This window comes from Helianthus annuus, chromosome 8 (assembly GCF_002127325.2).
Source record: "Helianthus annuus cultivar XRQ/B chromosome 8, HanXRQr2.0-SUNRISE, whole genome shotgun sequence".
NCBI lineage: Eukaryota > Viridiplantae > Streptophyta > Magnoliopsida > Asterales > Asteraceae > Helianthus > Helianthus annuus.
Window position 1 is genome coordinate 2,447,525 of NC_035440.2, and position 72,089 is coordinate 2,519,613.

At 35.8% G+C, this 72,089-nt stretch overlaps 5 protein-coding genes across 15 annotated transcripts in view; 4 read left to right on the forward strand and 1 right to left on the reverse strand.

Moving 5' to 3' along the window:
- Positions 1 to 26,753: 26,753 nt before the first annotated feature.
- On the forward strand, positions 26,754 to 32,668 carry LOC110871610 (probable arabinosyltransferase ARAD1). Its single transcript, XM_022120311.2, has 4 exons — positions 26,754 to 27,475; positions 30,874 to 31,170; positions 31,256 to 31,351; positions 32,035 to 32,668. The coding sequence occupies exons 1-4, from the start codon at positions 26,963 to 26,965 to the stop codon at positions 32,449 to 32,451; spliced, it is 1,323 nt and encodes a 440-aa protein (XP_021976003.1). The 5' UTR covers positions 26,754 to 26,962; the 3' UTR covers positions 32,452 to 32,668.
- Positions 32,669 to 36,165: 3,497 nt separating this feature from the next.
- LOC110871614 (CTD small phosphatase-like protein 2) lies at positions 36,166 to 46,183 on the forward strand. 7 transcript variants are annotated; one of them, XM_022120319.2, is made up of 8 exons: positions 36,185 to 36,282; positions 36,390 to 36,442; positions 39,329 to 39,521; positions 41,269 to 41,384; positions 42,565 to 42,658; positions 43,433 to 43,705; positions 44,486 to 44,823; positions 45,739 to 46,183. In XM_022120319.2, the coding sequence occupies exons 3-8, from the start codon at positions 39,368 to 39,370 to the stop codon at positions 45,934 to 45,936; spliced, it is 1,173 nt and encodes a 390-aa protein (XP_021976011.1). In that variant the 5' UTR covers positions 36,185 to 36,282; positions 36,390 to 36,442; positions 39,329 to 39,367; the 3' UTR covers positions 45,937 to 46,183. The 7 variants fall into 7 exon arrangements, with proteins under 7 accessions (XP_021976006.1, XP_021976011.1, XP_021976008.1 ...); XM_022120316.2 differs by having other exon boundaries at positions 36,188 to 36,282; positions 39,259 to 39,521; XM_022120317.2 differs by having other exon boundaries at positions 36,188 to 36,282; positions 39,278 to 39,521.
- Positions 46,184 to 49,079: 2,896 nt separating this feature from the next.
- On the forward strand, positions 49,080 to 58,468 carry LOC110871613 (meiosis-specific protein ASY1). Its single transcript, XM_022120313.2, has 22 exons — positions 49,080 to 49,199; positions 49,294 to 49,350; positions 51,191 to 51,287; positions 51,378 to 51,446; positions 51,536 to 51,628; positions 52,000 to 52,126; positions 52,235 to 52,304; positions 52,397 to 52,438; positions 53,064 to 53,192; positions 53,271 to 53,363; positions 53,490 to 53,529; positions 54,206 to 54,247; positions 54,373 to 54,497; positions 54,598 to 54,610; positions 55,060 to 55,136; positions 55,226 to 55,330; positions 55,408 to 55,558; positions 55,632 to 55,708; positions 55,802 to 55,856; positions 56,488 to 56,657; positions 57,039 to 57,179; positions 58,274 to 58,468. Exons 1-22 carry the CDS (start codon positions 49,197 to 49,199, stop codon positions 58,319 to 58,321), a joined length of 1,824 nt encoding a protein of 607 aa, XP_021976005.1. The 5' UTR covers positions 49,080 to 49,196; the 3' UTR covers positions 58,322 to 58,468.
- A 5,120-nt stretch (positions 58,469 to 63,588) lies between these two features.
- Positions 63,589 to 67,550, forward strand: LOC110871612. Of its 2 annotated transcripts, XM_035976345.1 has the most exons (4): positions 63,589 to 63,700; positions 63,860 to 64,090; positions 66,104 to 66,404; positions 66,573 to 67,550. In XM_035976345.1, exons 1-4 carry the CDS (start codon positions 63,686 to 63,688, stop codon positions 67,415 to 67,417), a joined length of 1,392 nt encoding a protein of 463 aa, XP_035832238.1. In that variant the 5' UTR covers positions 63,589 to 63,685; the 3' UTR covers positions 67,418 to 67,550. The 2 variants fall into 2 exon arrangements, with proteins under 2 accessions (XP_035832238.1, XP_021976004.1); XM_022120312.2 differs by having other exon boundaries at positions 66,104 to 67,550.
- A 1,331-nt stretch (positions 67,551 to 68,881) lies between these two features.
- Positions 68,882 to 72,089, reverse strand: part of LOC110871615 — a 6,678-nt gene continuing 3,470 nt past the window's right edge. The window contains exons 2-3 of one of the 4 annotated variants that reach the window (XR_004864571.1): positions 71,366 to 71,695; positions 68,882 to 69,112 (exon numbers count right to left, since the gene is read on the reverse strand). Coding sequence is in view for 3 of the 4 variants with exons in the window: in XM_022120322.2 (XP_021976014.1) it covers positions 71,369 to 71,650 (282 nt within the window). In the remaining variant the exon portion in view is untranslated. Of the gene's footprint in view, positions 69,113 to 71,365; positions 71,696 to 72,089 lie in introns of those variants that run through there. The other 3 variants (XM_022120322.2, XM_022120323.2, XM_022120324.2) reach the window with 3 other exon arrangements.

Below are 72,089 nucleotides of genomic sequence, written 5' to 3' on the forward strand. Positions count from 1 at the left end.
CTGAATGGTGTTATTTTTGGGCTGAATGCTGTTATTTTTGTGCTGAATGGTGTTATTTTTGTGCTGAATGGTATTATTTTTGTACTGAATAGTGTTATTTTTGTGCTGAATGGTGTTATTTTTGTACTGAATGGTGTTGTTTTTGTACTGAATGGTTTTTTATCTAATGCTGAATGGTGTTATTTTTGTACTGAATGGTGTTATTTTTGTGCTGAATGGTGTTTTTTTTTTATTTACTGCTGAATGTTGTTATTTTTGCGCTCAATGGTGTTATTTTTGTACTGAATTGTGTTATATTTCTTGTACTGAATGGTGTTTTTTATTTTACTGCTGAATGATGTTATTTTTGTGCTGAATGGTGTTATTTTTAGCTGAATGGTGTTATATTTTCTGAATTGTGTTATATTTAAAACACCATGTATGAACATGCTCTGAATGGTGTTATATTTATGGACGGTTATAAGTCCTAAAATCCGGGTTTTTCTCTCTCCAAATCCTTAAATCAAGGATTACCATATTTGAATTTGTTAATGCATTTACAATCCTACCCTTTTCAATTAATTTTAATCTAATGATTAAGATTCTTTCTTATCTTTCTCACACTTTTGGTCTTTTTTACAATAACTCCACCCTTTTACTATATACTTTTACTGCATATTAATAAATGAATTAAATTAAAATTAATAGTGATTTTAATTTTAATACTATAATAACTAGGTTATAACCCCTTGTATTACACGGGGTTGAATAAATAAATTTTATATACTAAATAATCTAATAATATATCTTTAAAAACCTAATTTATTGTACGGGTTGAATAAATATATTTTTTATTTATTAAATAATAAAAAGTTATATATATAAGAACCATATTGTACGGGTTGAATAAATGTAATTTTATATACCAAATAAAAAAGTTATATCTTTAAAACCACGTATATTACACGAGTTGAATAAATGTAATACTGTTTATCAAATAATAAAATAATACATCTTTAAAAAACCTCATTTATTACACGGGTTGAATAAATATAATTTCATATATCAAATAATTAAAAAAATTACATCTTTAAAATCATGTGCATTACACGGTTTGAATAAATGTAATTTTCTGTACTAAATAACAAAAAATATATATCCTTAAAAAAACTTCGTGTATTGTACGAATTGAATAAATCTAATTTTATGTATCAAATAATAAAAAGTTATATTTTAAAAAAACCTCATGTATTGCATGGGTCGAGTAAATGTATTTTTGTATAGTAAAAATAAAAATATTTAATATATTAATACAAACTTTGGTTTTCGTGATAAAAATAAGTTATTTTGTTTTTGCAAAATTTGTTAACGAAGTCTCAATAAATTTACCCCTTTATTTAACATCTTGTTTTATTTTGCCATTTTGTTATAGGAAACGTAGATTACTTGTATGAGAAATAAATGATAAAGATGATATAATAAGAAGCATAAATAAAAACATTAGTATATCTTTGTTTTATAATTCATGTCATTTCTAAATAAAAAATATATTTAGTAGGAGGGTTATCTATAATATAAGATATTAAATTAAATAATATTTAGTAAAAGGATTATTTATAATTAATTAGAAAAAAAATAAATTAAAATAATAATTATCTATAAGAGATGGCTTAATATGATGACAAGTGTACCTAAAGATGTTTCTTTTATTATATAGTATAGATAGATATATAGGTTTTTAATTTAATACTTTTACTATTTTAATTTTATAATAATAGTTACTTTCTTTACTTTTAAATTTTAATCATTTTTTTAATATCAGGGGTTGGGATAAGCTTGGTGTCAACTGGTATCGAAAATACCGGTACGTTCCTGTTCGGTATCAGTACATAAAGGTAAAGACCGACACTAATACGGAAAACGCCAAAAGTTGGTGTCGAATTGATATTGGAAATCTTTTGATTCGGGAAATTCTGTGCTGCTACCCGGTATCATTTGCTCATCCCTGGTCACGGTTACCGTACGAACAACGGTATCATGCAACTTTTTTTTATTTTCTTCAACTTTTAATTTTTTTTTCTTTTTTTAGTTTCAGCGGTAGGGATGAGCTCGGTGCAAACCGATACAGAATCGGCACTGATACCGAAAATACCGGTTACGGTACTGGTATATGAAGGTAAAAACGGTAGTGAACCAGTACCAGGAACGCCAAAAGTCGGTACCGAATTGGTACTTAAGATCGGCAAATTTGGTATCGGTACCCAGAACAATTTTCTCATCTCTGACCACGGGTTTCATACGAACAACATCGTTACCATACAACTTTTTTGGTTGATTTTCTTTCGGTTATCTTTTAGTGTTTTTTTTCTACATTTCGGATCGTAGATAAAAATAAGCATGTCGTAGTGGTATATTCGAAATTATAAAATATATTATATTACTAAAGTATGCCATGTCGAGAGAATCTTAAAAAACGAATACATTACCGGTACAAATGTCTTTCGGACGGTATCGGTTGGTTTCTTAAAAATAATAAATCAACTTTATCTTTATTAACCAATAAAAGGTAGATACACCGTTCAAACCCTTGTAATTTGTTAGGGTATATATAATATATAATATAATATACTATATTTTGAACATATAAAGTAATAATATTCAACTTTGGTATCGTTTTGAAATTCTAGAATGGGGTCACGCATCTTGACACTTTGGGTCCCTAATTTCGGCACGATATTATTCCTAACTTGTTAGTTATATGATTCCAGAAGTCGTCTGGTTCTAGTACTCTCCCTCAACTTCTATTCGTGTGAAATGATTATATAGGTTGCGTGTGTATATACAATTGCGTAGCTTTCAAGGGACTGGGGGTGTACCCGCCCCAAGTGTTTCGATTATAAGTGTGATATTTCTGATTTTTCATTCGAAAAATTTAAAATTATATAGGTCTTAAAGGTACTTAACATTTATTTTAAAGACCGTTGGGTTGAATGGTAATTCTTCGTCTAAATACTTAACATTTATCTCGCATTAATTTATATATTTGGTCTTTATTTTCGTTAAACAATATTTAGGGTATGTTTGGCAGAATTAGCTGGAAGCTGGTAGCTTTTTAGATATATTTGGTGTTTGGCAAAATAGTTGGAGCTTTTAATAAAATGTATGAAATAACCAAAATGGACATAACTAAAAATTTAAAAAGTTTGTGTATTGAAAAGTTCATTATCTTTAAAGGTTAAAACAGTCATTTTTTCCTTAAAAGCTTGTAGCTCCTTCTAAACGCTACTAGTAGGAGCGTTCAACCAAAAGCTTCAAGTTCCTAACCTACAAGCTTCAAGCTCCTTCAACCAAACAAGCATTTTTATTGAGTAGGAGTTTTTCTTAAAAGCTTAAAGCTGGAAGCTCCTAAAAGCTCCATCCCAAACATACCCTTAGCGTTTTTTATGTGTAATAACGCATCATTTGAATGAATACTCAAATGAAGATTATGTAGTTTTATTTGGAGTTATTATTGTTTGACCCGACTCGAATCGAATATCCGACCTGAACATATAACCCGAAACATAGCGATAAGAAAAAAATTGGTCCCATAACTTTCCGTCCCCCCGAAATTTTTGGTCAAGCTCCGCCACTGTGTATTTAGCTGGTTAAACCCTAACAGCATTGGATGAGATGGGTAAGGTATTATCAAGGTGGAAGGGTGCCCCAAATGGGGAGTGGTAAACTTTTCTCCTACCCAATAATATAATGTCATGTCAACTCCTCATTCACTCCTTATTTTGCACTCAAACATTAGGGGTACTCAAACACATGGGGAGTGGTAAACAATTTCTTAAAAAAAGGATAAATTTGTTATTGGTTGAAAGAGGGTTGGGCGCACCATTAACCCCCTATCTGTCCCTTCTCTCTCCTCTTCCCCACTCGTTGACTACTGACCGTAACAAGCTTTCACCGAACACCGAATACACCCAAGGGGTGCCTCCCCGATCGGCAAAGAAGGTTCACCGAAGGGGTCACCGATGGTGCCTCCTCCACCCTTATCCACAACAAAAATTCGTGAAAATAAATATTGAATATTGTATTGATTATAATTAGGGGTGCAAACGAGCCGAGCGGCTCGCGAGCTAATCGAGATCGGCTCGAGAAAAAGCTAGAAATGAATCGAGCCTTATCGAGCCCAAGCCGAGCTTGAGCCTAAAATAAAGCTCGTCTGTTTATCGAGCCCGAGCTCGAGCCTCGCATGTAAAGCTCGTTAGGCTCGTCGAGCCTTATCGAGCCTTAGTGTAAACGAGCCGAGTCGAGCCGAGCTTATTCAAACTTGTTTACAAGTCGACCTCGAACCTAAAAATAAGCTTATTTAGTAAAAAAAGCTCGAGCCCGAGCTTCACTTATCGAGCTCACGCGCCTAAAAAGTCTATTATTTATATTATTTTTATTTAATATATTAATTAATATATAATAAACGAGCCGAGCCCGAGACGAGCTCGAGCTTGAGAAAATACAAACGAGCTGAGCTCGAGCCTTGAAAACAAAGCTCGAATCGAGCGGAGCTCGAGCCCGAGCTCACATAAAGTTAATCGAGCTCGCGCTCGAGCCTGGTCAAGCTCGGGCTCGGCTCGTTTGCACCCTTAATTATAATGGTACGGTAATAAACCACTACCGATATTGCAAATACATTGAAATTTACTAACACCGAAACTGAAAATCACAAAAAATAAATAAATATTGGTACGGATGCAGGGACGTACACCCCCCCCCCCCCAGCCATGGGTGGGCGGGCGCACCCCATACAAAAATATTTTTTAGTGTTATTTTTCGTCGGAAATCCCGACCACACCTCTTGGAAATTTTCACCCGCACCCCTTAAAAATTTTCAACTGCCCCACTTAGAAAAAAGTTATGAATTTATGAAAAAAAAATTAAACACTGATTATTATTTAATATATAAGTATATAACATAATTTATATAATTACTTTAACCACTTAGGGGAAGGTTGAAATGAAACCCACTATTTATTGTGAAAACTCGAAAACTAATTAAAAAAGCAAAAAAAAATACCAACTTTTTTTTTTTTTTGCATAATAATTTTCGCAGGTTTTTTTATATAAAAACAAAAATTTTTCAAAAAAAAAAATTTGTGTAGTGCACATGTGTAATACTACACATGTGTACTACAAAAAAATATTTTTTTATGAAATTTTTTTTTTCATATATAAAACCAGCGATTTTTATAAAAAAAAAAATTGAAAAAAAATGTTGTGTGTTTTTTAGGCTTTTTTTAGTTAGTTTCGAGTTTTCACAATAAAAGTGGTTTTCATTTGAACCATCCCCTAACCACTTATTCACTTAATTACTTAATCCAATCAAAACCCAGTCTACAATCAACTACCCAACCCAAAAAAAATTGAACTAAATAAAATAACCCAAACTCATCCACTCATTCCAATTCCAAATCCCGCCCCAGAAAAAAAAATCCCAGCGACTTGACGCCACTGCTCATGACCGGACGACTTTTTTTGCCAGGAAAACCAAAATTCCGATTGGCCCGACCCATATTACGCCAGAATTCTAATATAGAACTAGTATGGTTTCTTTATTTATTTATTATTTTTTTTTTGTTTTATGTGATGATTATGAGAAAATATAGATGTGTAAGGGTTTGATCTTTTTATGTTTTTTTTTTTTTGTTCTAGAATTGTAATTAATTGATTTTGTTGTTTTATTTATAGCTTTATTTGTTTAAATGAAGGTTACAAGTAATCAAGATTTAATACTATGGCTTGAATGGTTGAAAATAAAATTGAAAATTATGGACTACGGTTGAACATGATTATTTATTTTGTTTAAGTGTTTAGTGTTGTTTTATGAATTCATGAAGCGAATTATATGTAATAGGAACAATGAGTAACTTATGGCATATTTAGTATGTTTAGATGATGTTTTGGATATTTTCAAAAAATGAAAACCTGTATGCCACAATTTTAAATACGTTTGTAATGACGTTTGACGTGTTTTTTTTTTATCATTTTATAAATTTTAGTTTGATATTCTTTTTTCTTACATGATCCGACACGATCCGGCCCATTATGAACCAATTTTTTTATATAGCTAGGGGCCTAAAATCTTTAAAAATATTCTGCACCCCTAGAAAAAAATTTCTGGGTCCGTCACTGTACAGATGTCATTTAATTAGTATTAATTCGATAAGATACCTGAAGGGGGTAAGGTCCCAAAAACCTCGCTTCGAGTACTTGGACCATACCACAACTTCATCCTCTTAACCTTCTTAGACCTTGCGCGGCCGCGCACTGGTCCAACGAAGAGAACCAAGAAAGAAACAACAAGCCACACCTGCGCGCCAAAAGGAAACTAACGAATCCTTGCGCCTCTCTTCATAATAGATAAGGATAAAAATCCTATTAAAAACTCCCGCATAAATAATGTCCAGACTTGGATATTATTTACTTCACTAATGCCATACAGTAAGAAGCCACACTGGGTTACAGCTGTAATCTTCTAGAAGGCTCAATCGTGCACCACCAGACGGTTATAACCGTCTGGCCACGTGTCATCATCCCAGGCTCCCTTGAAGTCACAATGATGGCACGGAATTGAAGAAGAGATATTCACTTGCCCACTTTCCACGTGGCAATACCCCAGCCGTTGATCAAAGATCGCGATCCGTGTGCTCTGACATCCGATTAGGAGATTAACGGAGGGAAAAATAACCGCTTATGGAGTTAAGCATTTTCCGTCAATATTTCAGTAACAGGTTTTCCCGCCCAATTCGGCTATAAATAGAAGGATAATCAGGTATAATTTTTAAGTTACATTCACTTCACTTATACTTCTTCTTCTTCATATATCAATACTTATTCTCACACCAGAGGGTGATCACGGAGAGAACCCCCATTCTCCCGTGACGAGTCTAACGATAGTTGTTTTGCAGCTATCGAGAAGAGAAGAAGATCTGTCCCCTTGAACCGAACGAGAAGAAACCAACCCTTTTATGCAAAAACTAACCCCCTGGTTTATCTGATTCCGGTCAATAACCAGTGTTTCTTCATTGGCGCCCACCGATTTCTCTATTTCATCCGTTTTTTCTCGTTTCGATTCACTTTGTCGTTTCTATTTTTAACGGAAGAAACTTCAACTCACCGTCAAAATGGCCCTCGGCCAAATTTCGTTAACAATACCCAGGTTGAGGGGATTGTAGAGGAGGTCTCGGATGACAATGAAATGCAGTACACAGATAATCAATCAAATGACCCTGTCACCCCAGGGGTACAACCTGAAATCCCTGTAAGCTCAATTCTACCCCCAGGAGTGACCCCAATCTCCTGGTATGTCAGATCTCAGGGAGCATTGAACGCTGTGTATGCCCAACTCTGTGCACAAACTGCTCCTCCTACTCAATCACGAAGGCCTGTATCCCGTACTCGAGCACCATTAGTACCTCATGTTTCTCAGCATGACGGACCATCACGGGTTCAGGTAGAAGACACAGAGGTGTATTCTAGATCTCCAACGAGATATAAGTATACTCAATCTGAAAATCGACGAAGAGACTATCATGGCGAGTCCCATTCTCATCGCCGTCAGTCAGTTCATAACAGGTTGGGCTCACAACGGAACACCCACAACAGTGAGTACGATCGAACTTATCGTGAAAGAGACAGTGCAAGTGTGTTCAGTCGGTTACAACCGAACTACAACAAATGTAAACCCCGCGCGGTTTACAATCCTAAAGCTGAACACGATTATAATCTGATCTACCGCCCTGCGTAAGCTGCAGAAAATTCCAAGTTCATCAGCGAAATTGCTCTGGCTCCGTTAGAGAAAGCGAAATTCCCGTCTAACGTAGGCAAGTTTAATGGTATGACGGACCCAGATGACCATCTTCGGGTCTTCACAATCGCAGGATTGGTGGGAGGCTGGACTCTACCGATGTGGTGTCACCTCTTTATTCAAACCCTTACAGGCGTCGCGAGGCTCTGGTTTGACAACCTGCCTGTGGGGAAAATCACATCATGGGTAGACTTGAGTGAAAAGTTTTTGGTACACTTCAGCCAGCAAAGGCGGTCCATCCGCGATACGGCGGACGTAATGAATATCTGACATTGCGATGATGAAAGTTTAGAAGACTTCATTACCTGTTACAACAAATAAGTGCTCGAAATAGGAGACGTTCATGGGCACCTGATCCGAGCTCAATTTAAGTATGCCGTCAGATGTGATGACATGATAAAAGTTTTGTCCGGAACGGAGGGACTCCCAAAAAGCTGGGAAAAATTAATGGTGGCGGCTAAGGTCTATGCCTAGACTGAGAAAAATCTCAGCACCAACAGACCGCCACCACCACACAGCCCAAAAGACTTAGCCCGAGCAGCGGGAAAAAGTTTAACAAAAGGTTGGCGCGACTCGAGTTTAGGAAATTATTCATCTGAAGATGCACGAGCTACCATCAATAACCTCGCTGCACAAAGGGAAGCAAAACAAGAAAACAGAGAGAGGCAATGGACTCCTCTGACCAAAACCCCCGCATAAGTGCTGAGTACGGAGGACTACCAGTTCAAGGTTCCTCCACCTATGAAGAACAAGCGCGACCAAGTCCCAAGTCAGTACTGTGAATATCACAAAGAAAACGGTCATACCACCAATAAATGTATCTCCTTGCACACTGAAAACGAGAAAGCGCTTAAAAGCGGTGAGTTCACTCACATGTTACAAAATGTGCGCAAGGAGATAAAACAAATTACTCGTGGCGAGGAGGGCCCGAGTAAAAAGGCGAAGAATTAAGTAGCAGTTCTATAGTCTCCTTGCAGATTGAACAAGCTCTACAGTTTATCAATTCTCAGCAAGGACTATAGTAAGTTAAGTCCCATGTAATTATTTTAAAATAGACTTTGTACGGCCTCTTCACCTTATCCATGAATAAAAAACAAAGTTTCTATTATTCTTGTGTTTTTCTTACAAAGTGCATGCAATTTCTTTTGGTAAGCGCAAAAACACTATGGTAAACACAATACAAGTCTCATGAGCGGTAAGCGATCACACACATCGCGCAAGACCTTACGTTCACACATGAGCTTTATACCACCATTATTCGCCTTACCTAATCAAAGTAATTTTACCCATGCAAAATATTGTAAATCAAAACACATCATACTACTTCTGGCGCACCAACACGCCTTCAAAATTCTCAAACTACACGGCAGTGTATTAAAGTAAACGTTACTTCCGCGGCAGCGCATTAACAAAAAGGGATACACATCCCAAAAAACTACAAGATAATTGTTCATACAACCACATGAGAAAATCTACGCTAAGTCTTCATCTTCATCTTCTCCATCTGGGAAGATTTCCTTCAGTTGCGCTACATGATCTTCAGACTGCAATGCAACGTTTATAAGATCCATGACAGGGAGCTGTAAGTTGTTAAATTATGTTTTCATAGATGCAAGGGCGGAGGGCGGCATCAATATTAACACCATGAGTAGCGGATCTACTAGTATCCCAATCAACGTTCAAAGCATTAACCACGTGGTGCGAGCATTCCACATATCCTTGAGCATATCCGTCATTTCGCGCGGCAACCACTAAGCGCGCAACCGTTTTGTCTATCTCTTCAGAATTCAACACCGATTCAGCAACCTATAAAAATAAGAAAGGCAAATAAGGAAAAAGCGCAAAACATCTCCACAAGAATTACGAACAGGAAGCAACTTACACTGGCGATTCCGCGTTCTTTCAGCCATATCATGTCACTTTTCAAAGGCTCAAGTTCACTCTCCGCCATTGCCCGCGCCGTTTAAGAATTTTATAGCTTTTCTTCAGTTTCAGATAGACGGCGGGAAGTTTCAGCCTTCTTAGTATGCGCAAGCTCCAGTTCTTTTTTGAGTTTTTCCTGCTCAGACAGCAAAGACATAAGTTCTTCTATCTCCTTATCTATAAGGGCAAGGGTAATGCAAGTATGTACCTCTCGTTGTCCACTTCTTTCCCTCTGAGAACGCGCTTCATCTCGCGTGGCTTCACCATCCGCCTTTTCCTGCTTTAGTTTTTCAATATTCGCATCTTGTTTTCTTAACTTCTCAATGTTAGCCTTGAGATTGTTGATAACATTGCGGAGACCCATCTTCTCGACATTATCTTTCTCACAAATCTTCTTCCGGTTCTTGCGCTACTCGGAAAGAAGGGCAGCTTCGGCTTCCGTCTTTCTCTTCCAGCCCGCAACGTACCACTCTTCATTTTTTCGATCAGTCTCAAATTTGGCCTGATCAGCTTCTAGTTTAGCCCTAAACTGAGCAACACGGTTTTCGTCTTCAGCAGCTTTCTTCTTGGATGCCTTGAAGGCAACCCATTCCTTATGCATGCTATGCCACTCACGCACTATGCGGTGCGTAGTTGATGTATAAGAATCAACCTCCTTAAGATAAGCATGATAAGTTTGATCGTGAAGACTGTAACGCCCTGCGTTTTCATAATTTCTCTATTTAGAAACCATTGCTTGAAATTCTATTTTTGGAAACTTTGTATTCTTGTAATCGTTCCCTTCTTTGTAATCATTATCAAATCGAGACTTGGATCATTAATGAAGCTTATATTTTGTTACATCTATGTTAAACGCATTCTATGTATACTCGTATGTTCGACTTGGTGAATCAATCACTGTTTAAACGTGATTCTTGGAAACTATGTGTGAAACTTGCAATTAATCTAAACTTATGCATTGAACGTATTTTGAACGAGAACGACACTTGATTTGATACTTATACGATTGATTATACTTAGTTTATACTCCTCATACTAAATCATAACCTAATCCATGCTTTTGTGACAAGAATGACCCTTAAAACACCTTAAAAGCATCAATTACACAACTTCAGGGGCCAAATTGTAAAAAAATGAAACTTACCCAGAACCACAAATGGCTCACGGCCCGCGTGAACTTAGCCTGAAACCTCAGGCGGGCCGCGTGGGGATGCCAGATCAGGAAAAAACACAACAGCTGTTTATCTACGCGAATTAACACGAAATCCTAAGTTCTAACACTCCCCAATCACCATTAAGCCACCTCTAAGCACCTCCAATCATACTCAAACTCTTCCACTATAAATATACACCTTCTCCAAGCATTTCTACACTTTCAACACTCTCAAATCACTCCAAATTCACTCTCAATTCAGCTGTAAATCTGCATTTTCGGACAGATTCATACTCTTGCACAAAAATGAGTATAACTTGCTCATTTCTTAACGAAATCACTCGATTCTTCTTCCTACTTGCTCGGATAATCATGGGGTTTGATTCCTTGACTTCTCCTTGGAGAAATCAGACCTGGAATTGCTCCGAAATTGTCCACAAACTTTCTGTTTTGTTTCAAGTTCTTCAAAAGTTTGTCTAAACTCATCCAACTTGTGTCTAACACATCTCAAGCCTATGTCCTAATGCTTACAACCTCTCTTATGGTTGGTAAAGCTTAAAAACAAGGTTGAGACACTATAAATCAGAGGTTAAAACCTCAAATACTTTCTGTTTTATTAGGGTATTTCACCCACAAGTCATGTTCAAGCTTGGTTCTTGATGAGAAGTGATTATGGAACAACTTGGGTTGTTCCAACATAAAATCCTCACATGATTTGATGATTTCTCTTTAGTTAGATTGTTTGTATTATTGTACTAAACCTAGTTCGTGACCCTCCTTGGTTGTCTTTACATCAAGTGAAGTGGTGAACATTCAAGGGGTCCCTAAATGGGAGCATGTTCTTCCTACCCCATACATGACATTCATGAATGACTCGAGGTACCTAAACGAAGACCTAATCTTCTACCTCCTACTTGAAATATTGAACTTAATAATATGTAATACTTAAATATATATACACACACATTCGAACCTTTAATATTAAACTTGTGTTTATATGTTAAAGTAGTAGAATGACATCTAAGACTTAACACTCCAAGTATGATTCTAATGGGCTTACTACCCATGAAATACAATATAACCCTAGTGGTTACGTAGTGTCATATAAGAGTATAAGTCAAGGATGATTAATTTGATATCCTACTTTATGCTATGTTAAACTCCAAATTATAATCTTCCGTTATACGCCAAACTCACACACCTACGTTTCCTCATGTAGAAGGACAAGGTGCTCCAAACTAATTCATCCACCAAACTTGCTCTCGGAACTTCAAGTCAAGACTTGTAAACCGTGAGTATACTCGAACCCATTTTTACTTTTAAACACTTTGGGTGCAACATGTATTCTATATTAAACGCACGTGACACTTGAAACTTATTTGAAACATGCTCTATCCTTTTAAACATGAAACATGAAACTTGTGAAACTTGAGACTATTTTGTGCTATGTGAACGTTTAATCTTTGTGTGTAGTTCCGCCTTAACAATGGTAGCGCTATAGGGGTAATGCACCTCCCCGTTAGTCTTTGGGGTATTGTTAGGAGGAGACATATTAACCTCCCGTGAAACTTTGGGTTAGGTACTTTAACGCATTGGAAACTTGGGCTATCACTTGGACTGCGTAAACTAGCATGGTTGAAACTATCTTAATATGTTCATGTTGGATATGAGTTTTTATTCTATATGCTATGTAAACAAACTTGTATACTCGCTCTTTGCTTTTGCATTAAAAGTCTATTTTAATACATGTTGCAGGTTGATTATTGAAGTATGGATGATTGATGAAACAAGTTAGGGTGGCTAGATACACACCTAAATTTATCTATCTTTTGTTGTTATGATTTTTGTTGGAACGATGTTGTTATCTCCTTTTGAAATTGTATGACATTTAGTATTGCAATGAAATTTGAATTAAATTAAATATTGTCACATAGTGTTATGACGTCTCTAGCAATCTATACACACTTCGTCTCATCCCGATGTTTCCGCCATCGGTTGGGGTGTGACAGATTGGTATCAGAGCCATAACTATAGGGAATTAGGAAAAATTGTCATGCTTTTACCCTAATCTATAGTTCTAGGAATTTTGCCTCTTATTTGTTGTTTAAAACTTTTGTGCTCTACCATGCACGCTTCCTAGCTATACTTTCTATTAAAAATATGTGCCTTCCCTAAGGCTAACACTAATACACTTATGTTATTTTTTTGCTCTTGTAACACCAACGAGAAGAATTTACCAAAATAGGCGTGAAACCCACAATTTGGTAAACGACTCTCATTCTACCTTTAATCTATTTTGCACGAAATTTCACCATTAAGCTAGGAGTGACATCCAAAACTTAATGGTAATTTCCATTTCAACTCTAGTGGACCCTCGTCAAAGTGTCAAAATTTTATTTTGATCGACGAGTACCAACCACATTTAGGGTACGAAATCGTCAAGTTAGGGGTGAAACCCGCATCTCGTCGATTAAGTCCCATTCCTCGATTTTTATTCTCGCCAAAGTCCCGAATGTTTCAATCATTTAGAGATGTGTAGTAACCGGAAGGGTAAGATACCGTTAATCGCTTCTCGACGAGAGTATCTTACTTATAGGCCAAAGCACAATATCTCTAATTCGAAAGAACTTTCGACCCACTTTGGAATAGTCGACGTTTCTCTACCCGAAACAATCCAATATTTTATTGAGCCTCTCTTCAGAATTCAACACTGATTCAGCAACCTATAAAAATAAGAAAGGCAAATAAGGAAAAAGCGCAAAACATCTCCACAAGAATTACGAACAGGAAGCAACTTACACTGGCGATTCCGCGTTCTTTCAGCCATATCATGTCACTTTTCAAAGGCTCAAGTTCACTCTCCGCCATTGCCCGCGCCGTTTCAGAATTTTATAGCTTTTCTTCAGTTTCAGATAGACGGCGGGAAGTTTCAGCCTTCTTAGTATGCGCAAGCTCCAGTTCTTTTTTGAGTTTTTCCTGCTCAGACAGCAAAGACATAAGTTCTTCTATCTCCTTATCTATAAGGGCAAGGGTAATGCAAGTATGTACCTCTCGTTGTCCACTTCTTTCCCTCTGAGAACGCGCTTCATCTCGCGTGGCTTCACCATCCGCCTTTTCCTGCTTTAGTTTTTCAATCTCCGCATCTTGTTTTCTCAACTTCTCAATGTTAGCCTTGAGATTGTTGATAACATTGCGGAGACCCATCTTCTCGACATTATCTTTCTCACAAATCTTCTTCCAGTTCTTGCGGTACTCGGAAAGAAGGGCAGCTTCGGCTTCCGTCTTTCTCTTCCAGCCCGCAACGTACCACTCTTCATTTTTTCGATCAGTCTCAAATTTGGCCTGATCAGCTTCTAGTTTAGCCCTCAACTGAGCAACACGGTTTTCGTCTTCAGCAGCTTTCTTCTTGGATGCCTTGAAGGCAACCCATTCCTTATGCATGCTATGCCACTCACGCACTATGCGGTGCGTAGTTGATGTATAAGAATCAACCTCCTCAAGATAAGCATGATAAGTTTGATCGTGAAGACGTCCCTTTTGAAACTTAATCTCCCCAGGCGGAAAGGTCCCCTGTAACCAGTCCCGGCACACGCGCCAATTTCAAAAGGTATCAATTTTCTTCAAATTACAAACAGGGATATCAATTTCAAAAGCATTTTTCTCTGAATAAGTTCTATAATAATAATAATCCCCAGCGTCTCATCTGGGCGGATTGGAGAGTTTCTATCAGCATCAGAAAATGAGCCTTGGTCCTCAACAGAAACCTTCTCAATATTCTCAGTTATAAAACCAGCAGCCACGGAAGGCGAAGATGTTACAGGGATCTCTTCAGCAGTCTTCTCTTTCTCTGAAGCCTGAGCAACAAATTCAGTAGTTTGTGGATTACCAGCACCAACATCCATAACCTTTGGGCTAGTGACTTTTCCTGCATCCACAACAACATCAACAGGCTTATCAGCCTCAAGAGTCTCAGCCCCAGCAGCCTTCTCCGCCTCATTCTCAGGAGTCACAGTGTTCGTTAACTGATCAGCAACAGAGGTGCGTGAAGGAGAGGGCGGAAGTTCTTCATTAACCACAAATGATGGTTCTGTGTGAACAAGAGAGTTCGGTTGCTCTATAAATTAAAAACCCTACAAGGCGCATAAAAGGAAAACGAAGAAAAAACACTTACCAAAAACAGGTTCTGAAATAAAGGCATCAAGGGTGCCTCTTCTGGTAATTTTCTTCCTTCGAACCTTCTTCTCAGGCTGACCTTCAACCTCAACATCGGCTTGTTTCCTTTTCCCCGCCTTCTTCCTCAACAAATGTTCCGGACTCAACTCTAAGTCGATAGGATTATCAGGGTTTGATGGAGGGATATCAGCAGAATCTTTTGGCTCCAGCTTCGGTCTTCTTATAACTACAGGCACAAGACCCTCCAATGAATCAGATACCACCACATAATCACACCAGGAAACAGAGGAACGGCGCATACCCTTCTTCTCCCGTCCCACATTTTTGGCCTTAGAAGGTTGAGCTTTCTCAGCATCACTCTTCTTTGGTGCAGCATTAGTGGTGGGCGCACGTCTTTTTTTCTCAGGGCCTATGCCCAAATTAGACAGCTCACCTACTATAAAGCGCAAAAATTAACTTAATTCAAGCGCACAAGAAACAGCAAAGCAAGCAAAATTGTGACACAAAACTTACCAGCGTCAGCAGCGGGTTGTGCAGTCAAATCATCATCCCGCGGAAAAACAAAGTTCCTCACAATGCGATAATACCAAAGTTCCTCATCAGGTCTTTTGGCAACTGTAGACATCTTTCCACTTTCTCTCTCAAAAGCGATAACATACAACGAGACAACTGAAAAGAAAGAGAAGCAAAGACAAATTCAAAAAAAAAAAAAAAAGAAGAAGAAGAAACAGGGCAAGCCCCAAAATCTTACCTTTGTCACCTTCCATATACACTGGCTTATCTTCCCAGTTCATCCTCCAATTCAGACTCATGCTGGCACTAACAAAGGCTTTTTCCGGCAAAGCAATACACGGAACGTCCTTCAAATCCTGGTACCAATTTTCATTAACGGGAGTTTGAATAGTCTCAGTGTGGACATCCACTTTTCCCCTGAACGTCATCCTCATTGGGATAACCCCTACTTTAATAAAAAAGAATTTATGCTTCCAGTCGTGGAACGATTTGGGGGGTTGAAGCAAAATCTTCTTCACCGACGCTCTTTGTACAAAGGAATAGAACCCTTGAGAAAAATGCATTTGATGAAAAACTCGAAATCAAGAATCTGTCGGCTCAATATGCATCGTACGGCACACAAATTCAAAATGTCGAACCCTAACCATACCAATAGGGTACATCTGGGAGATATGAAACCCATATTAGTTGAGAATGTCAAGAAAGAATTTCGTGGCAGGTAATCGGAAATTACCTGCCGAGAAGAAATACCAAAATAAAGTTATATACACGGCCGGAGCTTCCGCCGCCGTCTGACCCTCGTCAGGGTATCGAGCACCCTAATTTTCCGGAAACCTAAAATTTCGGATCAAACCATCGAACGTTGACCTGGACCACTTCAAGGTGGAAGTTCGGCAGCCATTTCTTCAGTAGAGTCTTCGTGATGATCTCCGGTTGACATAAGAAAGGAAAATTACAAAGTCTTTCTAAATAACCGACAAAGAAGACGAAGAAGAAAGGGGTTTTCAAGAAAGTAATGATTACCGAAAATAGGTAACTGAAAATACTTATATACTCACCACCATAGAATAGTATAGATAACTGCGATAGCACCTTTTTCGGGATAGCACGGTTATCCAAGCGTCAGGGGCGAGTGGGAAAGAGCACAAACGCGAGTTCACGCGCGCGTGTGGGATACGATCAGTAACGCACAGCTGACAATGACAGCCTGTCACACGTCAATAGTCATTACTGCACCTTTTCACATACTTATGGTAAAAAATTTCAAACTTAAAAGTAATGAGCAAGAGTATCTTCTCCCAGAAGATTCTCCACTATCGCGCCAAAAACTCTACAGCAAAAGCATCTCTCTCTCATAGTCCAGTGCTTCACTTATTTGCATACGAGCAACACTAGACTAGGGGGACTTGAAGGGGTAAGGTCTCAAAAACCTCGCTTCGAGTACTTGGACCATACCACAACTTCATCCTTTTAACCTTCTTAGACCTTGCGCGCCCGCGCACTGGTCCAACGAAGAGAACCAAGAAAGAAAACAACAAGCCACGCCTGCGCGCCAAAAGAAAACTAACGAATCCTTGCGCCTCTCTCCATAACAGATAAGGGTAAAAATCATATTAAAAACTCACTCATAAATAATGTCCAGACTTGGATATTATTTACTTCACTGATGCCATACAGTAAGAAGCCACACTGGATTATAGTTGTAATCTTTTAGAAGGCTCAATCGTGCACCACCAGATGGTTATAACCGTCTGGCCACGTATCATCATCCTAGGCTCCCTTGAAGTCACAATGATGGCACGGAATTGAGGAAGAGATCTTCACTTGCCCACTTTCCACGTGGCAATACCCCAGCCGTTGATCAAAGATCGCAATCCGTCTGCTCTCACATCCGATTAGGAGATTAAGGGAGGGAAAAATAACCGCTTACGGAGTTAAGCATTTTCCGTCAATATTTCAATAACAGGTTTTCTCACCCAAACTTCGTCTATAAATAGAAGGATAACTTAGGTATAATTTTTAAGTTACATTCATTTCACTTATACTTTTTCTTCTTCATATACTGATACTTATTCTCAAACCGGAGGGTGGTCACGGAGAGAACCCACATTCTCCCTGTGACGAGTTTAACGATGGTTGTTTTGCAGCTATCGTGAAGAGAAGAAGATCTGTCCCCTTGAACCGAACGAGAAGAAACCAACCATTTTATGCAGAACCTAACCCTTGGTTTATCTGATTCCGGTCAAATAACCAGTGTTTCTTCAATACCGGTAGCCAGAAAAAAAATGTTTATCCCTAAAATAAGTCATTATTAATTAATTATTTTAAGAAACATACATTAGCAAATTTTGTGAATAATGAATTTTGGGATATTTCGAATTCGGATATCAGATATTTCGGATCAGATTTTCGAATACGAATAGTTTTGAACACCCCTAATTTCACCCTCTAATTACATATTTGTTAGGTTCCCTTTTTGTTATCTCACTGATTTATGATACTTTTAAGCATGTGCATTAATGATTTGATTTGCCGTCTAAAACCAATTCTATACAACTATACATCAAATCTGATGGGAAGGTGGGAAAAATGAAGAATCGTGTTTTGAATCATATCATTTTTATCACGATATTGTTATCTTTAATCAAATCAGATGGGAAGATGGGAAAATGAAGAATCGTGTTTTGAATATCGATATTGTTATCTTTAAATAGCCATTGAGGTTAGGGGTGTGGTTTAAAGCCCCTATAGGCTTTATTATGCCACATCAGATACATATAGGCGTCACGTCATATGGGAGCTTTAAAGATCCTTTTTAAATTTGCATGCAATAATTTAAAGACCCCTTTTTAAACAAAATAATTAGAAAAAAAGATTTGATTGGTTGAAAAGAACGAGCCCCACCTGCACACCTCTTTAGCGCTCGTTAGTGTGCTAGCGGGCAATATATGGCGACCCTTCTTTGGCGGGCAGAGGGTGGGTGTGGGGTGCTATGGGGCGCTAACAAAGGTGTTGTGGCCAAGGGCGGTATACCACACCCCTGGCCTGATAATTTGATATTTGGTTCACATCAAATCAAATTGTAAATGATCGATCATGTTTAGAATCATGCCATTTTTATACATATTGTTTTTTATAACGTAAAGGAACGACGTACCAACAATCGTGACACCGGGCATTATGTCCAAGGTCGACTACTCGACCACCGCTAGCCCCTTGGCTCTCCCCATATGCGCGGAAACCCGATCTCTACCCGCCCGAAGGCACGACAGTGGAATAATCGGTAAAATCTCGCCTCCCATCTAAGTCGAACTGGCACCACCCGTATTCGCTCTTCACCTGGATGCCGTAAAAAATAATGAAAAGAATGAGAATCGAACCTGGCCCAGTCCACTACTAGTATAGGGTTAATCGAGTTTGATATTTGGTTTACATCAAATCAAATTGTAAATGAAAGATCATGTTTAGAATCATGCCATTTTTATAAATATTGTTTTTTAACGGCAATGAACGACATGTCAATCACTGTGACACCGGGCGTTGTGGCCAAGGTTGACTACTCGACCGCCGTCAGCTCCTTGGCTCTCCCCAGATGCACGGAAACCCGACCTCTACCCGTCCGAAGGCACGAAAGTGGAATAATCGGTAAAACATCGTCTCCCATCCAAGTCGAACCGGCACCACCCGTATTCGCTCTTCACCTGGATTCCGCATAAAATAATGAGGATAGTGGTTCGATTCCCACTCTTCTCATTATTTTCTGGTGGGAATTGAACCTGGATCACAAGGAACACCAATTATTTCCCCAACCACTCCACTACTAACTCATTGGCTTTTATAAATATTGTTAATCTCTAATTAGGCTATGTGGCGTGATCATGACCCAGTCACCCAAATGACCACCATCACCTCAACGTCAGCGTCGTGTCATCCCACCCAGCACCCTCATCCATCAACCTAATCCATCACTCTATATGGTGTGAACCATGACACCCACTATCATCTCCCCACCAATCAAAATCCCCTAATTAATTGAAAGAATGTTATGGTAGTCATGGATTAAACTATGCGAACCACCATGGTTTGAGAAGGGGGCGGTGTAATAGGAGAACCATCTCCAGCACAACAATCTATGATCCAATCCACCACCCCATACCCCATTGTGTGCTTATTAATTATTATGTAATTATTTAATCAAAGCAAATTAGTTAGCTTGCCTTTTTTAAATGTTTGGTTATCTGCATTATAATATCATTAAATCATCATTAATGGGACGAGGGTTGGGTTTAATGATAAAGCCTTTGGAGTTAGAGTGGAGCTCCACCTTTGTTTAGGACTCGAGCCTTGATAAATATCGTCATTAAAAATAAAAATTGTTATTAATTATTTGATTTACGATTTAATCTAGGCAACGCCTCGCTGAAAACCTCACGGAAGTAACGGTGAGAGCTGCAAATATTCGCGAGTTACAAGCTGAATTGAAGGTGATCATCGACGCACTTTATGTTTATTCGTATATATCATGTCTAAATTTCTAAGCCCCCAACCGCATTGCGGCGGGTTCTTTCATCTAGTTTCCATTTAACTACTTCCCAAATTTAGTTGAAAAAATTTACTATTTAAATTAATTTTAAAATTATTATTCAATCTACAATTAAATAAATCTTAGCTTAAGGCGGGTTGTCGCAACATGTAGGTGATTCCCACGAGTTTTTAATTCACTTAATATATTTTTATATATTAGTTTTTAAAAAAGTTTATATTATAGGTCCCTGTATTTTCTATTTATCTAGGTTCTGCAAAACTTTTGAAGAGGACCCTAATTCGGCTATTTGGTTTGGGATTATTTAAATTGATATGATTTGCATTTTAAAAGTCCATATTAGTTGTTTATATCAAATTATACTGCAAATGAAGGATCATGTTTTGGTTCTTGTCATTTTTTAAACAAAATCGATTAGCCTTTTGTGATTATAATGCAATCATTAAGTCAACACATATTGACTATCTTACCTATTTATAATTTGGTTTGGTTACTTGATTCATGATATTTCTAAACCGTCCATTTGTCATTAAGGCTGCAGGGTATGGCATGATTGACTATTCACCTCAGCATTTTCTCCATCAATGACGTCTCTACCCCATACCATACTACCTACCGCGGGGGGGGGGGGGGGTTGAATGCTAGTCTTCTCAATAACGAGATGTTGTGTGTGTGAATTGTTAAACAAGGGGGCGTCATTGGTGATAATAGGTAATAAGGGGCTCCATCCATATCATGGGTGTCATTGATAAGAGGCAATAGAGCCTCCCGGTGGATGTGTCGCAGTGAAGCTCTTGTCACCTCCAAACCATTCCCTGTAGCCTAACGGTTTTATTTACGGTTTAAAAGCTTAATCAATTCTTTAAACCAAACCAAATTATAGATGAAGGACCACGTTTTTTTAACCACTCCAATGCGAAAACACAATATTGCTAATCTCTTATCTTGTGTGGCTATTATTCAATCATTATTTTAAAGCAAATTAGTAAAGCTTGTCTGTTTATACTTTATAATGACCATGTGATTTATGATATTAATAATCGCCAATAATAGTTTGATTTAAAATTTAAAAGTCTAAATCAGTTATTCACATCAAACCAAAATATCAACGAATGATCATGTGTTGAGTTGCAAGTCATACCATTTTTATAATAAGCATTGTTAAATGTTAATCTCTAATTTTATGTGTGTATCATGCAGCCATGCATTACACATGTAAATAAGCACGGGGATCACACATACACATCATAGATAGAGTATGACATATTGACATGATTGACATCTACAAATATTATGAGAGCCAAAAAAAAAAAAAAACATTTAATGTATGTGGATCGTTTGATTAATAACTCATATTAGTAATGAAGTTATAAAAATTAAATATATTGTTATTGCTCAGGGCCGACACTGAAAATTTATATACCATGTTCGGGCTTAAAAAAACGTACTATTAGACCTTAACAAAATTGGGTATTGGGCTCACTAAAGGTCTAATCCTAATGTCAATGGGCTAATAACTAATTTAAACCATATGAACATTTTTGTAAGTGAACATACGTTGGTGTTTGTATGAGTATACCATTTAAAAAAAAATTTACATATACATATCGTTTTTTTTTTAAATAATATGTCCTGATCGGTGATCCTCGCAGCCCAACCCTGTTATTGATACTTTAACAATCTTTCTTTAACCATGGAATAAAAAAAGTTAATGCATTACATATTGAGCAACAAGCTTCAGGGCCGGCTCTTGAGCCGGCCAACTCGTATCGTCGCTCGAGGCTCAAAATTTCAAAGGTCTTGAAAGATTTTTATAAGCTTTTATATATATAGTAAATGATATATTTAATATATGCATTCATTTATTATACATAAAAGTCTTGGTAGTGGAGTGGAAAAAAACCATCTCAAGATACCAAGGTCTTATTTTTTTTTTTAATTCATTTTCTATTAAAGACGGCTCTGAGAAACTTATACTTCTATTCACTTGCAAACCCCCATAGAAAAAGTAAATGTAAATTGTCTAAGTAGTGTGAGTAGGTACTTAGGGTGAAGCTTTAATCTTTTGTCTTATCCAACACGACTTCAAGGTTCTACGTGTGTTCTTTAAGTTACATCTACACACACTTTATTTAGATGCAAAATATATATTAGAACCAACGGAAAACATAGACCCACTTATTTATTTTATGTGGTATCAAGCCATAATCTTTCATTATAGTGGTTTGTTTATGCTATTATTTATTTAGCAAGGAAAACATGTTAAATATAGGCTTGAATAAACGACGAAGAGGGGAGGGGTCTACAAACATTGAAGAGTATACAATAAGTAGGATTATTTTGTCAAAATAAATAAATTGGGCTACATGTTGCTAGAATGGATAAAGTTTTTGATAGGGAGATGGTAGGGGAGGGCCTTCTTCATAATGGCTTTCTTTTGTGCACTTTTATTACAAATAAAAATATAATATTATAATATGTTGTTTATCAAATACGTTAATTTACTTTTAAATAAGTGACTCAACTATAATTATTTATTTTATTTTAGTTTAAATAGAAAAGGATTTATACTCTAATCAAGGTATATTGAAAATCTGCACATTTCTAGTTGAGGGTTCAAGTCATATATCAAATAAAAAAGTACATACTAGAGTAAATTTTAGGGTGTCTGGCGCGCTTTGCAAGGAGGGTTGCGGTAAGGTGAGTCGCTGAGCGGGAACACCGCCGCCATTAATTCGGGGAGCCTAATCGGGGAATGGGAGCGGTGGGTGTTCACCGATTAGAGATCCATGTTCAAACGGCTACATAGTCGTTATATATATATATATATATATATATATATATATATATATATATATAATTTCTCCTAAACCCTATAAATACTAACCACTTCAATATTTTTATTTTTCAAACCGAAAACAACTCTCACTATATTACTCTCATAAACCCTTCAACTCATCTAATTTTTTACCCAATCTTTAAAAAAAATGGATTCCAAGTTTCCGTTTTTTCTCTCCTGCCCGACTTTCCCGACGATGAAGATTCATCGTCAAGCGATAGTAGTTTAATTTTCTTCCAAATTCTCATCCAACAAGCGGAGCTACTAGACACGACATCGTCTAGTAAAAAAAAGTTGTCCGTCGAGATCGTGTGGGAGGCCACGAAACACTCATGGCCGATTATTTTGTCGATAATCCAAAATTTAATGTCGATATTTTTCGTCAGAGGTTTCGTATGTCCAAGTCTTTGTTCCGAAAAATTGTTAGTGACGTGGAAGCGAATAACGAGTGGTTTCAAGTGGGCTTGGACGAGAGAATGAAGAAAAGTTTCACAGCGTTGCAAGAGGTTACGTCTGCGATTAAACAACTTGCAACCGGTAACCCACCAGACGAAAACGACGAGTATTTAAATATGGCTGAAAGGACCTATCGTGAGTGCCTTGATTATTTACGCGAGACCGTCTGTAGAATGTATGTCGGTGAATTCTTACATAGACCAACGAGCCACGACGTTGCGCTATTGTATCAGGCTCATGAGGATAGACATCACCTACCTGGTATGTTGGGTAGTCTGGATTGTACACACTTCGTTTGGAGAATGTGCCCCACATAATTGCGTGGACAATATATGAGAGGCGATCATCAATACCCGGCAGTTATGTTAGAGGCGGTGGCGTCTCAAGATTTTTGGGTTTGGCATGCTTTTTGTGGCCCGACGGGTTCACAAAACGACATCAACGTGCTCCAACAATCTCCGTTATTTCTTACTCAACGAAACGGAACGACACCAAATTGTCAATTTCAGGTGAACGACCACTTATACAAACGCGGGTATTATCTTACTGATGGGATCTATCATAGCTGGTCCGTGTTTGCGAAGTCTTTTCCATATCCTCACATCCCGAATGAAAAAAGTTCAAAAGGCAACACGAGACCGCAAGAAAAGATGTAAAACGGGTGTTTGGTGTGTTAAAGGCGAAGTGGGGAATACTAAATCGTCCAATGCGTTCCATAACGGTGAAAAAGATAAGTTCCATCGTGTATACGTGCATTATTTTACATAACATGATTATAAAAGACGACGGTAGGGCGATAACACCGGTACACATTCAAGATCCTCCACTCGAAACCCGTATTCGATGATACAACTTTTAGCGAGCTCATTGACGAAGAAACGCATTGGAGACTAAAACATGATCTCGTTGAGCATCTCGGACGTTTAGATCTACCTCACTTTGAAGTGAATTCCGACGACGAGTAGTTTGTTTTTTTATTTTTCTAGTTTGAATGTAATTTTTATTTTTAATTTAATGAAATGTCTTTTATTAAATTTTATTTAATTTTTATTAATATTTTTTTAATTTATAAACATGCATAATTACAACAAATAAAAAAAAACAAGTCCCACAAGAGAGGAGTGCCGCCATCAAATTGAGGGTGTGAGAGGAGTTACGGGGGGAGTTGACGTGGCGCGTGCTGATTGAGTGTGTGTAAGAGAGGTCACTCCCCTAAAAGAGGAGTGCCCCTCTCACCCTTAGAGGGTGTATTAAGCCACATATCACCTTTGTTCGCGTATTATGTGGAAGACTCGATTAAAATTTCATTATGGGCGGAATACCTATTTGGTATCAACTTTTCGCCACAAAATAAATAAAGAGTATGTTTTGCCAAATAACTCAAATAACATTACTAGTCCTTTTTGTATTTTGTATATATGATTAGGATAATGTTATTGTAAAAAAATGTTAAAAATGTGAGAAAAGTAAAAAATATTGTGGAGATGACATGTGTTCTAAATCTAAATTAATTCAATAGGGTAAAAAGTAATTTTATCATTAATTCAATTAATCAAAAACTTCTCATAACCGTCACCTTAATTATAGAAAATGAATTTTTTTTAAAGATCTCTAAAAACACCATTTAGCAAGTATATAACACCATTCAGCAAGTATATAACACTATTCAGCAAGTATATAATATAACACCATTCAGCAAGTATATAACACCATTCAGTAAGTATATAACACCATTCATGGACTAAACATCTGATCGAAACATATTTTTTTCTCTATATAAGTATAGCAATATGGTACTAATATCAAAGATAAAAAAACGCTCATTATTATGGTGTAATTTTTTTTTTTAAAAAGTTACGTATAAAAGTTATTGACGTTTAAAAAAGACGAGGGGAATTTACATGTGCATATTAGTTTCTTAAATTAAAAATGTTAAATTTACCTATATACCCTTAATCTAGAAAATTAATATGTTTAATGTAAACATTATTTACAATTTTGTCATTATGAAGATCTAATGGTGTAGATTCTTTCTTATCTTTCTTATAAAAAACCCTTTTTTTACAGGAACCTCTACCTATATGATTATCCACATACTTAGTGCATAAAGTTTACACACACCTATAAACCAATATTCCATTAGCTCATCTAAACAATAAATACATTGTGCTCATGCTCTTTATACTAATATAACTATCAAGCCTAGTTTTTTTATTGGTTTAACAAAAAACATTTTGTAACGCTAGTATGCTACCCACGTATCAAAAGATTAGTATATGAGCAATGCTTGATGTAAGTTTAATGTTTTTATTTTATTCTAGTTATAATACCAATCAAACGAATAATCCTATGAAACGCTACTAATATATCAAAACATTAGAATATCAGCAATGTTCGGTCTAACTTCAACTTTTCAACTTTCCGATCCCATTTCTCATCTCAATCTAAATCCTGTAATGTTATAGTTCATGAAAGCATTTTATCAAACAGTTGAAATGCATCCACAAGGGATTACAAACACATAACAGAAAACATTGGCAATTAGGAAAAAAAAGAAATTAACACCTAAGTATCTAGTTTAGGGGTTGTTTAAGAAATGGAGATGAAGATGTTGACTTTGACTGATATTATTATTTAACAGTATGGGTATTTTGTTCATTTGACATCCACTTAACACAAAAAACTAACACTCATCTGCGTCAGGGACTATCCGGAAACGAAATTGAAAAAGATGAAGAACTGTAATAGAAAGGTTCTGGTCTAAAGATGAAAAATAGGAAAAAATATAGAGACTTAGACCACCCGTAGTGGGGCGTGTTTTAAAAAAAAAATTAAAAAAAAACGCCCCAAAACGCCGTCCCCCCACTACACGAGGCGTTTTTGGGCGTTATAAATCACAATTTTGCATTCTGGCGTTTTAAATAAAACGCTCAAGTGAGGAAAAGGAATTTTGCATGTGGCCAATCAAAGGCGTACAAGTGTAAAGGGACTTTGACTTACCAATAGGAAGGGACCAATATGGCTGACACATTATGACAAAACACATGCCACTTTACTTTTCAACCTACATCCCTTTTCCTTTTTTTTTCATTAAAAATAATATGGGCATTATTGGCATAATGCCCCACTACGCCACTTTTGCTATAATGCTCCAACGCTGACTAGGACGCCACGTGTCGGATAATGCCCCATGGTGGAGGCATTATAACCCACTACCACTACACGGTCTTATCCGAAATTTATCTATTTTGAGATAAATCTTGGCCTCCCACATCAAATCTGACCACTTACGCACCAATAATCATCTCACACGGTGACACGAACATACCAAGATCCATTGCGCTAAAAACGGATCCGCACACCACTTCACCAACAACCCATCGGTTCAACACTTCAACTTCAACTCTTCACTTTCACACAACTTCCTTACAAACAAACCCTTCACACACACTCAAATCCTCACAACTTTATTGACCAAATTCATGAACATGTATACACACAACCAACCACAACTCTCAACTTCCACCACCAAAAATGATCACTAAATCAATAATTTCACTCATCATCTTCCTAATCATCACCCTCATCACTTACTTAATCACCACCGGAGGTTTAATCGGCACCGTCGATCTCAATCTCAGATCTCAGTTCTCCTTCCTCTCATCCACCAATGACACTCGCACAATTCCAACTAATCCTGCACCTTGCCGCACCGGATCGCCGCTCAGAGTTTTTATGTACGATCTCCCGGTTAGGTTTAACGTTGCGATGTTGAGTAAAAACTTCGCCGGAGTAGATGAGAATATTCCGGTGACGGCGAGGAATCTGCCGCCCTGGCCGCGGAATTCGGGGCTGAAGCAGCAGCATAGTGTGGAGTATTGGATGATGGCGTCGTTGTTGTGTGAGAATTGTGGTGGTGAGGCGGTTAGGGTTTTGGATCCGGAAGTAGCGGATGTGTTTTTTGTTCCGTTTTTTTCGTCGTTGAGTTTTAATACGCACGGGAGGAATATGACTGATCCGGATACGGAGATTGATAGGCAGTTGCAGGTAAAATTTGGAGTTTTTATGTGTAATTTTAATTTCTAATATTTTCGGTACCGAATTTTAGTGTTTAAGCTCTGTTACAGTGGTTTTAGTTAGGGATGAGCAAAATGGACCCGGTGCCGGTACCGAATTTACCGAACCGGGTACCTTTTCGGTACCGATTCGGTACCGACTTTTGACATTTTCGGTACCGGTTGGGTATCGGTATTTACCGGTTTTTACCCTCAAATACCGGTACCGTACCGGTACCGATACCAAACCGTACCGTACCGGGCATATTCGGTACCGGTACCGGTACCCACTTTTGAGGAAATTTTCGGTACCGGTACTTTCGGTTCCCGTACCGTTCGGTACCGAGCTCATCCCTAGTTTTAGTCATTAAGTTGTAGCTGTGTTGTTGACCTGTTACTGTTTGATTGTTTAGGTGAATTTTATGAGTGTAATATGCATTGTTTTTATCAGGATTTAAGCTCTGCTAGCAGAGTTTTTTTTGAATTAGTGGAACTGTTTTAGTGATTTATTTTTGGTGTAAATTAGGTTTTGATTTGGTTAACTCTTTGAAATTTATCTAGAGTCGTGTTATGAATTTACATCGAGATAGTTGGTAAACGGGCAACAAGCTGTGCCGCTACCCCTTTTTGAGTAGAGAGCTCCCGGGGTTCAAATACCGACATGAATCGGTTAGGGATGTCCTTTTTGACATATTTAGGCGCGCTGCTATTTCTGCTAAGAAAGAGGCACCCGTTAATTTCTTAAATAACCTGTTGGAAGGGAGATCTACTCTTCGACCAGCCGACATTCTGGTCTTTGGATGGGTAGGAGGAAAACATGCCTGTGTGGATCTAACAGGGGTTTCCCCGCTTGTGGGCTTAGGGGGTAGTGCTTTCACGGTGGGTCAGGCTGCTTTAAAGGCTGATTCGGGTAAAGTGACCAAACATGAGAAAGCGTGCCTTGACAACTAGCACGTGTTTATCCCATTTGCTTTTGATACTTTTGGTTTTCTGGCGCCAGAGGCTGTGGACTTGCTTAGTCAAGTTTTGATTTGATGTTAGAAACTGCAGATTCTGCTTGAATAGAGGGAACGTTAGCTAAATAATGTCTCAGTGTTCTATCTGATTGTCTATAATTCACTTTAAGATCTTCAAGGCGTCATCAATTATAGTTAACGAATAGTCTGGTATTGGTGTTAGGATTACGATTACTTGTATGGCTGGTGATGTGTGGGCTTGAAGCCATGATATGGACAAAACTACAAAGCGTGAATTTAGCTGGTTCGTTGTTAGTTGTTACTACTTTACTTGTAGAAATTGTGTTAGGCATTAGCCCTAAGCAAAGTTAAGAATCTTTTCCTTTTGAGTGTTATTTACTCAATTTCAGGTTTTAAAGAAGAAGAAAAAGAAAGTATAGATCGAAAAGGGTATATAATTATTGCTGATCTCCAATCCATGGTTGGATTGTGGAGCTCTTGATAATGAACACTGCAATTGTTAGGTTTTAGGTCTTGCTAAGTCTGATTATAGTTCATTAGGAGGATGGTGTAGTTTAAATAAAAAAAGTTTGCAGATTGTTCGGTTTTGCTTGTGTATTCCCCCAATTAATAAAAATTTAACGCCTTTCTCTGCATAAAGAAGGTGAAAAATTTCACTGTTGACTTCTGTAAACCGCATATAAAGTAACGGTTCTATATGTGTTGCACAAGCAAAGTACTTAGATATATTTTGTTGTACGTAGCACTTGTCAAAGGTTAAGAATGTGTACATGAGGAATTGCTTTGAATATATGTTGATATAACCCATGTTGACACTTTACAAGCTAAGATTGTAATTTGGAGCAGAATATATCATATAAACTTGTTCTAGTTAACAGCTAATTCTTTTTACTTTCTGTAATATTTCTATATTTGGTTTCTTTTACATATTGACATATTGTTATAACAAGGCTTATAGTCAAGCTTACAACAACAATAACAACCGTACCCAGTATAATTCCACCTATAGGCTATAGCCAAGCTATTGGTAGGGTCTGGGGAGGGTGAGATGTAGGCAAGCCTTACCTCTATCCCAGGGGATAGAGGGGCTTATGTCTCATAAAAGACCGTTGATCATAAGAAGACATGAGTCTCATTAAAAGCCATCGCCTCTAGCGCCTAGGCCCAATTTCCTAGCGAGGCGAGGCAATTGCGCCTTAAGTCAAGGCAGTTGCGTTTTGATTTTCCGGGTGATGGTTCATGCGCAGATTCTGGCGAGATTCCTAGATTCTTGAGAGTTTTCGTCCAAATTCTCTAAATTCTGGCAAGATTCTAGCTGGATTTCTACTTTTATCAAACGAAACTACTTTTCTACATTAATAAACTAGCATTTTATAACTTTTGGTACTAAATAGACGATATTAACTGTTATATAATAGCTTTAGTTTATTTTATTTGAAGAATAGTATTAATTTTCTATTTATATAAAAATATTTTTAGTTTTTTTTTGTTGTACGCTTTTTTTTTTCTCAGGCCCGCGCTTTTTTTTGCGCCTTGCGCCTAGGCCCAGGCGAGGCCTATGCGCCTTGAGTGCGCCTAACGCCTTTAATAACTATGGTACAGATAAACGATATCAATGAAGCTTATATAATAAAATAACGAAACATATATCCAGACATCTTTTGGTTGCACATGAATATCAGATCTTGCACCATACTTTAGACTACTTATGGGCAGAGATGACAATTTCGACCCATTTACTTGTATAAATTGGGTTTATTTGGCTGTGTTTTATCTTAAGTGGGTCAAATAAAAAAGTTGGCTAAAAGTTGCGGGGTTGACAGTTGTCCAAAAGTCTATTTATAACGAGCCGGGCCGAGCCCGAGCTCGACTGGGCTCGAGCTCGGCTCGTCGTGTTTTTATGATGCTCGAGCTCGAGCTCGGCTCGATTCGAGCCTACTAATTTGAGCTCGAGCTCGGCTCGCGAGTAAAACCCAAAGCTCGAGCTCGGCTCGAGCTATTTTAAGAACAACCTCAAACGAGTTAAAAAATCGACTCGAGCTCGTGTCAATGTCGCTTAAACGAGCTAAAGATCGGCTCGACAATGTTATCATCATTATTATTACATTATATAAAAAATAAATAAATTTTTGTTTGGGCTCGTTTAGGCTCGCGAGCCTAAACGAGCTTTGTATTTCAGGCTCGAGCTTGGGCTCGATAACTAAACGAGCTCTATTTCAGGCTCGAGCTCGGGCTCGAGCTCGTTAAAGCTCGGCTTGTTCGAGCTTTTAACCGAGCTGATAACGAGCAGCTCTCGAGCTTCTGGGCTTGTTTACACCCCTATTTATAATACATACAACATCCCAAATTGTTTTATTCTTTAAATCATTATATGCAATAATCTTGTTTCTATAATCATGTTGTACAATTACAGGTTGACATCCTTAAGTTCTTAAGGCAATCCATCTATTGGCAAAGGACTGAAGGAAGAGACCATGTAATTCCAATGCACCATCCCAATGCTTTCAGATTTCTTCGAGAGGAAGTAAATGCATCGATTCTAATTGTTGCGGATTTCGGGCGTTACTCTAAACGCATGTCGAATTTGCAAAAAGACGTTGTTGCCCCTTATATGCATGTAATGGAGTCTTTCTTGGATGATAATTCTCTAGACCCTTACAACTCACGGACTACGCTTCTTTTCTTTAAAGGAAGAACAGTGAGAAAATCTGTATGTAATCAAGAAACCTGAACATATATTTTACAAAATATATTGTTTCAGAAACCGAGTAAAGATTTAATAATGTGACGTGCAGGAAGGCGTGGTACGAGCTAAGTTGGAAAAAATATTGAAAGGATACGATGATGTTCACTATGAAGCTAGCTATGCAACAGGAGAAAGCATAAAAGCTGTAAGTTATATATGTAGTTTTCGTGTAGAATTTTTTGGGTATATACGTTTTTGACCCCCCGGTTCTATAGAAATTTTTGGGATATACGTTTTCGACCCCCCCGTCATTCGGGTCAAGCTTTGCCACTGTTAATGAAATGTCATATTTTTACGAGGATACTAAATAGGGAAATTTATTTGAATATATATTTACATACTAATAATTATTATATATAAAATAATGGCCAAACTAACTAAATAACAGATACTATGGTATATATATATATATAAATATAATTATAAGAGTGAATTGCAAGACTTGTCCTTTATCTTTAGGTCATTTTGCAAGTTTTGTCCTTTATGTTTAAATTTGACGAGTTTTGTCCTTTATATTTAAAAATCAAGCACGTTTTACCCTTTGGGCCTTAAAAATCAAGCACGTTTTGTCCTTTATGTTTAAAAATCAAGCACGTTTTGTCCTTTATGTTTAAAAAATCAAGCACGTGTTGTCCTTAAAAATCAAGCACGTTTTGCCCCAAAGGGTAAAACGTGCTTGATTTTCAAACATAAAGGACAAAACTCGTCAAATTTAAACATAAAGGACAAAACTTGCAAAATGGCCTAAAGATAAAGGACATAAACTTGCAATTCACTCTTAATTTATCTAAAAGTAATAAGCGAACTAATATGTTTTTGGTGCACCAGTCTTCTCAGGGCATGCGTTCATCCAAATTCTGTCTAAATCCAGCTGGAGACACTCCATCTTCAAACCGACTGTTTGATGCTATTGTGAGCCATTGTGTTCCTGTGATTGTGAGTGACCAAATTGAACTACCGTTCGAAGACGAACTAGACTACAACAAATTTTCAATTTTTTTCTCTGTTGAAGAGGCGTTAATTCCTGGTTACATGGTCCAACAACTAAGAAAAATCTCAAAAGAAAAATGGCTTGAAATGTGGAAAATACTCAAAGAAATATCGCATCATTATGAATATCAGTATCCTCCAAAAAAAGACGATGCTGTTAATATGATATGGAGGCAGGTACGGGATAAGGTTCCTGCAGAAAGACTTGCTGTAAATAGAGCCCGGAGATTAAAAGTGCCTGATTGGTGGCGGTGAGTGTCAAGCCATTGAGTCGGACCGGGCCAGCCTGGTCCTGCCCGGTCGGCTCTATTTGTTATTTTTCAAAAGGATTTTTTATATATATATTTCATTGTTGTTCATGAATCATATAGCTACATTGCTTCCCTTGATGGGGAAAAAGGTATAGTTTCTTTTTTGGTTGAAGATGTTTAGGTCGTTAATTTAAATGAATTTTAACTCCATTTCACCTCAAGAGTAATCATCATGTCGTCTATCTTTGTCTTGGTGTTGGTCTTGAGTTTGATTTTGTAATGTTATATTAGGATTAGCTTTGTAAGACCACCCGTAGTGGTTAAGAAAAATAATGCCCCCACCATGGGGCATTATCTGACACATGTCATCCCAGTCAGCATGGGGTATTATTGTAAAAGTGGTGTAGTGGGGCATTATTTCAATAACGCCAATGCAAGTGGGACATGAAGACACACACGAAATATGGGGCATTATTCAAAAGTTGTCAGAACATGTGGGGAAAAGTGATTGGCTAGTCAAACCTTCCATTGGCCTTGCAATTGTTTGTTTGAGCGTTTTAAATAAAACGCTGGAGTCCAATTTTTTCAAAAAAATTCTCAAATAACGCCCTATGTAATGGGAGGGGAGGTGTTTTTGGGCGTTTTTTTTTAATTAAAAAAAAAACGCCCCACTACACATGGTCTAACATCTTAGGCAAATTCCACATTGGTTGGGCTTGTAGATAACACTTGCTATCAAATACCGTCAACACGTTTTGGGATATTTGCTCAAGATGAGAGAACTCCATAAATAATCATGTTTGAGTTAAAGTAATTGATCCATTCTCTTTGATGAAAGGCAATTTAACCTTTTTAACATGTTTTAAAAGGTAAATAAGGATTTCATGATGTTTAAAAAGGAAATTTACTTTTTAGTTAAGTTTTTAGAATTCGGAGTTGTCTTTAAATTGTCGAGCACAACAATTTCTCGACGCCGAGAAATTGTGTAATTTCCTACTTTAATCAATGTTATAATTTTCTAATTTTTTTTTAAATTAGTATTTAGGGGATATGGAGTGGGCGGCAAAGGGGATCGGCAAAGGCAGTTTGCCGCTGGGGAACACCGTCGCCTACCCCCCTTCGCCGCGCGGTGAAGTTCTCGATCGGTGACAGGTTGCCGAACGGTGAAGGGAGGGAAGGTGTGTGTGGTGGGGTCCATGTCATCTCAACCAATCACATATTTTTTCTTTTTTTAATAGGTTACCAATTCAATTCATGAAGTGTCTAACTATTGCCAACACTTTTGAGCATAGTTTAAACACTTTTCATTGAATAACATGACACACTCTCATTGGTTGATTTTGAAGTTTACCCTTTATAGTTACAAGATATGCTTATATGTTTCACATATGCACTTTATTTCCATAATACACCTGACTCATTTTTTTTTCTAGGTACATTGGATCGTTTTGTATTATACATACTTTGTTTAAAGTATAAAGCGAGTGTAAGTTTATAATTTCAAATCGAAGCCACCTGTCTCGAAATCCTTCTCACCAAAACACGTCTAATTGTGAAATCTCCTTGCATACATAGACAAAACGCTTATAATGCTTTTACAATATTTGACTACCTTCTAGTTACCAAATATCTCTTTGTATACAAACAATAATAGATTTAACTAAGATGTCACATATAAATACACATATAACTTGTATAGATTTAGGAGTAAGATATAACAACCCTCAAAATATTTTCGACACCCTAAAATAATTAAACATCCCAATATGTCCTAAAATACACTACGTATACGAAAACATGCCCCAAATACCTTATTTTTATAAAAATTAATTAAAAATGAATTTTAATGATCCCTGGCGGCCCGCGAAGACCCCTTAAGGATCTCACGCGGGGCGCGACAGCTTGACTACGAGGCGAAGCCCGATGACGACACGTGTCACCACTCGTGTCAAGCCTAGTGGCGAGTCAGCCAAGCTAGGGCCTACCCTAGCTGGCCTCGCGGGCCGCGAAGCCCCTACGCGGGGCGCGACAAAACCAGAATCAGGCCCTATAAATAGCAGACTTCGGCCGTTTATTCTAATTCGCTCACACACTTTTCTCTCTCGAGATTTTCTTATAGTATAAGCTATTCTCGGGCATAATACCCCCTAAATAACGAAGTTCTGCCTCGTTGTAAGTATCATAACCCCGGTTACGTATTAGATACGCTGCCCGATTGATCCGGGGTTCTGTAACGGCTGTCGAGGTTCTGCCCGACGTAGTCGTTGGAATGTCGTCTCGGGGAGGGTATTACTAATGTAAATATTGGGTGTATTATACAAACGCGTGTGCATTTGTGTATTTATTAGATAATCACCAGGAAATCCTTAAGGAAAATCCTAAGACAACAATGCGAGTAATCTTCTTTTTGTAAACTGTTTTTACAAAACCTTTATTTATTTAAATTATAATTAGCAGTAAGTGATTGAGTCTTGTAATCCTTCAATTACTGCCGGTATGTTGGGGTTTTGTATACAAAATGTGGAACACGTTACCATTAGACAAAGAGTTAGCCAATGTGTAATATGACTCACCAGCCAGGATTGACATTACTGAATGAGTAATTGTGTAGATGTAAACATATAATCGCTCTCAATACTGTGAATTGATAATACCTGTTTCGATTAAACTGATATTCACTCACCAGTATTTCCCACTGACAAAATATTTTTAAACGCGTTTCAGGTAACAAAATGTGAAAGCCAAATAGAAGCCAGCTGGACAACACTGAATGCTTGGAAAAGTGATTATAAAAGTTACCTAAATAAAGAGATGTTTTTATTAAATAAAGTAGGATTTATTCCTATGAAAATGTGTGTACTTAAAACTTGGGATTTTCCCACGTGTTTAATATTATGAAAGTGTGGTATTTTACTCTGATAAAATATTTCCTAACTACGGTCCTGATGTAACTTCCGCTGCCAAAATGATAAACACCGATACCACTGAAACTGGGCGGCCAGGTTAGGGGACGGGGGTTGTGACATAAGATTAAAATGTGTGTTAACCTTTAAAAAGAACAACCATTGTAGGATTTTACACGAATGAAACAACCATTGTAGGATTTTACACGAATGATAGGAGACCCAGAGAAACCTGAGTTTTATCCTCGAGCCAAACGGGTTTTATCGGTAATTTCACCATCGTGTCTACGTGCAGGTGGATTACCGGATTTTCCCTGAAAAATGGTGGTAGACTCGGATTACTCTCAGAGTACTCCGTTTAGTTCAATAGATTCCCCAAAAATAATCGAGATTGATTATATTGACCATTCAAAAAAAAGTTTCATACATTTCCAAGGAAGTCTATATACCATTCTTCAAGATTTATGTTAAACTTTCCAAAAATCCATTAAAACTAAAGGGCAAAACTAGCAATATTCTGACAATAAAAGGACTTTAACGCAAACAAAACAAAACTTAGAACCCCTCTATGAAAATTAACCAAAATACGGAAAAGAAAGTAAAACAACCCAAAAAACTTGCACACACACCTACCCCACATCTCTTCACACCACACGCCCAATCCTCCAATCACATCACCCGATTCCTCCACCACTTCACCCGTGACACACACGCGCCCCTCACGCAAGTACAAACCCACCGTACTCTGTTAATCACAAGTATTTCGTCGAGATTCTTACTAATTAATAAATTAATAAAATAATAAAAATAAAATCATCATCAAATCAAATCAATTTTATTTTTATCAACACACATAAATTTCATTTTCATTTCCCTCTCTTTCTTTGGAGGGAAAATATCCAATTTTTTGAAGCTTAATTTTTGTTATTTTGGTAATCAAATTCAAATTAATTTCAGTTGAATTCGTTTATATTTTGTATTTGTTGCATCTTCACTTTCTTTTTGACCGTTGTATTGATTCTAACTTCTTTTTACAAAGCTACTGGAAGTGTAATCGAGCTGCAATAATAATATTGATTGAAGTGGATTCAGGTACGGTTGTTCGTTAATGTACACAGCTCAAATTAGCTTTCTGTATGTGTAGATTTGTGTGGAACAAAAGCTGATGTTTGTTTTGTTGCAAATTAGGGTTTTTAGGGTTTTGGAATCGAGGTTTGTTGGTTGGTGAATTAGGGTTTTTTTGAGTGTTCATACGGTTGATGTGTTAATGATTTGAAGTTTAGTAGCTGTTTAATGGTTTTCGAGTTGTTATTTAGTAATTTTCTTGTGTTCTTTAGTGATTCTAATTGCACTGTTACTGTTTTCTATATGAATTAGGGTTTAGTTTTAGGGCTTTTTGATTTGTATTGTAATTGATGCATGATGAATTGAATTTTGGAAAAATTACAAGTTTTGTCCTTTATCTTTATATCACTTTTCAGGTGGTGTCCTTTTTAATGAATGTTGACAGGCAGTGTCCTTTACTAGGTATTTTGTTGCAAGTTTAGTCCTTTACACCCAACCTAGTTAAAAAACCCTGTTAATTGTTGGGTGTAAAGGACTAAATTTGTAACAAAATACCTAGGTAAAGGACTAAACTTGGAACAAAATACTTAGTAAAGGACACTGTCTGTCAACAATTAACAGGGTTTTTTAACTGGGTTGGGTGTAAAGGACTAATCTTGCAACAAAATACCTAGTAAAGGACACCGCCTGTCAACATTCGTTAAAAAGGACACCGCCTGAAAAGTGGTATAAAGATAAAGGACAAAACTTGTAATTTTTCCTTGAATTTTGTTAGGATAATGCAAGTTATAGCGAAATCGATGTTTATTGAGTGTTAAAGATTTGAAGCTTAGTAGCTGTTTAATTGTTTTTGAGTTGTTATTTAGTAATTTTCTTGTGTTCTTTAGTGATTCTAATTGCACTGTTACTGTTTTCTATATGAATTAGGGTTTAGTTTTAGGGCTTTTTGATTTGTATTGTAATTGATGCATGATGAATTGAATTTTGTTAGGATAATGCAAGTTATAGCGAAATCGATGTTTATTGATTTTTAAATTAGGGTGATTTGAGTATTTGTACTGTTGATATGTTAAAGATTTGAAGTTTAGTAGCTGTTTAATGGTTCTTGAGTTATGATTCAGTAATTTGCTTGTTGAAGATTGCATTGTAATTGTTTTCTTGACGAGTGAGGTTCTTGGTTTTAAATTGCGTGATGCGCTCCGATGCGTTTGGTCTAAAAATCTGATGTGTGATGCGTGAAGCGCCCGATGCGTTTGGTCTAAAAATCTGATGCGTGATGCGTGAAGCGCGATGCGAGCGCATCACGTATGTGATGCCTCTTTATAAAAAAAATATTAAAAAGTTATTTATACATAAAAACTTGTGAAAATATACTTGAAGTAAAACAAATGACGCAATAAGAAGATAAGAGTTGTGCTTTTTGGTTCAAATTAAGCATACTAAGATATTAATTATTGAAAAAACCGAACCCAGTTCATAAAATCTGGAAAAAAAAACATAAGAAACAATGTTGCGTGCATCAGAGCGCATTATGCGAAATGCGCGCAATATGCTCGCATTACGTAAACGCAACGCATCAGTTGTGGCGATGCGCTCTCATCAGCGCATCGGGCGCATCACGCATTATGTGCGCATTTTAAAACCAAGGTGAGGTTATAGTTTTAGTTTTTTTTTTGTTTTTTAATTTGTTTTGTGATTGATGGATGATGAATCGAATTTTGTTAGGATAATGCAAGTTATAGCGAAATTGAGGTTTATTGGCTGTTAAATTAGGGTGATTTGAGTGTTCGTACGGTTTTTTGTTAACAATTTGTAGTTTAGTAGTTGTTTAATGGTTTTTGAGTTGTGATTTGGTAATTTGATGGTTTTTGTTTATGTTTGTGATGTGGAATTTGTATCCTGAAGTGATTTCGATTGCATTGTTACTGTTTTTTCACATGAATGATGGTTTAGTTTTATGGTTTTCTTGATTTGTTTTGTAATTGATGGATGATGAATTGAATTTTGTCAGGATAATGCAAGTTATAGCGAAACCGAGGTTTATAGATTGTTAAATTAGGGTGATTTGGATATTCGTACGGTTGATATGTGAAAAATTTGAAGTTTAGTGGCGACTTAATGGCTGTTGAGTGTAATATGCTCATTTTTGTTTACGTTTAAGGTGTACAACTCATCTACCGTGAAGTGCTTCAAATTGCATTGTTAGTGTTATTGTTTTCTATATGAAGGTAGTTCTAGTTGTAGGGTTTTTTCGATTTGTTTCGTAATTTATGCACTGTGAGTCAAATTTCATAAGGATAAGAGTGAATTTCAAGGATTGTCCTTTATCTTTATACCTATTTTCAGGCGCTGTCCTTTATGTTCAAAATTTACGAGTTTTGTCCTTTATGTTTTCATATCATACACGTTTTGTCCTTTAGGCCTAACACAGTTAGTTTTTTCAGTTAAATTTGGTCATGTGCTTTGCACATGAGGACATTTTTGTCAACTCAAAGGTAAGTTCAACTGCAGATTTACAGCTCAAAGCTTCTGCAACCTTTGAATTGACAAAAATGCCCTCATGTGCAAAGCACATGACCAAATTTAACTGAAAAAACAAACTGTGTTAGGCCTAAAGGACAAAACGTGTATGATATGAAAACATAAAGGACAAAACTCGTCAATTTTGAACATAAAGGACAGCGCCTAAAAATGGGTATAAAGATAAAGGACAATCCTTGAAATTCACTCTAAGATAATGCAAGAGAGGTGGGGGGGGGGGGGGATTTGTGCTTCTGTACTGTTTCAGAATAATAAAGTTTGAATGTGATATTACAGTTAGTTTATGTTAAAACTTAATGTAGGAAACTTTATGATGTTCAGACATTTTGAGGGATACGATAACTTATAAACATATCGATTGAAAAATTGAAGTTGATAAACACCCAAAGGTGGATCTTCCGAAAGTTTGAGATGCAAACCAAGAAAGTATCAATGGGAAGAAATTCTTCTAAAGCAATTGGGAGTCCAAAAGTTTCACGAAAACAGAAGGTTCCGGAAGATGTCAACAATCAAGAGAACAAAGTATCTCAGATTATTACGTCTTCTGCTAGAAAACAAAAACCTGGTAAGTTGGTTATCTTCTGTTGTCATAATATAATCTTTTAGGAGGTGTTTGGATATGTGTTATAAAATTGACCGTCTGATCATATTGACTTAACTTGTAATAATAAGTTTTTGGTGTTTGTATAAAGTGAAACTAGGGCTGCAAACGAACCGAACGAACACGAACGAGACCTTGTTCGTGTTCGTTTGTTAAAGAATATATGTGTTCACGAACGGTTTATGAACACTTACCGAACGGGATTTTATGTTCGTGTTCGTTTGTTAAGGAAATAAACTTGTTCGTGTTCGTTTGGGTTTGTTTGTTAATTTTAGGCAACGAACGAAAAAGAAACGTTGATGAATACAAATGGAACAAACAAACACAAACACACGTTCATGAATAGATCATATAATACAATAACACTTATTAAATATTTTATTTGCCGGGATCTTGTAATATTTAATTAAAATATAAAACAAAACACTAATGAACTATCGAACACAAACGAACACGTTACCGAACGTCCACGAACATAAATGAACGAACGCGACCTTTGTTCATGTTTGTTCATTTAGCTAAACGAACGAAATTTTTTGTCCGTGTTCGTTTGTTTAATAAACGAACGAACACAAACGAACTTCCCGCCGAACGGTTCACGAACTGTTCGCCGAACGTTTGGTTCATTTACAACCCTAAGTGAAACTGTGAAAGTGATTCTGATTTGGATTATCTGATTAAATAGTGGTTAAATTATCAGTTACATACTTGCTGCAGTATGATTGAGCTTTTAAGAATTAGGAAGATTACTTCTTTATCCATCTTTTTTACCCACATTTTCATTGTTAACAATACTGTTATAAGTGCTGCAATATAATTGACTGTTTAAGAATGTGTTCTTTTTTTGTCCTTAAGGGCTTTGGCTGTTCATTTTCTGATCATAGGGGCCACATAAAGTTATGTTACTACAAGCCTGCAAATATTATATTTTAAAGGAATATGCCACAGAATAGTAATAAAGTTTTAGGAGTGTTCCAATTAGGTCACTAATAAAATTTATTGTTCCAATTAGATCATTCTACTTTATTTTGGTGTTCTAATGCTAGATATTTTACCTGAATAGCAGGTTATAGTCCTACATGGCATTTATTTATGGTTAGTTGTTTATCTTCTTTTATGACGATAATTTAAATGCTTTTGGTGTAGGAGTAATTAGTACTTTCTTTCATTAAAAATTTACTGACATCTAACTATTTTTCACGATTTTATAAAATTTTGATAACTTTTTTAGAGATTTTGAAAAAAAAAATCACATTTTTTTAATTTTTTTTCGCATTTTTTTAACTTTCAACAATTTTTTTTTTTAATTTTTAAATCTATTTCGCATTTTTTTCTAACCCATTTGGCATTTATGTGCCATGTCAACAAATTTTTTAAATAAAAAACCTAAATAAATGTCATGTAGGATGGATGACCTTCTATTTAGGTAAAATATCTAGGATTGAAACATCAAATGAAACTTTAATGACCTAATTGGAACAAAAAAAATTATGAGTGACCTAATTAGAACACTCTTGAAACTTGGTTACTATTGTACAAAGTTATATTTTAAATTGGCAACAATGGATCTCTTACTTAGGCTGTGTTCTCATGATGTAAATTTTAATATCTTGTATTCATAGACTTGTTTTACTGTGAGACTATTTTATCCTTTTTCTTACTTTGGTGATTATAAATTTGAATGCCGTGTGATGTTTATTGTAATTAACAGCAGTCACCCGAACACGGAACAGCAAGGAAAATGTTGACGTGACTAATTTAAATGCTACTATATGTTCGAACGATGATTCTTATCTCGCAATCAACAACATGTCCATGGATTCTGAGGTACTCATATACCTGCCATGTTTTTTACTTCTATTTTATTAACATTGCATAAATTGTTTCTTTACTGTTAAAAAGTTGAAAAAAAGGCATAATTCATGGCTAAGAAGATAATGTGCCTTTTTTACGAAGATGATTATAAGAGAAGGGAAATAGTATATTTGCTGCTTATTTTAATGGTGTTATATCTATTTTGAAATTTAATTAAAAAGTAAAGAAAAGAACTATTATTATAATATTAAAATAATAAAAATATTAAAAAATCGATATATTATTATAATATTAAAATTACTATTCATTAGCTTCTATTTTTAATACCCAACTCTTTTTTATTTTCAATTTTGGTCCACCATATTTTTCATCTTTCTCGAGTTTTTGTTTCGTTCTAAATTTTGTGAGTTAACACACCGCAACGTGCGTGTGAGGTTCAACATTTTTTCGTATATTTTTTCCCGTTTGACTGGCCCGTCGCGTCACATCTATTTTTCTGTGTTTGACAAGTTCGTCCAACACGCGGGTGTTGGATGGACTTAGTTATTTTTTCTATGTTTTACGTTTCGGATTAATTTCTCAGCAACCAGCGTGCGTGATTCAAAGATTTTACGTATGTTTTTTGCTCGGCGTTAATTTTTTCCCTTTTTTTTATTTTGTTTTTACGAGCTTTTCCGGTATTGGTGGTCGCTGACAATGGTATAGTATTGCTACTATTTAACACAATTTTATGACCACCGCTGCAACGCAGGGACTTAATACTAGTATATAATATACTGACCTTTTTTCAGGTTATAGACTATAGTTAACCTTTTTTTCTCATTTTGAATTAGAAATTTATGAGACAAGGACACACAACATTTAAGCTTCTTACTAATTTACTATATAATTTCATTTTGACATCAAATAAAGACTCAGGAAGAAATAAAAATATTATTATTACAAGTCTACGATGACCATAAGCTACAGTGTTCTGTAGGGATGTACATTGCAAATTATTGAAGGTTTAATGAGAGGAACATGATATGTCTAAATGCTCTAGTTAGTTTTAAGCTGATAATATTTAGTTTTGGAGTGTCGTTTATTGCGACATATTTTTTTTTAATCTGCAATAGATTAATGATTATTAAAATATTTCAAGGCCAGTTTATTGAAATTATGGTTCTCACCGGTGCTTTTTGATGTGGTTTAGGAATGTAACGTTACTGAAACTTTCGTGAACGGAACTATATTTTCTCCCACCTTCCATATTTCCAGAGCCGTTGAAGGAGAAATCACAGATGGAGGTATATAATGACATTGCTAGTTTGGTATTAAATTTGTAATAAACTGATTTATATTAAAGGGGAGACAATTTGCACACTTAGTGTGTAGATAGTCAGCCCAAAAAGGGCTTTTTTTGTCCTATATGCACACCCTGCAGTGTCGAGCTGTGGCCAAAGCGCGGCGTTTTAGTTCGGTCAACCAGACAAAGACTGACGGGTGTCTGACGGGTCTGTTGACCGGACCAAAACGCCGAGCTTTGGCCGCATTTTGGTCCTGTCAACCAGACACCCGGTCAGTCTTTTGTCTGGTTGACAGGACCAAAACGCGGCCAAAGCTTGACGTTTTGATCCGGTCAACAGACCCGTCAGACACCCGTCAGTCTTTTGTCTGGTTGACCGGACCAAAACTCCGCGCTTTGGCCACAGCTCGACACTGCAGGGTGTGCATATAGGACAAAAAAACCCTTTTTGGTGTGCATATAGGCATTTGGGTGTGCCAATAGGTACACCCTATATTAATAGTAATACTACGATAAAATTCAAATCATATACTTATGGATAACTTGAATTTGGTTATCTTATATCTCTAATGGGTCAAATGAAAAAAGGAAGTGAGTCAAATGGGCTGAACATGTCAGAAGTTCAAATCATATACTTATGGATAACTTGAATTTATGTACAAATGTATATGTTTAGTATTGTTATATAATCTGGTTAATATGGATTAATCCATTAAGTAAAATGTGGATATATTTTTTATGTTATATTTTATGTTGCTATCTTGTTTCAATGCAGATTTAGGTTGTGGCCTGTCTAGTGAAGTCTCAGCCATATACCAATGCATGAAAGAGTCAAAGTTGGAATGTGTTGATGAAGATGATCATGATCATACATCATCCGATGTTCAAATGGATGATGATGAATATGAAGAATTCGATGAATTTGATCCTTATTTTTTTATAAAAAACTTGCCGGAATTAGCATCAGTGGTCCCCTCTTTTAGGCCCGTGTTACTACCCAAACAGACACGGAGTTGCCCATCAACTACTCTTGTTTTAGATTTGGACGGTTAGTATATCTCTTTATCTCTTGATAGTACCCGATTTTTATTATTAAATTATAAAAAGAAAAAAAAAAGAAAGTAATAAACTAATAGCGGTAACCTTTTTGGCTCATTTACTTTTAAATGAGCCAATTTGGGTTATGTTTTAGTCGTAATGGGTCAAACTCGTAAAAGAAAAAAAGTAGAGTAAAATGCCATTTTCGTCCCTGAGATTTGGCCACTTTTGCGACTTTTGTCCAAAGGTTTGAAATCTTGCCATTTTCATCCGTCTCATTAACTCCGTTCATTTTTCTCTGTTAAGTCAGGGGTATTTCTGTCTTTTTTGTTAACTTAAAGGGCAAGTCGGTCTTTTTCAGGGGTATTCGGTCTTTTTACATAATTTGAAAAAGACCGAATTGCCCTTTAAGTTAACAAAAAAAGACGAAAATACCCCTGACTTAATGGAGAAAGCCGGATGAAAATCGCGACCAAGGACGGACATATATGCTATTTTTCAGGGGTATTTGGTCTTTCTACATAAATTGAAAAAGACCGAATTGCCCTCTAAGTTAACAAAAAGACGAAAATACCCCTGACTTAACGAAGAAAAATAGATGGAGTTAACGAGCCGGATGAAAATGGCAAGATTTCACACCTTTTGGATCCAGATCCGGAAAAACAAACTTTGGACGAAAGTCACAAAACTGGCCAAACCTCAGGGACAAAAATAGCATTTTACTCAAAAAAGTGGTGCACTTTTGCTAACCTTGAAATAATTTATTAAGCTGGCTTCTCGTTTTTGGCAGAGACTCTGGTGCACTCGACACTTGAACCGTGTGAAGATGCGGATTTCACATTTACCGTCAACTTTAACCTCGAGGATCACAAAGTCTATGTTCGTTGTCGTCCTTACCTTAAAGAATTTATGGAAAGGGTGGCTGGTCTTTTTGAAATTATTATTTTTACCGCTAGTCAAAGCATATACGCTGAACAGCTTCTGAACGTTTTGGATCCCAAACGAAAAGTATTCAGGCACCGTGTTTATCGTGAATCCTGTGTTTATCTAGAAGGAAATTACCTCAAAGATTTATCCGTCCTTGGTCGTGATTTAGCACACGTTGTCATGATTGATAACTCTCCACAGGTATTTCTAACTTTTTGAGTTATATGATGTTTAGGCCTGTAAATGTAGCGAACGAACACGAAGATATAATTGAACACTTTTTTTTGTTCATGTTCGTTTATTAAGAAAATGGGCATGTTTGTGTGTTTATGTTTGTTCGTTTAATCCTAATCGAACAGTTCACGAACGCAAACGGACTTTAACAAACGAACATAATTTAACAAACAACACAAATGAACAAACATAACTGACAAACATAAACGAACATAAAGTAATTTTTGTATAAATTAGTGATTAGTTGCGAAAAATTCTATTGGAAAACCCATTTTTATTACTAGAAAGCCCAATTACCAATTAGTTATATTAATATAAGTAGGAGTAAATTACGTTTTTGGCCCCTATGGTTATATCACTTTTACTATATTAGCCCAAAATAAGAATTTTTAACATATCTGTCCCCATGGTCTCTATAACTTACCATTTTGGCCCCCATGGTCTCTATAACTTACCATTTTGGCCCCCATGATCTTTAGACTTAGGGGCCAAAATGGTTAGTTATAAAGACCATGAGGGCAGATATGTTAAAAATTCTTATTTTGGGCTAATATAGTAAAAGTGATATAGCCACATGGGCCAAAAACGTAATTTACTCTATAAGTAGTTAAAAAGTTTCTTTTATGTTTAATATTTTGTATAAATATGACTACTTATGTATTTACATTAAAACGAACATAAATAAATGAACATAAACGGACGTTTATGAACATAACTGAACGAACTTCCCACCGAACAAGTTCACGAACATTCGGTTCGTTTACAGGCCTAATGATGTTGGCTACTTTTGTGATATGGTTTAAGTACCATGTTTTGATTAAAAAATGGATATTTGAAGTATAAGGGCAAATTGTATAAAAAAAATAACTGCTTTTGTTTCAGGCATTTGGATTTCAAGTCGACAATGGCATCCCGATAGAGAGCTGGTTTGACGACCGTTCAGATCAAGAGCTTCTTTCCTTATTGCCATTTTTGGAAAGTTTAGTCGGAGTTGAAGATGTCAGGCCGCTAATCGCCAAGAAATTTAACCTAAAAGAGAGAATAGCTGCAGCAAACTGTCCTTTAGCAGAACCCTTATAAAGGTGACACTTAAAACAACTGGATTTGTTCAAATATTATGAAGAATGTGACCGATCGGGTGCGGACCGAGAAATAATCATGCAATAGAGTTTGTTTGTTTGTTTGTTTGTTGTCTTTTACTTTTTAGTTGATTTTTGTTTGTTTAAGTTTGCATCTCATAGCAAGTAATAACTTGTAGATTTGGATTTGTTTGGAATGTGTTAATTTAATAGCTCTAAATAACAATGTATTTAAAGCTAGTTTTTTATATGGTTGTTATACTGTTATAACTTACTGTTGGAGCATTTTTCAACCGTAGGGTGATGGATCTAAACCTGTGGGTCGAACTGGATTATGTTGGACTGTAGAGGTACACAAAAAAACCGTAACTAGAACCGGACCTGGTAAAAAACCTAGATCCGGTTACCTGGGTATTCTACACCCGAAACCGACCCTACTCGTAGGGTATAGATAGGGTATGCATTATAATATCAATACATGTAACCGGAACCCATCAAACCCGAAACCGGACAAGAACCTGAGCCGAAGCCGAAACTGACTATACCCGGCTATACCTGATACATTGTAGTGCATTTATTTTAATTTTCTTACATTGTACAATGCATTCATAATTATTTAATTATTAATAGTAGGGTGGGAGTTAGCTACAAAGTCTATTTTTCCTATAAAGTGTAAAAAAGTCATAAAACACCACAATTTCAATCATAAAACACACTCAAAACCCACAAATAATAAAGTGGAGTTACTAAAACGCCATATTTGTGGGTTTTGTGTTGTGTTTTGTATGATTAGGCTTTGATTATCGAATGACTAACATTAGTGTGTTTTATGTTGATTATCATGTTGTGTTTTATATTCATAGTTCTACGATGGTATGTTTGAAGTTTTTGTAGACTGTTAGGGTTTGGATATTGTGTTTTAGTGATCTTCACTCTGTTATTTGTGGGTTTTGAGTGTGTTTTATGGCTAAAATTGCGGTGTTTTATGACTTTTTACACTTTGTAGGAAAAATAGACTTTGTAGCCGAACCCTACCCATTAATAGTAATAAACAAAAAGACGAGATTTGATTGGTTGAAAAAAATGGGCCCCACCTTCAAAGTCAAAATTCGTCACGCTTAGCGTGCTGGCGACAAGGGGATAGCGCCCCCTTATTAACGAGAGGGGGGGGGGGGGGGGGCGATGGCGTCATGGGGCGCTAAAAGCGATAATCTAATTGTATATGGTATGATTAATAATTTGGTTGTCCATGACATATAATTAATTCGATCCGATTCACGATCTAAATTAAGTTTTTACTAGCTCTAGATCAATCATTTTAAAATTGTGCTATATATTCTCACTTCTTAATTATCACATTTTTAAATTTACTTCCATTTACTAGCTCTAGTTCAATCATTTTAAAATTGTGCTATATATTGCCAACTTTAATAAACTATAAACTAGTAGGGGGAAGTTACTCTACAAATAAAGTTAATGTACTAAACGTACGAATAATATAAAAAGGAAAAAGCACACGGTGACATTTTTGTAATTATCTAGCTTGTAGGGTAATTATCAAAATTACTCTATAAATGATACTGTAGAGTAATTTTGATCCTTTAGAGTAATTTTGTAAAGTGTTTTTGTACAGTAATTTTGATCTTGTAGGGTAATTATCAAAATTACACTAACCCCCACCCCCCAAAAACCTAAAAAAACTACCCCAACCAAAACTAAAAGCTAAAACTAAACCCCATAACTAAATGCTAACAAAATTACTCTACAAGATCAAAATTACTCTACATGATCATTTTACCAAATTACTCTACAATCACAATTACTATACGGGATCATTTAACAAAATTACTCTAAAAGATCAAAATTACTCTACAGGATCATTTGTAGAGTAATTTTGAATTGTATGTTGTTTGATAAACTTGCAGCGTAATTTTGATTCATTTGTAAAGTAATTTTGATGCAGAGTAATTTTGATACACTTGAAGAGTAATCTTGATAATTACCCTACAAGAACAAAATTACTCTATAAGAACATTTTACAAAATTACTATACAAAAGATCAAAATTACTCTACAGGATCATTTGTAGAGTAATTTTGATAGTTACCGATAATTACAAAAATGCCGCCGCGCTTTTTTGTCTTTTCCTTCAGTTCGAACGTTTTGTACGTTAACTTTATTTGTATTTGATCTTTTACCTAAACTAGTATTAACGATCCGTGCATTGTGGCGGGTTCATGATCGTATACGTAATTTAGGTAAACTACAAGGTTAATCCAAACGTATACCAATATCGTTTGGATAAAGCTGATACCAATACCGATGTTTAGTCATTGTCGGGTGCGGTGTGATCCGGATTTTTACCTATTACATACTCTAAAAGCTTTTGTTCAAGTGGTGTGCCCATCCATCCAACACAACACCTAAGTTCGCCCTGATCAACACAAAAGAAAAATTGAACAGAATGTGAGGAATGACCAAACTTGAGGAATAATAATAATTCTAAACCGATGATTAAAAGCCACAATTCGATAATGGAATGATGAGTGGTTTTACATTAGAAAAATCAATAAAATGAAATCGTAAACTATAAAATTGTTACGATATATTGAATATAGAGTTAAATGTCATTTTAGTTTCTATGGTTTGAGCCATTTTGTCAGTTTAATCTAAAGGTTTGAAACGTTGCTATTTTAGCACAAATAGTTTTAAACGTTGTCATTTTACTCCTCTGGGTTAACTCCATCCCTTTATTCTGTTAACTAGAAGGGCATTTCCGTAATTTTAAATGTAATTCTGTTAACTAGAAGGGCAATTCGACTATATAAAATGATCAAATTACCCTTCTAGCTAACATAAAAATTGACGGAGTTAACCCAGTGGACTAAAATGGCAATGCTTGAAACTATTTAAACTAAAATGACAACGTTTCAAACCTTTGGACTAAACTGATAAAATGACCAAAACCTAAAATGAAATTTAACTCTTGAATATATATAAACATTTCTATAATTCACTCACTTTCATTCAATAGCGAATTTCAATATTACGTGTAACGGAATTTTTTAACCCTTCACTAACGACAACACAACGTCTTCTGCATGCTACACTAACCCCAGTTAAAACCTTACTTAACCATGGTTAGGTCTACTCACTACTGAACGCTATATATAACCTCAACGTCTTTTCACTCGCGCTAACTCACTCATTCTTCATTCTCACACCTGCACAACTTCAAATTCTCTCTTCACAACCTCTAACAATGGTAAGCTTCGAAGCTATTATCAGTACGTTAACAGTTAACTATCGATTTTTCACTGGCTGATAAGTGATAACCTAATTTCTGTAACGATTTGCAGGTTGTTGCGCAGAAGTTGAAGGAAGCGGAGATCACCGAGCAGGATTCTCTGCTTCTGGTAATAGATCTGAATAATATTTTACTTTAACTTACTTGTAGTGATTTTGTTTTCATTCGAACGAAATTTCTGATGAATCTGATACATATCGTGTTGTATGTTGCTGAAATTGTGTTCAAAACGTTCTCAGTTATGTATGTTGTAGTTATCGCTAGTGATGTTGAGCTGAAATGCAAATATATTTTGCTTTATCTTACTTGTAGTGATTCTGTTTCCGTTCGAACGAAATTTCTGATGAATCTGATACATATCGTGTTGTATGTTGTTGAAATTGTGTTCAAAACGTTCTCAGTTATGTATGTTGTAGTTATCGCTAGTGATGTTGAGCTGAAATGCAAATATATTTTGCTTTATCTTACTTGTAGTGATTTTGTTTCCGTTCGAACGAAATTTCTGATGAATCTGATACATATCGTGTTGTATGTTGTTGAAATCGTGTTCAAAACGTTCTCAGTTATGTAATTTGTGATTATCGCTAGTGATGTTTAGTTGAAATGCAATCATATTTTGCTTTATCTTACTTGTATTGATTTTGTTTCGATTCAAACGAAAGTTCTGATAAATTTTGTGATGTATGACGTTGAAATCATGTCCAGAACGTTCTCAGTCATGTATGTCGTAGGATAGCTTTTGTTTTTGTTGCTACGATAGAGGCTAGGTAATAGTATTGAATTCATCTGTTCATTTTCAAATATGTTCTATATAATTTAATTCACATACTCATCCTTAAGCTGTGCGATTGAAATATTAAATCAGTAATTACTGAAATTCTCAAACTCGTTGATTACTTGATACTTTGTGGTTGTGGTTATAATATTGCTAGATCTGAATTTTGTAAGCTAAACGAGGACTGAACCAGTAAATGGACAGCAAAATAGAGTCAAAACAGGTTCTGTTTGATGTGTGATTAGTGAAGGATGATTTTAGGTTTGTTTTCAGCTCAACTTGTAGCTGACTAGTTATAACATGAGTTTTAATGGTAGATTGTTATTTTATCGATTTTACTTTAGGTTTTTTCCTTGCGTTACTTGTTTTATAAGCTAGTTTAAAGTTTTGGTATGTAGGAACGTAAATGCAGATGTTGTAAGATATCTGCTGTTTCATATGCTAGAGATCATAATGCTAGCACCTTAAGTATGCAAATGTAGTTAAGTGCAGATTAGCAGGGTGTTTCTTAATCCCTGCATTAAGGAGAGATATGATGTGACTTATAAGTTTAAATGGTTACATTACTAGTCCTGAATGATGCTACAATGCGGAGAATGTTTGCATTAAATTTGAAGTGATCTCAAATGTCAAAACACTCTTTAGAGGAGTCCATAACGAATGAGGAGCACAACCTTGATGGTGGCTAATTCTGAATCATCACAAGTTGGTGATGGTTCGGTTAAGGAGTCCAAACTAAGTTGAGTTAGGATCGTAAAGTTTAGTCAATTTGATATTAATTTGAATTTTGGAGTTGTTTAGTGTTCAAGTCTAACAGGATAGGTTATATTATAAATACTAAGTTATGGTATCAATTGCATTAAGTTTTTGAGTTATTTTTCTTGATGCAATACGAGCTTTTTGGGGGTTATGCATATACATATTTGTGTTTGTTGCTTCTGATATCGAATTCACTACTTGATACCTTAAGTGATTGGTTGAGTTCAATGATTTAATCTCATACTGCTTACACAATCAAAGGCTCAAAGATTTGTGACATGTTAGAATATAAGTGTCACATTTTGATTATAGATTAATGCTGAAGCATGTGGGGATAAATGTGGAACCATTAGTTTACTGTTTTTGTGTATGATTATCAATTCTGGTATCTCATGATTCTTTTGCTTTAAAATAGACAAGGAACCTACTACGCATAGCAATATTCAATATCAGTTATATCAGAGGTCTTTTTCCAGAGAAATACTTTAGTGATAAGGGCGTGCCAGCCTTAGGTAAATTCCTCCGTGCTTTCTGTTAAAAATGTTTGTGTAGCTGATAGGCTTGACCTTATTTTGGCATTGTTTCTATCGTGTAATCAACAGAGATGAAGATAAAAAAGCTTATGCCAATGGATGCAGAGTCTAGAAGACTAATTGACTGGATGGAGAAAGGCATGATGAAATATACACGTGCTTTTGAGCTTTAATGTTTCCATTTTGTTACTTCTCTTTGGTGATAATTAGGGTCTTGTTATTTGCAGGTGTATATGATGCTTTGCAGAAGAAATATCTCAGGACACTAATGTTCTGTGTGTGTGAGACTGCAGAAGGGCCAATGATTGAAGAATATTCTTGTAAGATTCCACGAACTATTGTAATATGAATTCGTGATCTGTTCTATGATAGCAATGGATGGACCCATTTTCTTAGTTTAAGTTTATTTTTGGCATACTATGGGGGGGGGGGGGGGATATTCCACGGTCCTCCCAACCGCCGAGGTGATCCCACCTCGCAGACCGCCACCCAGCAAGCCTGAGTCTGGGGGTAAATCCGCTACCGTAGGGGCATTGGGAACGAGCAAGACTCGAACCCGCCACCTCCGGGTTAGAATGCGGGCTGGTGGCCATTGGGCTGACACCCAATGGTTATTTTTATTTATTTATTTTTTATTTTTTATTTTTTTGGCATACTATGCTTTACAAAAGATATATACATTGTCTTGCAGTTTCTTTCAGTTACTCAAATTCTGATAGCCAAGAGGTTTCTATGAATGTCAATCGAATTGGAAACAAGAAGCGAGGGGAAACATTCAAATGTAACTCCACAACAGAGATTACCCCTACTCAAATGAAGTAAATACTAAGCCTATATGAATTGATTTGTCTTTTTCTATGGTCTTTGAATTTATTAATTTGTTCCTAAAAGTAAAATTTGTTTACTAATACAACATTCTATCTCAGGAGCTCTGCTTGTAAAATGGTTCGCACACTCATTCAATTGATGAGAACTCTAGATAAGATGCCAGAAGAGGTAAATACACTGCCAGTCAACATTTCTTTTGATATATTGAGACATGAACATAGTTTCCTATTGTAACTTGACTACTATGACTACTGTTTCAGCGCACGATTGTAATGAAACTCCACTATTATGATGATGTCACGGTAAGACTCTGATAACGTCTGTTCTTATTGTTTACATAAACAGCTTATAACCACTAATTATCAGTGTTGTAAGAATCGCTAGGCGCTAGTCGGGCGGTGGGGTACCGACTAGCGATTAATCGGGATTAACAGGGATTAACCGGATTGAGATTTTTATATGTAATTTTTAGTTACATATATACACACACGCTTTTATATGTAGTTTTTTAAAGTAGACATGTTTTAACCTCTCATTGACCATTCTTTTAAAGTATTTGGAAGGAATTTATAAGGTTTGGTCGAAATTTGGCCGGCGTTTGGCCAAAATTTGGCCAGAATAGGACCTCCTTTGACCGCCTAGCGATAAATCGGCCATTAATCGGTGAAACTCCGATTAGTGATTAATCGGCGACTAATCGGGATTATTACAACCATGCTAATTATGCACGCTGTTAGGAGTATATTTTGGTATTCCTGTTTGTTGATAGAAACTGCTCTTATCGAATAAGATATTTAAGTGAAGTAATTTATAGTACAGAGTTCTGTTGCTATCATCACTGAAAAATAGTATGGAAGCAGAAAAGTATAATTAATATTCTTGTTTTGGGAAAATAAATTAAGTGTGAAAATTGTTTCTATCTTGTAGCCTGCTGATTACGAGCCCCCGTTCTTCAGAGGCTGCACAGAGGAAGAAGCCCATCATACATGGACCAAAAATCCTTTGAGAATGGAGGTTGGAAATGTCAACAGCAAACATTTTGTTTTATCTCTTAAGGTAAGAAATCATTAGTTATATAGAAAACTTAATTATTCAAAATAATATATTAAATTGTAATTTTCTGGATCATTTCAGGTTAAAAGTGTGCTTGATCCTTGTGAGGATGATAATGTTAGTTTGGGAGGTGACTCAATGCAGCAAGATGGAGACAGTGAGGCTGATAGTGAGGTGAAGCACCAAAATATATAATATTAATTTTCTATCTAAGCTTTACACACACACACATATATATGTATATATGTTTACTTTCACAAGCTTTATATTTGCTTGGGTAACTTATACAAGCCATTGCAGGCCAGCATATCTGATGATGAGTACATAGTGGCACCTATAGGTAATTTACATGTCAATAGGGCTGCAAACGAACCAAACGAACACGAACAAATCCTTGTTCGTGTTCGTTTGTTAAGAAATATATGTGTTCATGAATTGTTCATAAACGCTTACCGAACGAGATTTTATGTTCGTGTTTGTTTGTTAAGGATTTGAACTTGTTCGTGTTCGTGTTCGTTTGTGTTTGTTTGTTAATTTTAGGCAACGAATGAAAACGAACGATGATGAACACAAATGAGCACAAACTAATGTTCATGAACACAAATGGTAACAAACGAACATAAACAAACGTTCATAAACAAAATATATAACACATTGACACTTATTAAATCTTTTATTTGTCGGAATTTTTCAAGTATTTAAATAAAATATAAAAGCTAAAAACACTAATGAACTATCGAACACAAACGAACACGTTATCGAACGTTCATGAACATAAATGAACGAACGCGCCCTCTGTTCATGTTTGTTCATTTAACTAAACGAACGAAATTTCTTGTTTGTGTTAGTTTGTTTAATAAACGAACGAACACAAACGAACTTCCCGCCGAACGGTTCACGAACTATTCGTCGAACGTTTGGTTCATTTGCAGCCCTACACGTCAATAAAATTTAGTTGACGCTGCTTGTTTCATTATCTTTAATAATAGAACCTATAACCACAATTTTGTTGCCAGATAAGCAAAAGGAGAAACAAGATGATACCATGGTTGATGAAGGTGTTTACTATGATCAACCTTGTTAAACATATCTACAAACATACACACACAAACACACAGTAACACAGATATATTGTTTAAGTTACTTACTAACTGAGGGCAATTATGTCATTTCATACAAGCAGACGACACTCAGGATCCAGCTGAAGATGAACAGCAGCTAAACCGTGTCAAGGATTGGATCAAATCCTATCATCAAGAAAACGTCGATGTCACTGATGTTCTCTCTAATTTCCCCGACATCTCATTGGTAATAATCCTGTGTACTAATAAGTAATACCAACCATGTTTTTTCTTAACTAATTAATAATCATGCAACAATGACAACATCTTCTGTAATGTATCTGCAGGTTTTGCTTGAAGGTACACCCGGAATCTAACTGGAAATAAATAATGAAATTTAGAGTAAACTTCCATTTTGCTCCCTGTGGTTTGGTCGTTTTAACGGTTTTGCCCCAATCCCTTAAAAATAGCCATTTTACTCCCTGATCTATGAAGCTTATCTCTATTTCACTCCCCACCCCTAACGCCATCCAATTCAACTGTTAAATCCTGGTCATATGCCCCTCACATGAGGGGCATTTTAGTCTTTTCCCATCCCAGATCTGAACCAGGATTTAACAGTTGAATTGGATGGCGTTAGGGGTGGGGAGTGAAATAGAGTTAAGCTTCATAGATCAGAGAGTAAAATGACTATTTTGAAAGGATTGGAGCAAAACCGTTAAAACAACCAAACCACAAGGAGCAAAACAGAAGTTTACTCTAACTTTCCTTGATCTATACTCTTTCATTTCTGTTGAATTGATTTTCAGAAATTATGGAAAAGCTTGTAACCGAAGGCATTTTAGCAAAGTCTGGAAACGAAAGTTTCACCATCAAGAGGACGAAGGTCATCTATTCTACTTGTATCACATCATTTTTCAAAAAAAAAAAAAAAAATCAGTAGTCAAATCTAATTATTATATAATTTCTTTATAGAATTCGGAGTATGAATTTGATGCTGTGAAAGAGGAAACTGACGCTCGTCAGGCATCTGGCAAGAAGAGCCTGCCCACTACTGGCGAGGCTCAAATGTACATGAAAGTAAGCTCTTTTTCAACATCCAGTGTTTCATATATTTTTACAAAATTGCCATTGATACGGAGCTTGTTTCACTTCAGGCACTTTATCATGCTCTTCCAATGAACTACATTACTATTTCGAAGCTTCAAAGCAAGCTTGGTGGTGAGGCTAACCAAATTACCGTGCGCAAGTTAATGGATAAAATGACTAAAGAAGGTTACATCGAATCCACAAGCAATCGTAGGCTAGGTACAATTTCATAATAAAAAAATTCAGTTCTGTTTATTGTGAATATATTAGATCATTTTACTATCATTTATAGGAAAGCGTGTGGTGCATTCTGATATAACCAAGAAGAAACTTGCTGAAGTGCAAAAGGCCTTGGACTTTGATGCTATGGTACTAGACAAATTAAATATAACAATCTTTATTTTTTAGCCGTTTTTTTTCTATTTTTTTTATTTTTTTATTTTTTTGACTTTTTGCTATCAGGTTGAGGATACACATGAAACTCGTAACAAATCCAACCATTCGGTGAACCAAGCAGGTGCGCTTATATCATGATGTTCTAGTAATCTAGTTCTAGCTAGATGTGGCAATATGGATGGGTTCAAATGAGTTGTTTTATGAGTTGGTTAGGGTTGACCGTTGACCCAAGTCCCAAATGTATATACAGCATTGTTATTTCGCTAATACTCTGATTTAGGAAGTTTATGAATTAATATTTTAATGCATATGTGTATACAGCAAGTACGTTCAAATCATGAAGTTGATGCAATAATGCTCATTAATTTTTTTTTTTATATTTTAATATTATAATATATCAGTTTTAGTAATGACTTAGAAGATATTTATGAATATGTTTAAATTTAAAAGGGTTAAACAGGTCAACCCGTGAACCAGTCTGGTCAATCTGAACACGACCCATTAACCAATTGTGTTCGCGGGTTCAACCCTAAACTGACCCAAACCTGTGAATTTGTGTTAGGTCCATGTCGTATCAGAAATCCACACCCCTAAGTTTAACCCCATCTTGATTTTAGCTTTTTATTTTATTTTACCCGTTTGACCGAATGAAATATGACTGATTATCTTTTCCTACCACTAAAACTGCATTCCAGTTCTAAAAAAAAAAGAAAAGAAAATGAATGATCTAACCCATTGGACAACTTGATCAGGGGCTAATTGTTGGGACACATCCACAATGGGTGGACTGCATTCCATAGGATCAGATCTCACACGCACGAAAGGTAGATCCGATTTGCACCAAAACGGTTCCCCCTTCAGTGATGCAGCTGCCTCTAAGTTGAGAGTGAATGGACACAACACTCCCACAAGAAACACTCAGGTTTTTGTTATAGCTTCTCATGACTTCCATGCATATTTATGCTATTTTTCTATAATTAACTATGAGTAAATTACGTTTTTGGCCCCTGTGGTTATATCACTTTTACTATATTAGCTCAAAATAAGAATTTTTAACATATCTGCCCCTATGGTCTCTATAACTAACCATTTTGGCCCCTATGGTCTCTATAACTAACCATTTTGGCCCCCATAATCTCTAGACTTAGGGGCCAAAATGGTTAGTTATAGAGACCATGGGGGCAGATATGTTAAAAATTCGTATTTTGAGCTAATATAGTAAAAGTGATATAACCACAGGGGCCAAAAACGTAATTTACTCAATTAACTATTTATAATTTCTTTACAAATATATGTTCTGCAGCCAATAGCTTCAATAGAGAGCCACGTGGCAGCAGGGGTTGAGAAGGGTGGAAACGAAAATGTCAATCCGGATGATAAAATGGATACTGTCGTTTGTAGCGGCCAGTCCACCCTTGACAAACGTTCTCGAAAAGCAAGCATGGTACATACTTACATCCTACTAATGATAAAAATGATTCCTCTTAGAGGTGACAGACACTAAACGGGCCGGCCCAAATGGGTTGGGTTACGGGACAAAATGGATTGAATTCGACCCATAAAAGCAATTCTGTAGGCTTGATGTATTTTCTTTATACTTTTTTTATGTGGGCACATTAATTGACCCATTTATAGAAAACGAGTTGAATTTCTCCTCTAATTAAACGGGTTGGGCCAGATGTGTTGGATTGGACCGAATCACAAACACTTTTTTTTCATTAGCTTTAAATTATAAGCAACTAATGTTTTTGAATTTAGAAAATAATAGTATGATCTTAATCTAACTTTTCCTAACATAGGAGGGTAGAGGTGTACATTTTTGTTTTTTTCCCAAACCAGATTGGTTTGGGTCAACATTGGTCAAAACCGGCTTGGGTTATCGAAAATGATCGGTTCTGTTCAGTTTTAAACTTGTTTGTAATCAGTTCGGTCGGTTTAAACTGGTTCCAAATGTGTATCAATGGAGGAGTTCTCAAACCAATATCAACCCGTCGGTTCGGTTTAACACCGAAATTTGTTTCGGGTCACCAGTTCTCAAAAAAGGTTTATGCATTTTTTTGTAAATCAGATCTGTAAAAGGTTAATGGGCTGGGTCGGATGGCTGTATTATGGGTCAAAATGGGTTGGGTTGGATTGGATCGGGATGACCCATAAACACTTTTTTCCTTTTTTTTTTCGAAACGTAAACTTCATTAGAAACAACCAAACCCACAAAACGGGGCGGCCAAAACACAACAAATTACATAATAACAAAATTACACCAATCGGTCCACGAAACAAACCTCGCTTTTAATCTAATGCTAATCCAAACAAAACCAATCGATTTAATCTCTCTAATAATGTCTTCTACCTTTTTTTTCTTATATTTCAAAAGCAAATAACGAGTTAATATTCCTTACAAAAATAATTAAACTTTTTTTTAATGTTGAAGTAAAAAACATGAATCAAACCATTTATAGAAGTGTTAAGAAATATTCCCCTTACTTTATAAATTAAATGTTATATAGCCTTGTTTGAGAGTTTTAATTTTATTTGTAGGTGAAGGAGCCAATCCTCCAGTTCTCGAAACGCCAGAAATCTGAGTGAAGTCGAAGGCGAAAGAAACATGATTTTATTTTAGTATTTTCCACGTCATGATTTAGAGGAATAATTTGAGAGACAAAATTGATCGTAACCTTTACTGGTTATATTACTTTACCAACTGCTGAATATTTGACACGATGCATAGAGATATATATTGGCTTTAAATATTCTAATATTAGTACTAATTAGGCTATGTTACTTTACACTTAATATTAACATAGCTTGCTATTAAAAACTAATTTCTAAAACGTTTTATGTTAATATTATAAAAATAGTTAAGATATTAAAAAAAAAAACAATACATGTAGTCACATTTTGACTTTCTTAAACAAGAAACAAAAATCAAGTTAGCAAGTGTTGGCTCCAAACAGCACCCCCACTAATGTGTTTTATTATATTGTTTTGGGTTTTTAATAATAAGGGCGCACGCACGTTCAAAAGAAATTTTCTATCGAAGCGTAAACGAGAATCATGGCTCATGGAGTCATGGCTTGATAAGTGTTAATTTTTAATTTAAGAAAATACGATGTGGAGGGTAAATGTGACACGTGGAACACGCGTTAAAACGGGGCGTGGTCTTAAAACGGACTGTGTGGCCGGGGTGTGGAAACGTGACTTTTTTGACACGTATCACACACCTTTTGTATTAATTTATAATTATAATTATATATATTTTTTTATAAAATGTATTAAAAATTTATAAATATATTACTAGTAATTAAGAAAATACATAACACTAAAATAATAACAAATTACATAAAATTAAAAATAAGAAACTAAAAAACACGTAATTTTAATAAAAAAATCTAATGATTTCCCATGTTGAGCGGAGCCTGAATTCCCGGTTATGCACGTGCCTGAAGTTGATGAGGGCCATTTGAATGATGTCTTTCTCCCCGAGATTACCACCCTCGATCTTCACGGCATTGTGGATCGTCTCGAATCTTTCGCAATCAAGACGGATCGTCCTAAAACGATACGAGAGAGATAGTCGACGATTCGGTTGTTATGACCCGTAAAGGCTTGGAAGTGTTGTTGGATTGTCCTCCAAAAAGGACCGCTCGTGCGTCTACCCGGCGTGTGGTTGCTCAAAGGTTCAACCCACGATTCGCAAAGTGCAATATCCTCTTTGGTCCATGCCACGGCTGCCATCGTCGTTTTTTTCTTTTTGTGAAGTGGAACGACGTTGAGTGAAAAAGTTGGTATAAAATTGAAGAATTGTGGAGTTTGTATAAATTTGGTTGAAGATGTTTGTTGTATTTATAGTGTGAAATTCTAAATTTAAAAAGAGAGTTTTTTTTAAAAAAATTTAAAAGTTAACCATTAGGGGTAAAACGGCTAACAATCACGTCCATTAACCACGTGCCACGTCGTCTGCAAAATGACCTCCACGCCGGTGGATATTCCCCCGCCCTTTGAACAACGCCATGGTAAATGCCGTGAACGGTATGATGTGAACGACGTTGATCAGCAACAACGTCATTTTTCAACGCCCACACCGTGTGGTCTAAGAAGGGAAGGGTATTATGGTTTTTCTCCCTTGAACCTGCTTCACCCCTGATTTTAAAATGGTTAGAACTTTTTCATATGATGATATCTTTTTTTTTTTAAATTACACCGTATTAACAAACATTTCATTCTCTTTAATTTGAGCAGATTATTGCTATTGGTTTTCTTAATTCTTAAAGATTTTATTTTACAAGCTATAAAGTTACATGATTTGTGTAGCGTTACGTGATTATATCTCGGTAGATAATTACGTGCCATATGTGCAAGCAATAATAAATACTCAATGTAACCTTACATCTATAATCATATGCTCATTGTGAATTGTGATCTTACATCTACAATCACATATCATATAAAACAAAAAGACGGGTATAACGTTTTTATATTTTAAATGTAATTATTCTATATATTTGTATAAGTATTATACCCTTATAAAGAATTAACTTTTTGGTGCATATCAAGTTGTAACTTATGCTTTGCACATTACTCAAAAAAAAACTTTACTTTTTATTTTTAACCCAGAAGTTTTTACTTTTTGTCATTTTGACCCTATATAATTTGTTTTTTTAACTTTAACCCAAAACTTTTCATTATTTGCAATTTAACTTCACAACTTTTGTCACTTATACTTTTCATCTTTCGCAAATTTCCGTTTTACGTATAGTTCTAAATTTTTCGAGTTAATACGACGTAACGTACATGTGTGGTTCAACGTTTTTGCCTCTATTTTTCCATGTTTGAAAGGTTTCAAAACACGCATATCCTAGGTCGAGTCAGTGTTGGTGGTCGATGACGGTTGTGTGACATTAGTACTATTTGACACCGTTTTACGCCCCGGGTGCAACGCGATGTGTACTTTGTGGGTTTTTCAAAGAAAAACTGGTTATGCATATGGTTGTCGTAACGTTGGCTTTAGGGGTTTTCCAAAAAAAAAATGATTTTTTTTTTTACTTTTCACCCAAAAGTATTTCATATATTACTTTTAACCCAAAACTATTTGTTTTTTACTTTTAACCCAAAACTTTTTATCTTTTGCAATTTATTCTCATAAGTTTTTTACTTTCAACTTTGTTCCTTTATAGTTTTCATTTTCCACAAATTTTTCGCTTTATGCTTGGTTCTAAATTTTGTGACATAACACATCGCAACGCGTGTCTTTGGCTTAACGTTTTTACGTTTCGTCTAAATTTTGCGAGTTAACACGATGCAACATGCGTGTGTGGGTGAACGTTTTACATCGTCTATTTATTCCCCGTTTGACAGGGTTAACATAATGTGCGGGTCTTAGACCGACTTAGTTATAACTAAAGAATCCCCGCCGCATTGCGGCGGGTTGTAATCCTAGTTAATATATAAGACATAATAATAAAAGTAAATTTCACCTTACACAGGTGGTAATGTTTGTTTCAACCACTAAAACTCGTATCATGTTCAGATTCATTCATGTTCGGTTCAACCTGTTAATCTACTAACAAAACGCATTTGACATCATGCTAAATTACATAATATCTCTTGTTGTACCCAATTTCAAAACTTCCACAATGACAATAGTACATAATATCTCTTGTCAGTTTTTACTTCGTATAATTAAGGAAAGATTTCATGGCAAAATTGTCACTTTGTTTAGTACTTTGTCATTTTTGGTGCAATGATAAGTAAACAATAATATAAGTACCAAAAGTTTTCTCATTGGCAAAATTTGTCCAAATATCTGTTTCGACTTTCATAATAATAATTATTTATTGAATAATACTATTTTACTTCTCCACATTTTCTTTTTCTGATCGAAATTTTTATTAACTTCTTTTTATATTGAATCCAATTAATATTTGACACATGGACTCATTATTTTTGCTCCCTCGTTTTTAGCTTTTTTGGTGATGCCCATCAATTTTGATATCTTTGTAGATCTCTAATTATCACTTTGAATCCACCATACTACAACTACTTCGGCCAACGAATTCTCTAAATAGGCTACTGGCGAAATTTATCATATTGGGATACACTCATCTTCGAACTGGAGAAAACCCTCACCTAGGGCAGAAGCCCATGAACACTTGCCCGAAGGCACGACGGTGCAGTGAGGTAAAACCCATTCAGTTCAAGGATCGAACTAGCGATCGCTGCCTACTCGCCTAGTCTCCCATCATCACCAGGTGCCGCTAGAAACTAATGGGGAGAAGCAGGAATTGAACTAGTCTCTCCCTTACCACTCCACCACAAGCTCATTGGCACAACAACTACTTCAATAAACGTCTATTTTTCCGGTGGCTATAAATCCAATTCGTTTTCCAACCCACATTTGATTTCTCATTCACAATTCACTCCAAAGACAATACTGGTTCGAAGATATGGGTGGTGTTTATCCACGTGAGTGGGACTGAAGTAATTAGGGTTTATGTATGTTTAATTACGGCTTATTATGTTTAATTAGGTTTAACTAATGTTTTAAGTAGGTTTATTTAAGTTGTTTTTAGTTTATATATTTGTTTTTTTTTTTTAATTTATGTTTTTTGAGTTTATATATATATTAAACATTGTTATCATTGATACATATATTTTGGATTCAAACAAAGAACAACAAAAAGGCAAATAGATTTTTGAATCCTACGTTATTTGTCATGCAAGTGTTCGATAATTTTTTTACATGAATCTTAACAGTGACACGACCTACCAAATTTTCAATTGATAATAACGTTTAAAACACATAATATAAAGTCCTAATTTAATAATTGTAACAATTTCATGAAAGACAGCAAACATTACAACAATCCGTTGGGTTATATTAATCCTAGTTGTCGAGTTGGGTCAATGGTTGTTATGATCATCCCGAGCATTGGATCGTGCTAAAAACACCAAAGGAAGACCAATAAAAAGGATAACGTCTTGAATACCACTCTCTGACATTCAAGTCAATTAATAGAGTCGTGTCCCCAAAACTCAAGAGCCCTCAGCGACGGATAAGTCATTGGAGAACCCTCATGAAGGTGGTAACCGTGTCGCTCCACAGGTTTTGTTTTCGTCATTAAGAGTTATTTGGTATGTCCCTAGATAATAAATCTAGGGTTATAATTTTCATAAAATTTTCACATATGATAACTTAAAAGACTCCGTTATAGTTTGAATAATGGGATATTTGATTTAAATAACCCCAACTTTGACCAATTGGCTGGTAAAACTCTCAATTTTTGATTTGTACCACACCACTCTCAACGTTCAACTTATTGGCCGATAGCGCTCCCAAACTAACTGAACCCTAACCTAGTTAGTTTTTTTTTTCTCTGATGTGGCACTTGTGTGGTGATGTGGCATCTGACATGGATTTGGCTTTTTTGGTGACATGGTAGCTGACGTGACATCTGACTTGGCTTTTTTGATGGCGTGACACTGGTTTGGTGACGTGGCAGTTGAAGTCAGCAAACTGGTTTAGTGTTGGGGTTAGTTTGGGAGTGCTGTCGGCCAATAAGTTGAAAGTTGGGAGTGATGTTGGTACAAATCAAAAATTAAAAGTGCTATCGGACAACTAATGAAAGTTAGAGTTATTTAAATACAATATCCTTGTAACGACTCCGTTACAGTTTGAATAATTAATACTGTTACTAATTTTATAAGAACCATGTGTGTTGATAAAAGTGTTAATAATAAATATTTGAAAAGAAAAATAAGCTGTTATAGTGAACTAAATGGACCAAGAAACTCAAGGACAAAAAACACATTGCTATATAGTAACGTTAGAGCTAAACCATATATCATGTTATTGTATGCATTCTCTAGATATTTTTCACCACAAAATATTTACTAAATTTTCTGATCTTCAATTTTTCATATAAATTTAACGTTCAAGCTTGTTCACTATCTATGGCTTCAAATGAGGTCAGTTGATATTCACCGTCAATGTTTACAATATATTACATCGTCAATGTTTAAGAGGGGTGCGGCGCAACTTGTCGCCCGTTTACCTGCCATTCTTATGTATTTTTTCTATCAGTTTGATCAGTTAAATATTTGGATTTCGTGTGTCTTGTGACGCAGATCGAGAGCGAGCAAAGCTCGACGGGGTTAAAATACCTATGGCTTTTTAAGAAGATTGTGGCGAGATCTTTGCTACTACTGCTGAATGTATATGAATACGCAAAGGAAAACTCCGTCGACTTCAAAGCAACGATTGTTGCTGCCGAAGACCTCGTCGTCTTTACCTTCGGGCCGTTGTACCAGAAGCTTACGAGTTTGCCTGAAGATATTATGGAGTTTGTTGATGACACGGTACACATATATACTTATACATTAGCTTTTACTCGTTAATTAAAGTAACAAAAGTAACAACTATCGAAGGGCTTGTAGCCTAGAGATATCGTGTGTAAAAAAAACTTGTGTACGTCTCGCCCCTAATGGTTGAGAATTCTAGTCTCAGAGTAAACAAATGTGTAGATTTAGGAGTATATTTAGTGGACGTTTGAGTTAGTTACTCTAAAAAATGTTAGTAAAAAAGAACTAATAGATTTTCTTCTTAGGAATATGATGAAAAAATAACATTGCCAATTAATTAATTTATTATCAATCTTGGATCATCAGATGAAGAATTAGTTTAGATTATGAGACTACATAATGTATATTATTGTTTTATTTATTATATCATAACTTGAAGTCGGATACGCTCTTCCGTTTTTTTTTCTCATATTTTACTTTTTTGTTAGTTAAATGAGAGTTTAGTCCATGTGGTTTGTATCATTTTACCAGTTTAGTCCAAAAATTTGAAACGTTGTCATTATAGTCCAAATAGTTTGAAACGTTGCCATTTTAGTCCACTGGTTAACTTCATCCCATTTATCTGTTAACGAGAACGGCAATTCAGTCATTTTATATGACCGAATTGCCCTTCTAGTTAGCAGAATTACATAAAAAATGATTAAATTGCCTTTTTAGTTAACAGAAAAAATGGATGAAGTTAACCCAGTTGACTAAAATGACAACGTTTGAATCTATTTGGACTAAAATGGCAACGTTTCAAACCTTTGGACAAAATTGACAAAATGGCCCAAACCAGAGGGACTAAGATGACATTTAACTCTTTTTTCCTTATATTTTGTAAGGTTAAACTGTACAACATATATAATATGGGTTAAATTATTGTGCAAGTGGGTCTTAACATACAAAATACCTTTAACGTAAGAAATGAAGAAGGGACTTTTCTTTTGAAACTTTTCCCCATCGTATTAAACACGTATTTTAGTCCTAGAATCCAAAAAAAAATCGTAATTTTACACTAGTAAAGTAATAATGTAATTTTGTAGAGTAATTACTCTACAAAATTATAGCGTAATTATAACTACTATACAAAATTGTAGCGTAATTCCTATAATAACTATTATACAAAATTGTAGCGTAATTCGTATAATAATTACTCTACTACTGTAAAATCATGAAATTTGTTTTTTTATTTACATTTTGCAATTCAATATTATTCTTAAGTAGTAGGGAAAAAAATAAAAATAAATAAAAAATTCCTACTTCACTTCTTACGTTAAGAGTATTTTGTGTGTTAAGATATATTTGTATTTTGTATGTTAAGATATGTTGTAGAGTAGATTATATATATAATACACATGCTACAAATATGAGAAATATAAAACGAGATAACATATAATAAATAATTTAAAGTTAAATCATTTCATTAAAAAAATGCGAAACATGGTTCGTTATAGAAATGACATGTTAACCCTGTTGATTGAAAAAGAGAATAGAAGATCACACAAAAGTTTCTTGATTTTATCTTAATATTATAAGATAAAAGAAAAAATAATCTTCTGTTCTTTATATAAAATATCAAATGACAATTCTGTTCTAAAAGAAATGAACATCATTTTATATTTTATGTTCATTTTAGTTCGTTTATTTATCTGTTCTAAAAGAAATGCACATAATTTTATATTTTATGTTCATTTTAGTTCGTTTATTTAAGTATACGAACATGATTTTATGTTATTTTAGTTCGTTTAATAAATAAATAACTGAAGTTGTGTTTAGTGTTACACATCCGTTACAAAAAAAAAATGTTTATTTTTTTAAACCGTTTGGCGTTTTTTGACTGTTTTGGTTCACAACGTTTAAAAACATGATATTACATGCCCTAAAAAATTAAAAAAAAAATGTTACACAGGGTTTTCTCAATAAAATGAGGTTTCATCAATCATGCATATACTTAGCCTTTGAAACATAATATATCATAATTTTAAGTATTTGAGGACACTATTAACAAGTTTTCTTTCTTGACAACAGTTTGACAAGTATGCTTCATCTAGAGCCAAGGAGTTTGTCACCAAATACAATACTCTAATCTACACAACTAAACCTATAGTCAAAAAACAAGTGATCGCCACCCAAACCATCATTTCACCAATACTCACCACCACCATTTTCCTCCTCAAAACCACCAAATATCTTCTTCGAAACATCACCCCGAAACCCGAACCGCTATTCGGCAAAAAAGACCAAACCCCCCTACAAAACTCTCTCGACGCAGCTAAATCCCTAGTCCCGGACTTAGCCAACCAAGCCGTAGACGCAACCAAATCACTAGTCGGGGGTCTCCCACTCGTGGGTAATGTAGCACAATCTCTAACCACCAACCCAACCGATTTGGCCAACCAAATAGCCGACACCACGAACTCTTTACTCAAAGAGAACCCAATACTCGAGGCAGTTAGCTCGGCTGCAGAAAGCAGTGGCAACGCAACCAAGTCACTATTTGGGGGTCTCCCACTCGTGGGGGACGTAGCACAAACTCTAACCAACCCAACCAATTTAGCCAACCAAATAGCCGACACAACGAGCTCTTTAGTCAAAGAGAACCCAATACTCGAGGCAGTTAGCTCAGCCGCAGAAAGCAGTAGCAAGACAACCAAGTCGCTATTTGGGGGTCTACCCACCAACCCACTCGATTTAGCCAACCAAATAACCAACACAGCAAACTCTTTAGTCAAAGATAACCCAATACTCGACGCAGTTAACTCGGCCGCCCAAAACACACTCGACACCGCCACCTCAATAGTCGGAGATCTCCCAATCGTGGGTGACATAGCACAATCTCTACCCACCAACCCAGCCGATTTAGCCAACCAAGTACTCAACACAACAACCTCATTAGTCAACGACAACCCACTATCCGGGGCGATTAACTCAGCTGCCGAAAACATTGGAAACATTGGAAATAATACCGCAGCAACGGGTACAAAAGCAGCATTACAAGCAGCTTACACGACAATGAAGCTTGCTATGATCCCTGTTATAGCCCAGCTATGGTATGAACTTATGAACAAGTACCCAACACTTGCCCAATTATCGGAATTTATTCTGCCGGTGGTGGAGGTAATGTGTGAGTTGTACAATAAGGCGGTTGCGTTCATGGATGGAAAGGGTTATAGCATAGCTGGTTATTTGCCGTTGGTTCCAATCGATGAAATGAAGGCTGCATACAAGTTGGTAAAGACTTCTAAGGATGGTTTGGCAGCTGTTGGAGATCTAGTAGGGATTGATGCTAATAAAGGTTTGTCAGCTGTTGGGGATATATTAGGGGTCAATAAAGATAAGTAGCAAAGGCTTATGGGTTATGACTTTTAAGAGTGGTGATATTGGTTTTCTTTATGTGTAACAAGTTGATGAGTCTTTATCTTTATGTTGTTTAATAAACCAGGAAAAATGATTGATTTTATTATTCAGTTTTTAACTGTTATATGTTATCAAAATGAGTAAAGAATGAAGCAAAATGAGGCTGTTTCTTTAGTAAGTATGATGATGATGTAATACTCTTCTAGTTATAATTGTTAAAAGACCACAAATATATGTCTCCTAACTCATTACTCATTACCCCTAGAGCTGTAAATGAGCCGAGCCGAACCGAACCAGGGTGGGCTCAAGCTCGGCTCATTTAAAAATCGAATCGAGCCAAGCCGGCTCGTTTAAAACCGAGCTGACTTCGAGCCGAGCTTTTTTCGACCTTTTTTCGAGGGAGCCTCGAACCATGAACTTTTTAAATAGAATAGTAATTTTAAGCGAACTATAAAATGAACAAGAAAAGATTTATTGTTACTTACCTTAATCTATATCTTTTAAATCAATATTAATAATTAAAACTATAGCTTAACAATTTATTTCTTTCGATAAAAAAGTAACCATATTACTAATTAAACAACATTGCTTAGATATATTAGAATATATGTATATAAACACACACTCACACACATAATTTAGGGTTTAATTTAAATATGCCAAACGAGCGAGCCAACAGGCCTACTAATGAGTGAGCCACAAACCGAACCTACTTTGGCTCGGGCTCGGCTCGTTTACAAACCGAGCCGAGCCGATCCAGCTCGTTTAAAACCGAGCTGACTTTGAGCCGAGCTTTTTCGAACTTTTTTCGAGCGAGCCTCGAGCCACGGGCTTTTTAAACAGGCCTAATTACCCCAAATCTGCTAACGCTTTATTATAATTTTTTTTTCTTATTTTAATATATAGAACAAAATAAATTATGTACTAAAGCAAATTACATCATTTAAATATGTTATTCAGACGCTACGAGTAGCATGCTACGCGTGAGGTTTTACTTCGTACGTTTGTAAGCATTATCATCGACACTTTCAAGACTAACCTTACGAGTGGAAGACTTGGTTTAAAAAAAGTGTATGAGGCGCTAGGTGACTGAGACAAACTTGAATCGCTTAAAGCAGACGATAGCAAAGCAATCTCAAGAAGTGGCTTGAGGTGGTCGCTTTATGCGTATGCACTCAGTCGCTTCATATTTAAGGTTCCTAAAGGGCACTTATTTCAAAGCCAATAATATGTTGTAATCCATGAGAACCGCATAATTCATTTGTAGACTTGTAGTCATTACTTTAAACGTAACACATGAGACAGTTATAACCACCTATGTTTCTCTCCCACTACTTACCGTTCATCTTTTGTGTAAAAGAGCATTATGCGGTTCTCGGATGTAACCCTCTGTTAACCGTAAGAGAGCGTGCCATAAAATAGAACCATGCTTCCTACAACGTATAGACGTTTTCCAAAAGCACTCAACAGGGTTCTTTATTTAACACAAGAGTACAAGACACACATTACATTTACCCGCGTTTTAGCATGAGATTATAGCGGTCTTGGATACAGCTAAAAAATGTAAACAACGAGATGGAAATATTCAAGTAAAGTGTTCATTCGAAATACCACATGAAATAACGCTTGCATCAAGATCTGACACATCCCCAACATGCCACGGTTCCAACTGCACGACCACTGTGTAAGAATGTAATAATGATGTCAACCAACAAGTTTTCAGTACAACGATTATTTTATTTTATCATTCCGTGCCAAAATAACTAACATTCTTTACGAGATATCGACAATACCATCAACAATCAATCACTTTTAGTTAACTATGTGTCATAGTTGTCAAAAGCGGCTATAGCCACCGCTATAGCGCGCTATGTAGCGAAGCGGCCAAGTGTCGCTATTTGGGTCATACGACCAACAGCGTGAATGGCGACAATTTCTTTTTTATGTAAATAGCAATTAGATATAGCTATAAAATAGCTTGATTTATAGGTTTTTGTTAAATATACATGTAAAATAGCATATATACAAGGGTATTTTGATGTAATATACACATAAAATTTTCAAAATTCTTTTTCTAGTGTAATCGCTATTTATAAAATAGCCGTCGCTATTTGTCGCTATTCGCTACGTAGCCTATAGGTGCCTTGTCGCTATTCGCTATCAACAACTATGCTATGTGTCATGTCAAACAGATTATGCTCCGTTTAGTCTTGTAAATAAAAATCGTTATTATGTCATTCAAATGTCTAAAAAGTACCAGCAGGCTACAACAGTTCCTTATGATTGGGCCAGGATACTATCCAATCATCAGTAATCAACCACAACTAATATCATCAAAGGGTTCATGATAATCACGAGAACCGCATAAGAAAGTGAGTTATGTTATGTATCACAGTTAGAGCAATACGTACATATGTTTATGCGGTTCTCATAGTTCTTTGCTTAAATTCATGGTTTTAAAAAAACGTTTGAGGCGTACGCCTCGAGGCGAAACGGCCAAAAAACGAGTCTGAGGCGCGCCTCATGGTGTTTTTAATGTATATGCGCCTCAGAGGGGCTGAGGCGCTAAGAAAGCTGCGCCTCAGGGCATTTTGATAGCTGTTTTTGATTTTTTGTGTCAATTTCAAGCATTTCATGTCTTTTTTAAGTGTGTTTTTGATGAATCTGATTATGAAATTAGTTAGTATTATTATTTTTATAATATATATATATATATATATATATATATATATATAGGGGAAGGTTCATTTGAGAAGAAATTTAATGTGAGAAGAAAAAGAAGAAAGGGCATATTAGTAAAATACTATTTCATTTATAACTCATATAATTAATTTTTAACTCTTTAATTAATTAGTCAACTAATCATTAATTATCCTACAAATAATCTACAAAACCTACACATATCAAAATTTTCCTACATATACCTTACACATTATAGAATTTTATCCTACACAGTCGAAATTTATCCTACACATCTCGAAATATATCCTACACAACTCGTAATTTATCCTACACAACTAGTAATTTATTCTACACTTTAAATTAAGTTGTTTTTTTTTTAATTTGAAAAACTTTATATTTGAAAAGGAGTTACAAATGTAATGTAGTTAGTTATTAAAGGGGAAGAATACAAATTAATGATTTTTGTAAGTTTACCAATATACCCTTATATTAAAATTAAATGAAAATATTAAATGAAGTAAAATGAAGCATTCTTATTGGTTGAAACTTCTTCTTTTTTCTTCTTACAAAAAAACTCTTCTCATTTGAACCCTCCACTATATATATATATATATATATATATATATATATATATATAGGGAGAAGATCATGCGAGAACCACTTCTTATTACGAGAACCGCGAGAACCAATGTGAACACATCCAAAAATGCCTAAAAATAGGTAAAAATCACACAATTTTTTTTTTTAATATTCTTTATATAAAAATCGCTACTTTTCGAAGCCAAAAAAAAATTAAAAAATTTTTTTTTTTTGGCCACTAAAAGTAAGTTTTTTTTTGAGAGGAGGGGGTTTAGGTTTTTTTTTTGGGGGGGGGGGGGGGGGGGGTGTTAGGTTTTTTTAGCTATTTTAGGTTGTGTTCACATTGGTTCTCGCGGTTCTCACAATAAGGGTGGTTCTCGCATGAGCCCCTCCCTATATATATATATATATATATATATATATATATATATATATATATATAATTTTTATATTTATTTATTAATACCGCCTCGCCTTACGCCTCGTTTCGCCTCGAGGCTTACGCCTCGTGAGGCGAAGGGAAAACGCCTCGAAACTCGTTTCCGTTCTTTTAAACCTTGCTTAAATTATTGGTTATGTTTTGAAGCTAGGCAATAAAGCTTCAGGACAGAAAGAAATAAACGAAGTTACAGCTAACATCTTCATCGTAAAGAATATTCAAAAGAAACTTACAATCTATTTGGATGATGATGAATCAGCTTGGTGTTGAAGAAGATCATCATACGGATCCCTACGGCCTTCAACCTGGCTGATCTGAGCATCCCAGAAGATTTGAGCATTGTGACGGTCAAACGTCCAGAAACCATACGGACGAATTGGATAGCTCCACATTTCCTTTGTCTTTGCGCAACGTTCCTTCATGTGATAAACATGATCTCTGAACTTTCTATCTCTTTCAGCTGGATCTTCCATCATCCTCAGGATTAAGTTCTCGGCAAACTCCATTATGAAAGACATCTCTGTTCTCGTGATTACAAAAAGAGTTAATTACTGTTTTCGTCCCTATGGTTTGTCAAAAATCACTATTTCAGTCCATTAGTTTAAAAATTGCGATTTCAGTCCCTGTGGTTTCACTTTAGTAACCATTTCAGTCCACCTCATAACCATTTCAGTCCCTGTACTAACAGAATAAATGGATTGAAATGGTTACGAAAGTGAAACCATAGGACTGAAATGGTTACAAAAGTGAGACCACAGGGACTGAAATCGCAATTTTTAAACTAATGGACTGAAAGAGTGATTTTTGACAAACCACAGGGACGAAAACAGTAATTAACTCTTACAAAAAAGACAAAAAAGCAGAACATATCATGAAAGGGTACGGTTTAAAAAATTGATGTAGTATTAAACCTTAAACAAATGAATTCACACTTTAAAACTACAGCAAAAGCTTACA

What these genes read in the sequence shown, in the direction of transcription:
- LOC110871610 (XM_022120311.2), top strand. Translation starts at nt 26,963, where the DNA reads ATGATCACTAAATCAATAATTTCACTCATCATCTTCCTAATCATCACC. An exon ending in AGATTGATAGGCAGTTGCAG is followed by an intron (nt 27,476 to 30,873) that starts GTAAAATTTGGA and finishes GTACAATTACAG; the next exon opens with GTTGACATCCTTAAGTTCTT. An exon ending in CAGGAGAAAGCATAAAAGCT is followed by an intron (nt 31,352 to 32,034) that starts GTAAGTTATATA and finishes TTGGTGCACCAG; the next exon opens with TCTTCTCAGGGCATGCGTTC.
- LOC110871614 (XM_022120314.2), top strand. Translation starts at nt 39,368, where the DNA reads ATGCAAACCAAGAAAGTATCAATGGGAAGAAATTCTTCTAAAGCAATT. An exon ending in TGCTAGAAAACAAAAACCTG is followed by an intron (nt 39,522 to 41,268) that starts GTAAGTTGGTTA and finishes TGTAATTAACAG; the next exon opens with CAGTCACCCGAACACGGAAC. An exon ending in AGGAGAAATCACAGATGGAG is followed by an intron (nt 42,659 to 43,432) that starts GTATATAATGAC and finishes GTTTCAATGCAG; the next exon opens with ATTTAGGTTGTGGCCTGTCT.
- LOC110871613 (XM_022120313.2), top strand. An exon ending in TAGATAAGATGCCAGAAGAG is followed by an intron (nt 52,305 to 52,396) that starts GTAAATACACTG and finishes CTACTGTTTCAG; the next exon opens with CGCACGATTGTAATGAAACT. An exon ending in TGATACCATGGTTGATGAAG is followed by an intron (nt 54,248 to 54,372) that starts GTGTTTACTATG and finishes TCATACAAGCAG; the next exon opens with ACGACACTCAGGATCCAGCT.
- LOC110871612 (XM_022120312.2), top strand. An exon ending in TGGAGTTTGTTGATGACACG is followed by an intron (nt 64,091 to 66,103) that starts GTACACATATAT and finishes TCTTGACAACAG; the next exon opens with TTTGACAAGTATGCTTCATC.